Source organism: Kogia breviceps, chromosome 6, assembly GCF_026419965.1.
Source record: "Kogia breviceps isolate mKogBre1 chromosome 6, mKogBre1 haplotype 1, whole genome shotgun sequence".
Lineage (NCBI taxonomy): Eukaryota > Metazoa > Chordata > Mammalia > Artiodactyla > Physeteridae > Kogia > Kogia breviceps.
In genome coordinates, this window is record NC_081315.1 from 13,115,710 (window position 1) to 13,176,659 (window position 60,950).

The 60,950-nt window shown below is 38.3% G+C and overlaps 1 long non-coding RNA gene across 1 annotated transcript; it reads right to left on the bottom strand.

The window, feature by feature from the left end:
- Positions 1 to 3,441: 3,441 nt before the first annotated feature.
- On the bottom strand, positions 3,442 to 37,435 carry LOC136794411 (uncharacterized). Its single transcript, XR_010841184.1, has 3 exons — positions 37,347 to 37,435; positions 34,043 to 34,114; positions 3,442 to 3,629 (listed from the first exon to the last, which is right to left on the bottom strand). It is a non-coding gene; the product is annotated as an uncharacterized lncRNA (long non-coding RNA).
- Between the last annotated feature and the right edge of the window lie 23,515 nt (positions 37,436 to 60,950).

Consider the following 60,950-nt stretch of genomic DNA (forward strand, 5'->3'; position numbering starts at 1 on the left):
ACTGGAGATGTAATCCAGCTCTAGTATATGAATATGGGCTAAAACATCTAAAAATTAAATCTATATAGGAAACAGAAGATATAGGTCCCAGGGGGGAGTGAACATTGATATGCAACAAGTTGCTGAACTTCTCTGTGACTTGCTTTTCCATCTAAAAAGTAGAAAGTTGTGTCTTCACGGAGGTGCAATTTGCGTAAAAAGAACTAATATTTGCAAACGCAAGTTCTGAGAAAGAACTCATAAGTTCAAGGTTTGTGATTCATCACCTAAAATTGTCCATATTGCCTACTTGTTCTAAGTTGGTTGTGTGAAAGCTAGGAAAACACCAAAGTCTGCAAAACAATCATAGAAATTTTGATTTGAAAATTATGTAGCAGTAGCATCGATTTAGAATGTAAAGATAATATACACTATAATTTTAAATTAAATAAGCTTGATTTAAACTAAAAATATAAATTCTGGATCAAATAAACTATCCTGAGATCTAAAAATTTACTAAGCACATAATATGAGCACAAGGAGCATTGTTGCTTGCTGTCCTCAGGTAATTTATAGTCTACTAGGATAAATGAGAATATTGAATGCTTCGAGGGAGTTGAAGTCTTCTGAGCAATTAAATTCATAAATAAAACAAAAATCCCTAGTGTTGGCTGTCATGAAAAGAAAGATTAAAAAATGCCTATCACAACTGGTACTGAATATGGGTTAGAATTATCTTCAAGTGTTAAATCGTGGAAGCAGAAGCTATGTTTTTTTTTTTTTTTTTTTTTTTGGTGGTACGCGGGCCTCTCGCTGCTGTGGCCTCTCCCTTTGCGGAGCACAGGCTCCGGACGCACAGGCTCAGCGGCCATGGCTCACGGGCCCAGCCGCTCCGCGGCACGTGGGACCCTCCCGGACCGGGGCACGAACCCGCGTCCCCTGCATCGGCAGGCGGATTCTCAACCACTGCGCCACCAGGGAAGCCCAGAAGCTATGTTTTTTTAAGTTGACCTCCCAGAAGTTAAACACAGTGCAGAAACATTCAGCTGATAGAGTCAGATAAGAGATTACATTCTACTTAACATATTTTCAAATGATATTTAAAATGACTATCCTGCCAACTTTGCTCAGTATTAGGGTAACTGAAAACTGTTCACAGGTGAAGGAAAAAAGAAGAAAGTTCTCCTTTTCCATTTACTTATTAGAGTGTAAGATTGCACTTGAATAATCATCACACACGGGAACACTGTCATGAAGTAAAATGTTGACAAATAAATGAGGGTAAAAACGTACACAATGACAGTAAAACAATATTAGAATTTCCTTTTTCATTCAATTGTAATTTTGGCACCCTTGCTTATTTGATTCTTGGAAAACTAGGGCCAGATCTATGACTACCAAACAATCCACATGGTTTTTGCAATTAACCTGAAATTGTACATTACTCTCTATTTTGATTATTCTCTTAAAATCAAACATATTACAACTATTTTGATTTTGAGATTGAAGTTGGACCATGAAATGCATGTGAAAGTCTAGTGTTGATACAAATAAGTCCTATTCTTGGCCTTCAAATTGTGTATTTTGAGAAAATGGCAGTAAATCGCACCAACTAAATCTTAAAATGGTTTTCTGGTAAGATATTTCATTACATACTTCACCTGTGTTACACCACTTGTTTACACTAATAAAACTCACACGTTCTAGAGAATAATATTATCTGTTGCTAGTTTAATCACTCTGCTTATCTTTCCATGCCCTCTTCTCCTCCCTATCTTTAAAGACTGTGTTTTCGAGCAGTGTAAGGGTTAAACTAACAATGATGAGCCCCAGATAATGTTCTGGGCTTTTACAACTAAACAGCTATTGCAGATTACCAAGAGGGTTGGGTTGTGGTCAAATCATGTATAGTCAATTCACCTAATATTTTTCTTCCTTGTTATGTTAGCGTCTATCTGTTGGAAGCATGTGAAAACTTACCTATGTTCTCAGCTCTTTGGAAACTTCACCACGAAAGTTTCACAACAACCTGGTATTATGTCTTTAAATTGTATATATGATAGCATTAGAGTTGAGAAACATTTTTAACCCTGATGAAATTCCAGGGATGACTTTATGACCTGACAGTAACATAAATGGGTATGTTTTGAAAATAAAGAGAAATCTCTTAATTGTAAAGAGATTCCGTGTATTTTCTTTCATGATTCTGATGAGGTCTGGCTCCTTCGTTTCATTAGAAAGGGGAGTGGGAATCAAAGGAGCTTGACAGTTGGTTGATGTGGACGCCTAGCTACTAAATCATTGCATTCATGCTAAGACCTCCTATGTGCTCCCATTAAATCCCATTCAGCTCATGAGGTAATATATGTACTGTAGCCTATGGCTGGGTTATCACTGTTTTTTTTTTTTTCCTCCCCTGTTAAATTCTCACAAACTCACATTCCTCTAGGCTTTCCTTTTCAAGTTTTATATTTACTACGGTTAGATCTCAAAAACAAATGTTGAGAAAAAGAGAAAGCTGTAGAAATATATTTACAGGGTGATATCATACTACGTATATATATATATATTTTTTTTTACATAAAATTGTATTTTAAAATACACACCAAACTCGATCATAGTTGCCTCTGGAAAGATTCAATGGTAATAGGACTGAGGCTGGTTGTCAGAGAGGATTTCAGCTTCATTTGTAGAATGTTGTCATTGTTTTTAAGGCATGGGATCTCTTGATTTGGAAAGGGAGTGAGGTAGTAGAGTACCCTTTGAACTCCTCTGCTCTTTTTGAACTATCATGAATAAACAGTAGTGATAGAGTAGTGGTTAAGTATACTGGGTCTGGAGAGAGACTGCCTGTGTTTGAACCTGCCACTTACTACATGACCGGGGGAAAGTCACTGAACCTTCTAGCGCGTCCGTTTCCTAATGAGTAAAATGGTGTTTAACAATAAATAGTTCCTACCTTATTGGCTTGCTGTGAGAATTAAATGAGGTAATACAGGAAAAGTGTTTCGAATGGTTCTTAGAACACAGTAAGTATTCAATAAATTAATTAGTAATTTTTTTAATCTCAAAATTTTTTCTGCAGGATTGTCTTTTTAAATTAAAAGAGCCTTTATGAAACAGATTTATTACTGGATAAATAGCAATGTGTGTATAAAACAGTTAGAAACAGGTTTAATTATTTAACCAAGCTGCAGGACGGGAACTTCAGTAACATATTTCCATATTTCACTCCAAGTATTCAGAGGCCACTTCCTCCCAATTCTCTCTTCTATCCTCATTCTCAAGGATCCTCAGTAATTCAGCTGTCTGGTCTTTCTGTCTTCTACTTTTTACCACATCTTTCTTCTTATTTCTGAATCTACATAGTACAACGCAAATAGCTCTGAACACAAGCACAGCAAGTCTGCATTTCATCTTTGGCGACAGTAGCTTTAGTATTAACTGAAAGGCAGGGTAGATAATGTGACACGCGCTTTACTTTCAGCAGACTTGTTAATATCAGCTCTGAATTTTTCATGACGGCTTCGGTAACCTGTAGCCTGGAGCTGAAGCTCTGGGGGTTTCCACCACAAAGAGGTAGATCAGCTGAGCTCTCACTTCCCATCTGGCACTGGGTGACAGGGACAGTCAGGGGGGCTGCAGGAAACCTGAAGAAGAAGAAAGCTGATGTGGGACACCCATTGTAGTGCATCAAAGGCTAAACATGTGCTGTTGTATGGATGTATCTTTGAGACACTTGTTTATCACTGGCTTCAGAATCTACTTAGCCAATGTGTTTAACGTTAGTCACAAGAACAGCTGCCGCTCGTGTAAGTAATACCCTCGTACGCAGTGGCATCCTGATTTGCCAAACCAGATTCAGGACCTCTCTGCAGTGAATGTTTGATGCTGTCTGGCATGCTTCTTATTTACCCACATAGGCAGGCGTACACGTGCAGGCGCACACACAGACGCACATGATCACGATTCGGAGCTGCTTGAAATTGTAAACCATTTTAGCTCTGTCCCCAAAGTAACAAAATGATCTCAAAGTTCTCACAAAAGCTGTATTTTATGTCTGAAGGTCAAAAACAGAAAGTTTTTTGAAAGGGATGGGAGGCTCAAATGTAATCATATGTGAAAAGTCAGAAATAGTAAAAAAAAAAAAATTTTTTTTAAGACAAAATTTGAGCATTTACCTTTCTGGAGTCTTATGGTGGTTCTATCATATTTACTGAAATATACAGTTGCCCACTTATTTGTAGGAAGTTGGATCCCTATATACTTGATTTTATTTTTAATAACTGTAACAATTCAGATTTGCTCTGGACACACCCAAACTGCGATTCTTAGAATGCAGGAGTATTTACAAGCGCACTAGGGGGAAGCTAGTTCTCTTAATTGCAGTATTCTCTGGTCACACCCTTTGCTTCTGTTCTATCAAGAAGAAGTTAAATAAATAATGGTTAGTTTGTACATGGAAAAAAAAATCTGTAGAGCTAATACTACTCCAGCCTTGAATGAGAAACAATGAAAAAGTAAATATATATGTTGCTACTATAATTTTTTTGGTAATTTTCCATCAACAGAAGGAACCAGGTCAACTTTTTGAACTAATTTTTATTTTTAATCTTCTTCTTAAATTATGCTTCACTATTTTCAGTCTGCCACTCCAATATTTCTCTAACTTATAGATGCATTTCACTGTTAGCTTTTTTGTGTCTGAAAGGGTGTTATTTTTAAAAGCTCATTAACATTTACTAGCATTCTAGCCTTTTCAAAGATCTAACAGAAGGTTGACTTTCAATATTAACGTTATATTAAGATAGTATAACAAGGTGCACATTTATAGTTGTGTTAGTAACCAAAAAGTTGTATGATTTATTACAACAAAACGGTTAAAATATTAAGCATTAAGTTTACCATTATGAACTCAATACACTTTGATGATATTCTCCAACTATACAGTGACTTTGTTGAAACCTACATAAAAGTGTCCTCATGTTTGTTTGTGCACAGCCCAGAATGTTCACAATTATTGTAAAGGATTAGGATTGATGATTCAATAATTTGAAGAGGTTTTCACTTTTTAAAAACTTATTTTACTGTAAAGGAATAATAAAGGGTTTAATCACTGAAACCAACCTATGTTTTGTATAGCAAATGGAGAAGTGAAGATGATAATTTGAGCTCTTGAACAAAAATTCGACTCCCTTGGCCATTATCCCTACCGGTTTGGTTATTTTTGCTAAATAAAAAATTACTGCCAAACTTAGTGGCTCAAAAGAGCCATTTGATTTTGCTCACGATTTCGTGGGTCCAAAATTCTGGAAGGGTTTGGCTGGCCAGTTCTCACTGGGGTCTCCCATGTGGTAGCATCAGAGGTAGGAGCTGAAGTTATCAAGGTTCACCTGTGCTGGACATCCAAGACGGCTCACTCTTGGGGTTGGCATTTGATGCTGGCTGTCAACTGGGATCTCAGTTGCACTGGCAACCAGAACACCTACACGAGGTCTCTTGAGCATGGCCTTGGCTTCCTCACAGCCCGGAGACCTAAGCATAGTTGGGTTTCTTACATGGCAGCTCACAATTCTCTACACGAGTGTTCCAGTGACAAAGGTAAAAAGCTGCCTTGGAATTCACAAAACAGTACTTCTGCTGAATCGTATTGGTTATGATTGAGTCTCTAAGGCCAGACAAGATTCAAGGGGGTAGAGTGGCCACTTCTTAATAGGAAGATTGTAAAAGATTTGTGGACATATTTTAAAGAGACCACATTACCCTCTTTATGGATACTACCCACTTTATACTACAGATCATTTGAAAGACAACATGGAAATCCTACATCTTCACCATGAGCTCTATCAAAAGAATCTCATTTTAATCAATGTAGAGCTGAAATCACCTCAAATACCTTGTAGTAGCTGTGACAGTTTGCATTTTCCAAAAATGACCATAACGATATTTCTAGTCCCCCCTGCCCTTTCAGGATCCTGTCACCTCCCCATCGGGAGGTAGAATCTCCTTCTCCTTGCTTTGAAATCAGATAGGCCTTTGTGATGGCCCTGAGAAATAGAACGCTGCAAAAGTGAAAGTGCATGATTTCTAAGACTGGTTCACAGAGGGTGACTCAGTTTCTACCTGAGCTTCTCTCTTGGGAACGCTCACCCTTGGAACCCAGTCACCATATGGTGAGGACGCCCAAATCATCTGGGGAGGCAGGTCACGGTGTTCCAGCCAAGAGCTTCAGCTAAGGTCTCAGAGTCAACTGCGAGCCTTCAGGTGACTTCAGCCCCACCTTTGAGCCACTCTAGATGACGCTGAGTGCAGCAGAGATAAGCTATTTCTGTCAGGCCTTTCCCCAGTTGAGATTCACGAGCAAATTAATGTTTGGGAGTGATTTGTTATACAATGATAGATAACCAGGATGAGTGATTTACCTCTACCCCGAGAGGCGGTATTTCATTGGAAATAAAAGAAATATCCAACTTGCAAATCAATCTTTGCTTGCTCTCAAGAATAAGGTAGAAAATGCATTTCAAGTATTTCTAGGAGTCAATAGAAATAAAGGCAGAATGGAATGGTTATCAATTCCTAGACCCCCAGGCTGGTCTTAAATTACTGAAGAAAATAAGTGTGGTGAATTTAGTAGTTTTTAAGCTCTATGACACCAACAACAGGTTTTTTTTTTTTTAGAGCAGATTAATCAGAAACATGATGCTACATACCCAGTTAATCAGAGAGAAAGTTCTTTCCTTTGAGGAGCTGTGTATGTGTGATGCAGCTACAGACAATCATTTATTACGTTTTTATTGTGTTCTGGGCACTGTTCTATGTGCTGGGAATACAGCAGTGAACAAAACAGTTGTCAGTCTCCTCACAGGGTTTATATTATGAGAAATGAATGGACATGAACAAATACATTATATATATCAAGTCAGTTGGGGGTAAATGGAGGAAAATTCAGAGAAGGAATAGAGCAAGCCCGAGGGTAGATGGAGGGAGATAATCACATACAGGGATGGGCAGGGAAAGCCTCACTGAGATGATGAGATTTCACCAAAAACCGGAAGGAAATGAGAGAGGCAGCAAAAAAGTTTTCTGGGAAAAGGATGTTTCAGGCAGAGACTAGAAAGAGTAGAGGCCCCAAAGCAATAGCAGTGATACAGTCTGGTAGAAGCAAGAAGGCCAGGATGTTGGAACCTAACCAAAGAAGACCATAGTGGGAGATAAAGGAAGGAGAGAAGGAACCAGACTATCTAGAGCCTTCTATGAAATTGTAAGAATTTACTCTATGTGAGAAATTAACCTTTTGGAAGTTCTGAGCAAAACAATGGCATGATATTGGATCTAAAAGGAGTCTTCTGGTGGCTGGAATAAGATTACACAGTACGTTAAAGAGTGGAATAATCAGGCAAATGAAAATGGTGGCTTGGACAAAGATAATAATGATGGAGTGGTAAAGGGTGATTAAATCAGGATCTAGTTTGATGGCGGAAAACCAACAGATTTACTGATGGATTGAATTGGATATGCGAATGAGAGAAGTCAGAGATGACTCAAGATTTTCTAGAGTGAGCTACTAGAAGAATGAAGATGCCTCTTATTCAGATGGTGGATCCTGTAGGAGAAGATGCTTTGGTGGGCAGATCAGGAATTCTTTGGACGTGTTAAATTTGAGATGTCTACTAGACATCCAGTTAGAGAACAGTTATCACAGTCTGGAGGTTAGTAGAAACACGGATTTATCAATTTGGGAGTTTTCAGTGTTTAGCTGGTTCTTCGGGCTGGAAAATTTCATCAAGGAGCCTTCTGCTTTTTATGGGGACTGATGTAAATAGTCATAAGGGCAGACGGATACTAATCCGGCTCCACTATTTCACAGACTAGATATACCTGTAAAAAGAATTTCTTATCCTCATGAAGGATTAAGTGATAATAAAACTGACTTATTAGTAGATTTATTCTTTGAATTTGAACTCCACGGCATGGCCTATTTACAAAATGGCATTTGTATCTAGTATTTTCTTTGCCTGAATATATTCTTAATGTAGTGTTGTGGAAACAGTGCATTGCTGTTAATGCAGTTCAGTTGCTGGAATACAGTTTGTTTCTGTAACTCTCTCGTGATAAGTGCTGTTGTCTACCACAAATGACATGCCCTGACAGACAGAGAGAAAGAAAGCAGAAATTGCAGGTTCTTGAAGTAAGCCAATGAATGTGCTTATTTGAATATAGTTAAATATAACACATTATAATCAGAAATATCACGTTCGGTCTGATGCTTAGATCATCTTCAACTTGCATACACAAGTGCAGCTGTTGCTATCCGAGCCACATTTCTTTTCTAAACTCAACAGTGCAGATTAAGCAGATGATCTAATGTAAATTATCTGTGTGCAAAATCTATCGAAAACACAAGGTTAAAAGTCCCCTTACGGGGCTTCCCTGGTGGCGCAGTGGTTGAGAATCCGCCTGCCGATGCAGGGGACACGGGTTCGAGCCCCGGTCCGGGAAGATCCCACGTGCCGCGGAGCTACTGAGGCCGCGCTCCACAACTACAGAAGCCCGCGCACCGCTTGGCAACAAGAGAAGCCACCACAACGAGAAGCCCGCGCACCGCAACGAAGAGCATCCCATGCTCGCCGCAACTAGAGAGAGCCCGCGCGCAGCAACAAAGACCAGCGGAGCCAAAAATAAATGAGTAAATAAATTAATAAAAAAAAAACCCCAAACACACCCTGTGGAGCTAAAACATAATTTTTCAAAGAGTCTTTGTTGCTTATATATATGTTCTCATAGTTTTCTCATTGTGCTTGGAAAGTCTTTCAGAGTATGGGTTGCTAGAGCTCCGGATGGGGTGAGGGGAGAGGTGCACATGGACAAATCCAGGTCATCGTAAACATTCAACACCCGGAGAGAAAGACTGGGATTCACCTATTCACCCTTCCCTCTCCATTTAGCCCCGGTGGCGCTCAAGAGGGCAATGAATTAAATTTCTTCCAGACAGCCTGGGGTTTTAGCTACTGTGAGTGACGGACGGGTCCTGCAAGCAGCTCTGAAAGCGTATGCCCATCGGAGCCAGATTTTCATCCACACAAGGAAAGGGAATGAAAGTTAATTACACATACATTTAAAGCCAGCAAGTTCATCGCAGGGTGACAAAAAGGTAAAATACAAATCTGTGTACTCTTATCTGAAAGTTTCAAACTTGTGAACGTAAAAAAAACATGTGACATTTTGTTGTACACAGTTTAGAAGGAATACTTTGGTAAACAGCTAATATGCATGTGAGTATTTTGTCATGCACAAAGCACAAGGCATGTCACAATTCTATTGAACTATGGTATGGCTTTGTACAAAAGATGTCACAGCATTATAATAAAAGCCACCAGATGTCACTGTTACAGATTATATTCAGTCATACACTAATCTGAAAATTTGTGAACTTTTCATTGCTCAGTTTGAAGAAATTCTGGGTTATAATTTTGCCATCAAAGAAATATTGCACTTGGGCTTTCTTGTGGGGAATTTTTTTCCCATGGGTCTTAACTTCTCTATAATTGTTTTTTTTTTTTTTTTTTTTTTTTTACAGTGGCTCTAAACTCAATTAGGGAATAGGAAAGATTTTCCCACCAGGAAGATTTAGTATACATGAGTTGCTGTCAGAAGTCTTCCTTTGATAGACTTTACACACAAACAGGACAACTCCTCAAAAAACCTGAAAGGCGGATTGGTTTGAAGGTGGACCAATCAGTTCCCAGTCCTCTGATTCTTTGATTTCAAAGAATTCTTTTGATTTCAGCAAGATCAAATATTCAGTAGAGAGCTGGGTTTGGAGACCTTTCTGCCGTTAGCCTGTATCTAGAAAACTAGCTTTACCTTACAATGCGTGGTGAAGAAGATGATTACTTTGGCATATAAGTAAGTATAGGTTCCACATCTCACAACACTAACTGTTAGATCAAAGACAAAATGACATGATTTGATCAAAATTTTACCTAGTCTATGGATCTTACATACAGGCTATGTTTCCCTTTAAACAGTAACCTCATGTAGACAATGTTCCTACCTTTTTAGTCTAAGTGAAATAAAGGATTAAATAATGAGAACTTCAAATAGAGACTTATTTAATGATGTGTTTGTGGTATGTGCTGAACCCAGGTCGACTGATCAAAATAAGGATCTCACAGGACCTCGGATGCAGGACTATTTTAAGGAACTCCTTTTTTTTTTTTTTTTTTAAGAAAGGGCCACGCACAGTAGATGGAAAAAGGTTTCATGTCTTTGTAAGTAGTAGTTAAGTCTCATGAAATTTATGTTGGTATGTTGCCATAGATCAGCAAAATCTATATAGAAAAGGAAAGAAAAAATCCGGGAAAGCTTTGAGAAGTGAAAATGCCCCTCTCTGACACAGAAACAAGTAGTAACAGCCGCGAACCTGTCTGTGTGCTTATGCCATCGTGGAATGTAGTTCACCATATGGAGAGCTTGGCCCTTTTGCTGTCAGCCCAGGGCAAGGGATGAATTATCCAGGTAAAATCAAGTTCCTTCTTCAATAGATGCAAAATATTTTCCCCATGAGATGTCTAATAGTTTAGGCAAAAAGCTGTTGAGCAAAGAATCAAGAAACTGGCCTGATGCTGTCATATACAATTTTTAAAGTAAGTTTTCCTGGCAGTTTAAAAAAAACAGGGGGAGGTTCACTTAAGATTTTTCTTAGAAACATTATCATGAGTGTTAGTAAAAATCTCCCATTCTAGTCTTCTTTATTGGAAGAAATAAAGGCAGTAAAGAGAGGGAAGGTTCACCATTCAGAGTTTACCTTTTTTTTTTTTTTTTTAACTTTTCTATAAAGACTTCTAGTTCGAAGCCAGTTATGCTTAAATTTCCCAAACAATTATTTTAAAAATTCAGTCATCGGGAACTGGGCTAGACTGAAATTATTGGCCTATTTCTGTTTCCTTGGGTTTCCCGGTCTTTTCACAGGGAGGAGGGAGGAAGCAAGGAGAGCAGTGCTGTTTAGTCTGAAAAGGGACACATGTCTCTGATCTCCACCTGCAGTTCCCATTGTCCTTTTGGCTGTGGCTGTTGTTTTGTTCAGGACCTAGTCTCCGTGATATTGATTGTGACAAATTAGGGAAATTTGTCAGAACAGGACACTTCACGTGCTTAGAAATTAAGGTGGAATGCTCCCCCAGATTAACATCTGCGTTGCTCTTAGAAGATAAGTTTGCAGGCAGAGTAAAGAGAAAAAGTCACTTGATAGTCAACTCCTTTCCATTTTTAGGTCTGTTCAAGAAATAGATGGGACTCTGTATTCCAGTTGTCAGCTTGCTTGGTACAAAGCGCAAAATCAAATGTGTGCCTAATCATTGGATCATACGTGTTTTTTCTTATTATGTCCTCTCAGCTCTCTTTGCTGTGCTTTTCCCTTGGTCTCCAAATCATACCAGCCTCAATTACCTTAGGGGCTATCAGACATAAACCTAGTTTCCACACTCTGTTTATCTCCGTGAAACTCACATCCACCTCTGAGTTACAAATGTAGGTGAACAAGGCCGAATAAAGAAAAGGGAAAACCTTAAAAAGTTTCATCCAGGGGTGAGACTGAACACGGAGGATATTCTGCTGTACACATTTCCACATATATTAGATGCCTGCAAATTGTCTTAGTTCAATTGGTAGTTCAAATCTAAAATGTTCCACACAATTCCATTTGTAATGGAACGTCAGCTGGTACAAGATTTAAAACACTTTTTGGAATTACATAATTTACAATTATCATCCTCTACTTATTGTCCCAAAACTCATGACTACAGCACAACTATTTTGAAATATCTTACTGGTAAAAGTACTCCTCGCCTAAGCGCCTCATCGTAAATATCTAGTTTCTTTGTGCTTTGGTAACAAACAACACACCCCGTTGCCCACTTTGTGAACCAGTTCTTGCTCTTAAGTCTTTTTAGCTGCTATGGAAGGCTGGTTTTCTTGCTCAGTTGTCTGTAATTAACCTCTTCATTTTGCTTCTAGGATTAAACTACAGTGATGCTAGAACGTCTAAATCAGGGGTCTCCAACCCCCGGGGCCGTGAACCGCTATGGGTCTGTGGCCTGTTAGGAACAGGGCGTCACAGCAGGAGGCGGGCGGCAGGCAGCCAGCGAAGCTTCGTCTACCGCTTCCCGTCGCTCGCACCGCCTCCGGAACCATCACTCTCCCCGCGCCGCCCCCCCCGCCCCACCCCCGATCCGCGGAAAAACTGCCTTCCACGAAACCGGCCCCTGGTGCCAAAAAGGTTGGCGACCGCTGCTCTAAACAGAAGCGACTACTGCACAGCCACGGGGTTGGGAGTTTGTTGCTACCTAAGCTGTTGCATTTCTGGCATCAGTTTGGTGAGGGGAGCTGATGGAGATTACTGGGGGGGGGAGGGAGATTTAATCGCCCCCTCCCAGATCACTCGCTAGATTAATCTTCTTGGGAAAAAGAAGAAGGCTGTGTCTACACTTTCCAGGAAGCAACCTGTTCGTAAATTCACCAAATAAAAGCACACTAGGCAAGAAAGGAAAGGTCAAAGACGAATACACTGAAACTCACTAGTGCCCAAATTCCAAACCGCTGTAACAAATTTAGGGCAATCACTAACCTCCTCAGAAAAGAAGATTCCAGGGTTTGTGATGAAGCAGGAGCAGCTAGATCTAAAAGCCTGACTTTTGCCCCTTGATTTCACCTTTCCCCTGGGAATTCCTAACTAATTTCACCTGCCACCATCATGATGGCTATTAGCAGAAGTGGTGGGGGAGGGGGTATTGATTCCCCTCAATCTTTTAATTCCTCACAACATGACTGAGGCCACGCTGGATGATTCTAACATGCAATTACTCGAGGCTAGAAGAATCTTAAGAGTGAGATAAAAATGGCACAATATGAGGCAGTCTTTAAAATATAAGTTATCTAAATCCAGTTTTGAGGTTTCTTGAGCTGTGCTGTGTAACACAGTAGCTGTTATAGCCACAAGTGTCAATTAAGTACTTAAATTAAACACAGTCCAAATTGAGATGTGCTGAAGGCATAAACTGCACACTGGATTTCAAAGACGTAATACAAAAAATGAATGTAAAATTAAGCATTTTTATATTGATTACATATGAAAATGATAGTATCTGGACACATTAGGTAGGTTAAATAAAATACACGATTAAAATTATTTTCATCTGTTTCTTTTACTGTAAAGTGGCTACTAGAAAATTTCAAATTACACATATGATTTGTAGTATATTTCTTTGGGACACTGCTTTAGAGAAATGCTCTAGCAATGTTTTCGCCTCGCTCCCAGCCTGCCACCTTTGTAGAAACTTTTAGGAATATATTGGCTTAGACTGGGGATTTTGAATGTAAGAAGACCTGGGTTTATATCTCAGTTCTCTGCTTTCTACCTGAGTGACTTTGGACATATTACTTAAAACTCTCTGCTTCAATTGCTTCAGCTACAAAATAGGGATAATAACATTGTATCCACTTGCATTACATGGTTACCGTGACGATTACACGAAACTATAAATTTCTTATCTGCCTCACATAAAGAATCATTTAGTTATGACTAGTGTTATTTATACTTTTAATTCCTACTATCCAGGGATTCTGCTCAGCAGTCTTAGATTCATCATATCTAGGTGAATCTGGAGGGTAAAACTTTAAGAACACTCAGTATTATCCCCTCACCCGCCTAAATAAATTATACCTTAGGTTTCTTGGATGGCTGACACCCATAATGACACCTTTGCAAAGGAGACCAGGCCTAATAATGGAGATGTAACCTTATGGGCCATAGCTGGGTGATCAACGTTCATATTCGAAATATGTAAATATATAGTTGGTTCATTATATAAATTAGCAAAATAAATCATCTGTTTTTATGACTTTTATTGGACTATAGTTGATTCACAGTGTCGTGTTAGTTTTAGGTGTACAGCAAAGTGAATCAGTTACACATCTAAAAATCACCTTATGTTGAAGAGGGAATTTGACATAAAATGTCATCAACTAGAGTGACTAAATATTGATATTTCATTGAATAAACTGTCTTGTTTTGGTTTTTAATGGAATTGTCTGAAATAGCCCAGTATTCAAAATCAGAATCAACAGGAAGAATGTTTATAACAGAAAATACTATTTTATTCTTATAAAAACAAAACAAAGCAAAATGATGGCAGATCTGCTTTTGGCACATTGCACGCAACACTGTTTGCCAAGCCCAGAACAAGCGTAAGAGAGTATGAAGCTCACAGCAACTGAAATAATCAAGAAGAGAAAAGTGCTTCTGACTAACTATGTAAAAAGAAAAACCCAAGTGTGGGAACATAAAACCTGTGAAGGTGATCATTAAATACTGGAGGTGCAGGTTTGAGTATGAGTAAGGACATCACCTTACTTTCTAAAGTCCTTGATTCTGAAACTAGTACACAACTCTAGAATTTGAAAAAGGCACTTTAATGCATATTAAATATTAAATGAGGCACCACTTAGTTGTATACATTGCCCCAGGGATAATACAGCGAATAAAGTTTGAAAGGGGGTTTAAACTAATTGACGGATGCTTAAGCGATAATAGGATTTTTTTTAAGGAAGGTAGAGAGGCTTTGGAAATTGTCTAGAAGGCTGCTATACCCTCCCCCTTAACCATGCTTTTGTGTCATTATTAGGCTCCTATGTTGGAATACGGACAGAAACTTCCTGCTTAACTATAACAGAAGAGACAGAAAGCAGGTATTTAGACCTTAAGGTAGACTTTAGAGAGGTAGCCACTTGGCTGCAGGGATGAAGAAGAAATGCCGTTCGGCAACTGGAGTTGACACAGATGTGGAAAAGGCCACCAGGTGGGCTGCTGTAAGTGGTGTAACATACTTCTCCCCGTAGGCAGGTGGAGCCCAGTAGCGGTATATTGAGGAGAAGGTTACCAGAATCCAAGTCAGGGGACAGTGGCGATTAGACAGGGGCAATGTAACGGTGTGCCCAGTGGTCAGGGACTGGAGGCCGGGTTCTTCGTGGTACAGAAGAGGAAGAGACAAAGGCCTATAGGAGAAAGGCAGAGCATCCGTCCTAAATGGGTTGTGGCTCTAGGCTAGTGGTTCTCAACTGGGAGTGATTTCGCTCTCCAGGGACATCTGGCGACATGTGGAGACATTTTACATTGTCGCTGTGGGGGGTGGGTGGGTGGAGGCCAGGGGTGCCGCCAAACCTCCTACGATGCATTGGACAGCCGCCCCCACAAATGCCCATCTGGCCCCAAATGTCAATGGTTGTGCTGTCTGCTGCTCTAGGCAGATTTCTGAGATAAAACTTGGACACAGAACAATAACGCTGAAGTCCAAACTGGGTTATAAATTGGGAACCAGGTGCTGGTGCAAAGTCGACTAAAAAGAGATCAGGACCAGCCTTGAAACAGTTACGACTTGATACAATATCCCCAGGGTTTAGGCTACAACTCCTATGAGGCAGTGTGGTAGAGAGGAAAAAAGGAAACCTACTTCCAACTGTGAGTCTCTGTGGTTCAAAACAAGTTTTATAAGTTTGGCTTCCTTGTGTCAGATTAACACAGGAGTTTCAGATCTGAGGGATACTGTCAAGATCATAAGGTAATATATCCAAAATGCCTACCACAGGACTTAAAACGTCATAGCACTCGAATGGCAAGAAATTTGCTGCACCTAACGTGTAATATCTGCCCTTGGCAAAGCAATGAAATATCCTGTGTCTAAGTCTAATGAACATTTATAAATACTCATACTCATCTTATTTGGTCTCTCAGCGATACTGATCACTGCAGTTGCCATGCTGCATTTTTTTTTTCTTAACATCTTTACGGGAGTATAATTGCTTTACATCATCGTGTTAGTTTCTGCTTTATAACAAAGTGAAACAGCTATACGTATACATATATCCCCATATCCCCTCCCTCTTGTGTCTCCCTCCCACCCTCCCTATCCCACCCCTCTAGGTGGTCACAAAGCACCGAGCTGATCTCCCTGTGCTATGCGGCTGCTTCCCACTAGCTATCTATTTTACGTTTGGTAGCGTATATATGTCCATGCCACTCTCTCACTTCGTCCCAGCTTACCCTTCCCCCTCCCCGTGTCCTCAAGTCCATTCTCTACGTCTGCGTCTTTATTCCTGTCCTGCCCCTAGGTTCTTCAGAACTTTTTTTTTTTTTTTAAGATTCCATATATATGTGTTAGCATACGGTATTTGTTTTTCTCTTTCTGACTTACTTCACTCTGTATGACAGACTCTAGGTCCACCCACCTCACTACAAATAACTCAATTTCATTTCTTTTTATGCCATGCTGTTTTCTAATTGCTGCTCGCTTATCTGATTTCCCAACTAGATGAGCATAAGCTCCATAGGTGCAGGAATGGCGTCTCTCTAGTTCACTTGTAACCTCACTGCCCACATAAATAAATTAAAAAGTTTCCAATAAATAAATGAACAAAACCTAGTTAAATAACCTCTAATCAACCAGAAGCCAGGAGTGCTATTGATCATACGGATTGCAGAATTCTTCTATGAGGCCTATAGCATCAGAAAGTTGTAGATCAATTTCAATCAAAAATGTTCTTTTCAGTGGCTCCATTCCACCCTGACTGTGGGACCCACTGAGTTGAATGCATATGCCCAGGGACGTCTCTAGGAAGCATAGCTATGCCCGTAGAGAATCTCTGCTTTATAGATCAATAATTCTAAACACTACAGAGAGTTGGGGAGATGGTTCCTGAATACTCACTCTGAAAGGAAAACACGTTTCTAAGTGTTTGGATCTATAATGGTGCCTTATTCAGCCTGGCTGTCTTACACGCTTGACCCAGTGCCAGGCATGGAGTAGGTGCTGTAAACATTTGTTTAAATAAATTATTTAAAACTCAGAATATATTCAACTTCTCTTTTTCATAAAGTTTTCGAGATATTTATTTTCCTATATTCAGAAAGCTACAATGCACAGAAGAAATAGTCTCTCATGAAATTCAGTATGACATTTCCAAAGCTCTCAGGTACTTTGACAGCAATATTTGAAACATTATAAGGATGTCAATAGTGTATGCAAATTCAACACATTTAACCTTTAAATTTATTGCATTAGACTTGTAGTTAAATACTTGAATATTACTATGCCTTACCAGATTTGTTTTTTTTTCTTCTGAGGTCAGTAAACCTAACTGTAGACCATAAAGTTGCCACCTACAAACAAGTACTGATCTATATATACACAAAAATGACTCCTGAATCCATGTAACCTTGCAAGAATGTGTATCCTTGTAGAAAGGAAATGTTATAATAAAAAGGGATAATATATACATAAAAGTTACTTCTACATTTAAAGCAGCAGTTTGATTACCATTCAATTATAATCATCTTCTATACAAGTAGAAAGTAAAAGATTCAAAACTTTTAGTTAAACTTTAAGAAAAGAAAGTTTTAAAGAAGCATTATTGGGAGTCCCCTGATGGTGCAGCGGTTAAGACTCTGCGCTTCCAGTGCAGGGGCCCCGGGTTCGATCCCTGCTCAGGGAACTAGATCCCACATGCATGCCGCAATTAAGAGTTTGCATGCCACAACTAAGGAGACTGCCTGCCACAACTAAGACCCGGCCCAACCAAAGAAATAAATAAAATAAATATTAAAAAATAAAGGAAGCATTATCATAACTCATTTGTCAAACATTTTATTTTACAAAACATTCCCTTACTTATGGCCTCATTTCAGACATTTAATATGGAATAATTCCTTATTAACTAAAATTGAACCACCATATTATTTAAAACACCTTTCCTTTTTGTTTTTAAGGAGAAGCCTAAGAGTTGGACAAAGTTAAAATCAGATGAGTTGTGAAATACAGTGCTCAATATTCCAAAGAAATATATCATTAAAGCTGATAAGATTAAAATCATTTTCCATTGTAGCTGGTCATATGCCATATGTTAAGGAGTTCCCTATGTGGGAACGCATAGTCTTAAAGAAGTAAATATCTTATTACAACCCTCTTAAACTTTTCATTTAACAAGCAAACAAATAAAAAGGTATCTGATGCTTGAATTAAAGGTCAATAAAACAGTGAAGGCCCATGGGTCAAGCACAAAGAAGTCCCAGTGAAGTTGAACTTCACTGGTCTGAGTCTAACTCGCCGTACATAACCATAGTTAGCATAAGCTTTCTACACAGTTGGTAGCAATCAGATACATATTTAATGTGGTTTCATTATATCCTATAAATGCTGGCAATAGAATAATCTCCCCGGGGTATTCGGTGAATAAAAGAAAAGAGAAAATGATGAGCGCGTTTAGCACATGCACCCATAACCTCATGATAAAAGGCACCATTTCCCTCATACAGCACCTGTTGTCGTAGCTGCTTTCATTACTTTTCATTGTAGTCAGCGGCCTGAAATATTTATCATGGAGCCTATAATTTCCCAAATCCAAAACTGAAATCTACCCGAGTGACTACAGGTTCTGAAATTTTACTCACTCCTCCTACTTCTTTGCTTAACTTGCAGCCTCAAAAGTTCTAAACAAAATATCTTTGAGGGAAGCTTCATTCAGTTAGGAGACCCGGTGCAGTACAAGATTACAATATGTTCACACAACATTCAACAGGCAGCGTATCATATAGCATTTTGATTGAAATAGAGACAGAAATCATTTCATTATTAAACATTAAAACATTCAATGTGCTAAAATAAACGATAAAGCAAATTTAAAGGGTTTTGTAAATAGGTACCAACTGAGAACATATTCAGCCAATATTTCTAGGATTTCTTCTTCTCCTCAATTGAAAATGAAATTAGGTTTGATTTTAGCACTTCTTCTCCAGTGAATTATTGGTTATAAATCCCATGCTTTGGCTATGTTCTTTTGATTGTGAAATATGTTGTGATCTAGAATACTTTTTTGCTGTCTTTATTAAAGATATGAAGATTGTTTTGCAGTCTCTTTTAATCTTATTTACTCAATAAAAATGTATTTATATTTACATATTACTTACTACAGTGTACTGCTGTAATGCTACACAAACATTAACTCATTTAATCCTAATAACAATTCTATCAGGTAGCAACTTTTATTTTCTCTACTTTACAGCTGAAGAAACTGAAACACAAAGAGATCTAGGAATTTGCCTAGTCACTGAGGCCAGTTAGTGGCAGATCAGGGACTCAAACTCAGATAGTTTAGCTCCAGAATCTGTGTTCTTACCTTCTACATACTACAAGCCAATTTAATTTTCCAGGAAGGTCCTTATGAATAGAAAAATAATTTCACATCAACTTCATTAATTCAGTTTGTGAGTAAGAAGAACAGTTCCAATGAATGGATTAGCATAATCCAGGGTCAAAAATATATTTTGCAGGGCTTCCCTGGTGGCGCAGTGGTTGGGAGTCCGCCTGCCGATGCGGGGGACGCGGGTTCGTGCCCCGGTCCGGGAGGATCCCGCGTGCCGCAGAGCGGCTGGGCCCGTGAGCCATGGCTGCTGAGCCTGCGCGTCCGGAGCCTGTGCCCCGCAACGGGAGAGGCCGCGACAGTGAGAGGCCCGCGTACCGCAAAAAAAAAAAAAAAAAAAAAAAAAAAAAAATATATATATATATATATATATATATATATATTGCATAGCAACCAAGTAAATATTCATGTCCATACACTGACACAAACATAACCAATGTGAAAGTTTCACAAATTATGATTACCTTACTACATATTGTATTTCTTTCTTTTTTTTTTTTTTGCAGTACGCGGGCCTCTCACTGTTGTGGCCCCTCCCGTTGTGGGGCACAGGCTCCGGACGCGCAGGCGCAGCGGCCACGGCTCACGGGCCCAGCCGCTCCGCGGCACGTGGGATCCTCCCGGACCGGGGCACGAACCCGCGTCCCCTGCATCGGCAGGCGGACTCGCAACCACTGCGCCACCAGGGAAGCCCTGTGTGAATTTTTTGTGCCAGTTACACTGCCCTGAACAGGACGGCTATAGCCAACTTCTCTCCTGACTGACAAGTCTCAGCAGCTTCCCCAAACGTGAATATACTTGGAGGAGGAAAAAAAAGAAAAGGGAAAACACCAGGTGAGCCAGGCTGTTTCGTTTCCTAAGTTTGCCAGGTTTGTGTGGATAGGGTGAGGTTCTCTTAAGTCAACAGAGCCTATGTTAAGGCAGCAAGAAGGTACATGTTGTGCCTCCTTCCACCGTGAGTTTACACCCACACCATTCTCTTCTCTAATCCCGGAGTAGCTCTAAGCAAAACTGTAGACACGTGGGACCTCTAGGTGTTATCTAACACCCTCTGAAGCAGCTGGGAGCGCCTGGCGAGACTGCGGGGGACACCGAGAGATTTCTGCTCTCTCCCTACCAGGCCCTTGGGTGGCTCCCTATCAGCCCGATCACTGCCCTTTAGATCACTGTCTCTATCCACGTGTATGTTTGGAGATTTTCCTTTGCTAGGAGCAGGTTTCCGCATGCACCTCACTTCTACGATGGAGCTAATGAAGACGTGCAAACCTGGGAGACATCTGGTACTTGATGTTCCATTCTGCAAACCAAGACTAGGAATATACAGGGGGGAGGAAAAACCATAAAAACGATGTTGGCTCTTCTGCTTTAACAGATAATGTAATGGACATAGGAGAGTGATACATGTTTTTAGTGGCACTTTGATATCAGGATAACTGCAAATTGACTATTAGTTTAATTCTATTTCTCCCACTTTGTAGTGGTTTCAGTTATCTTACTTTGGCTTGTTTTGGTTTGGATTTTAACCTCAGATTAAGCCACATGAAAGAAGGAAGCTTGAAACGCCATGACCTAAATTCGAGTTCTTTAACACTATTGCCATTTTGGACCGAATTGCCAAAAGTCCCCTGGGGGCAAGATTGCACCCGTTGAGGACCACTGATCAAAGCCATAAAGAAATCAACAGCACCGAAGAATAATCACTTCCCCCCAGGTCCCTTCAGAATCAAAGTTGCTATTGAGAACTACTTAGGAGAGTAACTCAGTATGTACAATATTTAGGTTATTTTATTTTGCGTGTATTACACCATCATTATAAATGAAACTCAACTTTTTCTCTCTATGTCAGTGTTGACCGCTTGAATAACGGCCGCCCCCAAAGACAGGAGGCACTTTGCACAGGTCCCAGCAGAGCAGCCTGAGACGGGGCGCGTGACTCTGACGGCCGCTGTGGATTACGGTGGTTACGATAATTTTAGCAAATTCAGGATAGAACAGAGTCTACATGATTACAGCTATCAATAATATTATGCCCATTACTGGGCCTACCATTTTATATTTTGACATTACAACTTTGAAATCAGTTGTGTATAGTCTGAGACTAGGTAAATATCAGCTAAGGTGCACTGTGGCTTAATTTTCACGTACTTGTTATTTTGAGTTTCAAGATGGTGTGAGTTTAGCTCAGAGCTTTGGCCTCGGTGAAGCACTGCATTACTAGTAACACTAGCAAATTTGATAAATAATGCCCCACATGTACAAGGACTAAAACACGAGTTTATTTATTGCTCATATAAAACCCAAAATAGATACTCCTAACTGGTAATTGATCTCCTTCATGTGATGTTTCAGTTCCTTCCATCATGTGGCTTTGCCATATTTAACATATGCCTTCTAAAGTCACTCTGTTGTTTTACAGCCGACAAGCGGAAGAGGAAAGAACATGGAAAGTCACACAGGTTGGTTTTTATGGGCCAGCTGTATAAAATGAAGGCATGGCAGTTGAAGACTCAGATAAGGTGCCAGCTTCAGGGACATATGTTGAAGGATTTGGACTCTGCCCTTCAGGTGCATATGTGCATTGAACCAGGGGCTGATAAACGATGCTGTGTCCCCAAGAGCTGCAATATACAATTCTGGAAAACCAAGATGTAGAATTCCGATTTACCAGGGTTTCTCTTGACACTTCCATACTCAATGGCTGCTTCAAGTGGGCAATAGCAGACTCCTTGTGCCAGAATACCGGCGAGCAGAGAATAGCATAACCAACGCTGACTGCCGTGAGGAACTCAGAGGAGGTGCTGTGGGCTCTCTTCACCCTTCCGTGACCAGATAGCTGTGAGTGGACAACAGCCAAAACTCTGGTCCTTAAGAAAGAGTAACCGAGGGCTCCAAACACTTGAGGTTGGAGGTCAGTCCACTGCAAGCAAACCAGGCTGCTAAAGTGCTATCTGAAAAGAGAGGAATCTAGAATAGGTGGTGCGGGAGGAAGATATTCGGTGATGATTACAACTCCGGGACAAACTGCAAGAGATGAACTGTAGCTTGCTTTGTCAATATTCTGGGAAGTTGCATCTGGCCACTAGCTTGAAGAATTGGATTTGCTGCCTCTCCTCTCAGGAGAGGGATGGACTGTACCAGTTCCACGTAATGACTACTGTCGGTTCACACAGATGCCTTTTGCAGTCAGAATGGCTGAAGCAGCTGCTTGTGTGTCATTGAGCGCATCTGCCGCTATTGCTGTTGCCACGGCTTCAGACCGAGAGGCAGGGCCACCGAAAGCAGAGAGAACACCATGGCTGTGCACAGGCCTGCCCGGACCGTGGGGCCTCTGGTTCCCCGAGCCAGTGCCTGCAAAAGTCAGGCGATGCAGCCAGAAGCACGTGGTGGTTAATGCCCCGTGGGGGACACTTTGCCCAGCGGGAGACGGGATAGAAAGGAGTTCTTCCTCTCCCAGAACAGTGCTCGGTCCAGCATGAGTTTCGCATGGCCTCTCTGACAGTGTCCAGTGGGACAAGCAATTACTGGGCGGTAAAGGAGCTGTAGCGTTCAGCTTTCTCTTCCGTTTTCTCCTTCCCTTTTTTATTTGTCCTTTCCCACCTCTCAACCTTCTCCCTGTCTTTCTCGTTTCTTCCTGTCCCATTCCCTCTCCTTTCCCCTCTTTTTCTTCCCTTCCTAAACAATTCGATCCAAAACTCATTATCTGGGGCCGAGCAAGATATGTGTCCACGCTAGGAGGTGTGGGCATAGATGGAGGAGAGAGAAGGAAATCCGCGCTGGCCGGAGTGGAGTGTGGTACCCGGAAGTGGAGCCCTGGAGCCAAGCAGAGTGAGGAGACCACCCACGAGGAGGTGGGGGAAAGCAGCGGCAAGTAAGACTGTCTCCAGATGAGCAGACTGCCCAAGTAAAGATGATGGGAGCCGTGTTTCTCACTGTCAGAGGGGGGAGTCACAACATAGAAAGGGAGAAAACTAGATTAAGCCCCATGGTGTTCGACTGAAATTAGAAAGAGAGGGGTGAGATCATGACTTTGAAGCTATATAGATAGATACAGAAATACATATAGATGTGAACATGTATATGTATATGTGTGTGTGTGTGTGTGTGTGTGTGTGTGTGTGTGTGTGTGTCTGTTCTCTAGCTCTGGCCACTGAGAGAGTCCAGGAGTTGAAACCCTCAAATAGCAATACAGACAATTAGGGCCCACTTACTGCTTTTTAAATATCACTCTTCGCTATAAGGAATCAGCCCTGTTCCGAAGAATGGCTGGTTTCAAGGCTGGGGCTGAGAAAAAACGAGATGAACCTAGAACATCTTATTCTGCCAAAAAGTGAGGAAGTTCTTAAAAGTGATGATGTTTCGCCAAGACACAGAAGCCACAGCCTGAAGGCATGTACACAACACAGGCCAAATCCAGCACAATTTTGGCAACAAAATAATTAACAGTAATGAATTATAACCCATTGAATAAAACACATTCATGAGTCCATCATGATATATCAATGAAACATTTTCAATTTGATGAGGAACATTATCTCAAAGTAACTCACAACAAAATACTTATTAATTACAGAGTAAATAGTGGGGAAGCCTGATCGGCACCACCTGATCACGTGATCAAAGTTCACCTCACCAATAATGGAAAAAAATCAGAATCGTGCACCACTTGATAGGATGCAACGAGAAGAACACAGAATCAATTCTGTGATGTTCCTACTGAAGATGTAGAACCTGAATGTAATCATGAGGAAACATCAGACACAGATTAAGGGAACTCCTACAAGATGACTGGCCTGTAACCTTCAAAAATGTTATGGTCTTGAAAATCAAGGAAGGACTGGGGGATTCGACTCCAAACTGAAAGAAGATAAAGAGACATGGCAACTAACAGCAACATGAGATGAGAGACTGGATCCTTTTGCTATAAAAGATATACCAACGGGCACAACTGCAATAACTGAATGCAGTCTTGGGATTAGATGACAGCAATGCATCTGGAATGATTTTCTTGGTTTTGACGTTTATGTTATGGTTGTGAAGGAGATTGTTGGAAATACACATTAAAGCACCTAAGGGTGATGGGCATTATGTTGGCAATTTACTCTCAACTAATGGGGTGGGGGGGAGTCCCTTATTCCAGTCTTGCAAATTTTCTGTTACTTTGAAATTGGTTCCAAGAGGAACCAAGAGGCAGAATAGCGGAAGCAGCAGAATCTGTGGCTGGGCTAACACTCCCCTCTGCATTTGCTCTCCCTTCCTTCCTGACTCACTCCCTTTTCCCTTTCTCCTGCTTCCTTCAGGCTCTGTAGTCTAGGGAACCCTTTCTAAGTTACTGGGCAATTCACAGAATCTACACTGGCTACCAGACCTATGGAATGTGAAGTGTTATAATAGAAAGTCCAATTGGAAGCCTCTGTATCTACATATTTGTACCAAAATAGAAATTCATAGAAATATCTTATATCTGGTGAACTGCCATGAGACAACAAAATGACCTTGCAATCAGATACACCCGGCATAAATGTGGGGATACCTAATCCACAAAGCCATAAAGGTAGGCATGCACAGTAATATATCCTCTTGAGTGGTAGTGATACATGAAAGAAGGGACTAGTACAGATCCTGGAGACACAATTAGGCTTCATAAGCAGATGCTCACACTCCCAGAACTTCCATTCCTGGTGCACTGCTATTTCTCCTTTAATCCACACCTATGGTCTTATGAGACTTCATCATGACCAGCTTATAAGGAAGAAATAGGTTAAACTATGGGTTATGAATGGTTTTATATGATTTGAAGATACATACTAGAAGCAGGAGGCCCTGAAGTACATAGGAAAAGAAATATTTCTGATGAGAAGAAATTTTCAGGGTTACATTTAGCTATCCACCCTACCTAGGAGAGCTGGCTAGAGTTATACATCCACATTAGTTCATGCATAGTGGTGGATGGTTTCATCAGATGATCAGGGACTTGGAAAGGACGATACTGGGGGACTATGGAAAAGGAGATCCAAGGAATAGTTACATGTAGGGACTTCTCAAAATCGGCGCAGTAGAGATTGGTTCAAGATGGCGGAATAGAAGGACATGCTCTCACTCCTTGCAAAAGCACCAGGATCACAACTAACTGCTGAACCATCATTAACAGGAAGACACTGGAACTCACCAAAAAAGATACCCCACATCCAAAGACAAAGGAGAAGCCACAATGAGATGGTAGGAGGGGCACAATCACAGTAAAATCAAATCCTGTAACTGCTGGGTGGGTGACTCACAGACTGGAGAACACTTATACCATAGAAATCCCTCCACTGGCGTGAAGGTTCTGAGCCCCATGTCAGGCTTCCCAACCTGGGGGTCCAGTAACAGGAGGAGGAACTCCTAGATAATCAGACTTTGAAGGCTAGTGGGACTTGATTGGGGGATTTTGACAGGACTGGGGGAAACAGAGACTTCACTCTTGGAGGGCACACACAAAGCAGTGTGCACATCAGGACCCAGGGGAAGGAGCAGTGACCCCAGGGGAGACTGAACCAGATCTACCTGCTAGTGTTGGAGGGTCTCCTGCAGAGGTGGGGTGGTGGTGGTGGTGGCGGTGACTCATTGTGAGGACAAGGACACTGAAGTTCTGGGAAGTACTCCTTGACATGAGCCCTCCTGAGTGCACCATTAGCCCCACCAAAGAGCCCAGGTAGGCTCCAGTGTTGGGTTGCCTCAGGCCAAACAACCAACAGGGAGGGAACCCAGCCCCACCCCTCAGCAGACAAGCAGATTAAAGTTTTACTGAGCTCTGCCCCACCAGAGCAACAGCCAACTCTACCCACCACCAGTCCCTCCCATCAGGAAACTTGCACAATCCTCTTAGTTAGCCTCATCCAGAAGAGGGCAGACAGCAGAAGCAAGAAGAACAATCCTGCAGCCTGTGGAACAAAAACCACATTCACAGAAAGACAGACAAGATGAAAAGGCAGAGGGCTATGTACCAGATGAAGGAACAAGATAAAATCCCAGAAAAACAACTAAATGAAATGGAGATAGGCAACCTTCCAGAAAAAGAATTCAGAATAATATAGTGAAGATGATCCAGGACCTCGGAAAAAGAATGGAGGCAAAGATCGAGAAGATGCGAGAAGTATTTAACAAAGACCTAGAAGAATTAAAGAACAAACAAACAGACATGAACAATACAATAACTGAAATGAAAACTGCACTAGAAGGAAGCAATAGCAGAATAACTGAGGCAGAAGAACAGATAAGTGACCTGGAAGACAGAATGGTGGAATTCACTGCTGTGGAACAGAATAAAGAAAAAAGAATGAAAAGAAATGAAGACAGCCTAACAGACCTCTGGGACAACATTAAACGCAACAACATTCGCATTATAGGGGTCCCAGAAGGAGAAGAGAGAGAGAAAGGACTCGAGAAAATATTTGAAGAGATTAGAGTCAAAAACATCCCTAACATGGGAAAGGAAATAGCCACCCAAGTCCAGGAAGAACAGAGAGTCCCATACAGGATAAACCCAAGGAGAAAGATGCCAAGACACATAGCAATCAAATTGTTAAAAATTAAAGACAAAGAAAAATTACTGAAAGCAGCAAGGGAAAAACGACAAATAACATACAAGGGAACTCCCATACGGTTAACAGCTGATTTCTCACTAGAAACTCTACAAGCCAGAAGGGAATGGCATGACATTTTTTTTTTTTTTTTTTTTTTTGGTATGCGGGCCTCTCACTGCTGTGGCCTCTCCCGTTGCGGAGCACAGGCTCCGGACGCGCAGGCCCAGCGGCCATGGCTCACGGGCCTAGCCGCTCCGCGGCATGTGGGATCTTCCCGGACCAGGGCACGAACCCGTGACCCCTGCATCTGCAGGCGGACTCTCAACCACTGCACCACCAGGGAAGCCCCGCATGACATTTTTAAAGTGATGAAAGAGAAGAACCTACAAGCAAGATTACACTACCAGGCAACAATCCCATTCAGATTCGATGGAGAAATCAAAAGCTTTACAGACGAGCAAAAGCTAAGAGAATTCAGCACCACCAAACCAGCTCTACAACAAATGCTAAAGGAACTTCTCTAAGTGGAAAACACAAGAGAAGAAAAGGACCTACAAAAACAAACCCAAAACAATTCAGTAAATGGTAATAGGAAGATACATATCAATAATTACCTTAAACGTGAATGGATTAAATGCTCCAACCAACAGACACAGGCTTGCTGAATGGATACACAAACGAGACTCATATATATGCCGTCTACAAGAGACCCACTTCAGACCTAGGGACACATACAGACTGAAAGTGAGGGGATGCAAAAAGATATTCCATGCAAACAAAAATCAAAAGTAAGCTGGAGTAGCAATACTCATGTCAGATAAGTTAGACTTTAAAATAAAGAATGTTACAAGAGACAAGGAAGGACACTACATAATGATCAAGGGATCAATCCAAGAAGAAGATATAACAATTATACATATATATGCACCCAACATAGGAGCACCTCAATACATGAGGCAACTGTTAACAGCTATAAAAGAGGAAATTGACAGTAACAGATTAATAGTGAGGGACTTTAACACCGCACTTACACCAATGGACAGATCATCCAAACAGAAAATTATTAAGGAAACACAAGCTTTAAATGACACAATACACCAGAGGGATTTAATTGATATTTATAGGAATTTCCAACCAAAAACAGTGGATTACACTTTCTTCTCAAGTGAGCATGGAACATTCTCCAGGATAGATTACATCTTGCATCAGAAATCAAGCCTCAGTAAATTTAGAAAAATTGAAATATCAAGCATCTTTTCTGACCACAATGCTGTGAGATCAGAAACCAATTACAGGGAGAAAAATGTAAAAAACACAAACACATGGAGGCTAAACAATATGTTACTAAATAACCAAGAGATCACTGAAGAAATCAAAGAGGAAATCAAAAAATACCTAGAGACAAATGACAATGAAAACATGACGATTCATAACCTATGGGATGCAGCAAAAGCAGTTCTAAGAGGGAAGTTTATAGCAATAAAAGCCTACCTCAGGAAACAAGAAAAATTTCAAATAAACAATCTAACCTTACACCTAAAGGAACTAGAGAAAGAAGAACAAACAAAATCCGAAGTTAGCAGAAGGAAAGAAATCATAAAGATCAGAGCAGAAATAAAGGAAATAGAAACAAAGAAAACAATAGCAAAGGTCACTAAAACTAAAACTTTGAGAAGATAAACAAAATTGATAAACCATTAGCCAGACTCATCAAGAAAGAGAGGGAGAGGACTCAAATCAATAAAAGTAGAAATGAAAAAGGAGAAGTTACAACAGACACTGCAGAAATACAAAGCATCCTAAGAGACTACTACAAGCAACTCTATGCCAAAAAATGGACAATCTGGAAGAAATGGACAAATTCTTAGAAGGTATAACCTTCCAAGCCCGAATCAGGAAGAAATAGAAAATATTAGCAGATCAATCACAAGGAATGAAATTGAAATGGTGATTAAAAATCTTCCAACAAACAAAAGTCCAGGACCAGATGGCTTCACAGGTGAATTCTCTCAAACATTTAGGGAAGAGCTAACACCCATCCTTCACAAACTCTTCCAAAAAATTTCAGAGGAAGGAACACTCCCGAACGCATTCTATGAGGCCACCATCACCCTGCTACCAAAACCAGACAAAGATGTCACAAAAAGAGAAAACTACATACCAATATCACTGAAGAATACAGATGCAAAATTCCTCAACAAAATACTAGCAAACAGAATCCAAAAAAACATTAAAAGGATCATACACTGTGATCAAGTGGGATTTATCCCAGGGATGCAAGGATTCTTCAATATACACAAATCAATCAATGTGATACACCATATTAACAAATTGAAGAATAAAAACCACATGATCATCTAAAATGCAGAAAAAGCTTTTGACAAAATTCAACACCGATTTATGATAAAAAACTCTCCAGAAAGTGCGCATAGAGGGAACCTACCTCAACATAATAAAGGCCATATATGACAAACCCACAGCAAACATCATTCTCAATGGTGAAAAACTGAAAGCATTTCCTCTAAGATCAGGAATGAGACAAGGACGTCCACTCTCACCACTACTATTCAACATAGTTTTGGAAGTCCTAGCCACGGCAATCAGAGAAGAAAAAGAAATAAAAGGAATACAAATTGGAAAAGAAGAAGTAAAACTGTCACTGTTTGCAGATGACATGACATTATACATAAAGAATCCTAAAGATGCCACCAGAAAACTACTAGAGGTTGAATCAATGAATCTGGTAAAGTTACAGGATATAAAATTAATGCACAGAAATCTCTTGCATTCCTATACACTAATGACGAAAAATCTGAAAGACAAATTAAGGAAACACTCCCATTTACCATTGCAACAAAAAGAATAAAATACCTAGGAAAAAAACCTACCTAGGGAGACAAAAGACCTGTATGCAGAAAACTATAAGACAATGATGAAGGAAATTAAAGATGATACCAACAGTTGGAGAGATATACCATACTCTTGGATTGGAAGAATAAATGTTGTGAAAATGACTATACTACCCAAAGCAATCTACAGATTCAATGCAATCCTTATCAAATTACCAGTGGCATTTTTTACAGAACTAGAACAAAAAATCTTAAAATTTGTATGGAGACACAAAAACCCCCGAATAGCCAAAGCAGTCTTGAGGGAAAAAATGGACCTGGAGGAATCAGATTCCCTGACTTCAGACTATACTACAAAGCTACAGTAATCAAGACAATATGGTACTGGCACCAAAACAGAAATATAGATTAATGGAACAGGATAGAAAGCCCAGAGATAAACCCACGCACCTATGGTCAACTAATCTATGACAACGGAGGCAAGGATATACAATTGAGAAATGACAGTCTCTTCAATAAGTGGTGCTGGGAAAACTGGACAGCTACATGTAAAAGAATGACATTAGAACACTCCCTAACACCATACACAAAAATAAACTCAAAATGGATTCGAGACCTAAATGTAAGACTGGAAACTATAAAACTCTTAGAGGAAAACATAGGAAGAACACTCTTTGACATAAATCACGGTAAGATCTTTTTTGATCCACCTCCTAGAGTAATGGAAATAAAAACAAAAATAAACAATGGGACCTAACGAAACTTCAAAGTTTTTGCAAAGCAAAGGAAACTACGAACAAGACGAAAAGATATCCTTCAGAATGGGAGAAAATATTTGCAAACGAATCAAGAGACAAAGGATTAATCTCCAAAATATATAAACAGCTCATGCAGCTCAATATTAAAAAAACAAACAACCCAATCCAAAAATGGGCAGAAGACCTAAATAGACATTTCTCCAAAGAAGACATACAGATGGCCAAGAAGCACATGAAAAGCTGCTCAACATCACTAATTATTAGAGAAATGCAAATCAAGACTACAATGAGGTATCACCTCACTATCAGTTAGAATGGGCCTCATCAGAAAATCTACAAACAACAAACACTGGAGAGGGTGTGGAGAAAATGGAACCCTCTTGCGCTGTTGGTGGGAATGTAAGTTGATACAGCCACTATGGAGAACAGTATGGAGGTTCCTTAAAAGACTAAAAATAGAATTACCATATGACCCAGCAATCCCACTACTGGGCATATACCCAGAGAAAACCATAATTCAAAAACACACATGCACCGCAATGTTCACTGCAGCACTATTTATGATAGCCAGGTCATGGAAGCAACCTAAATGCGCATCGACAGATGAATGGATAAAGATGTGGTACATATATACAATGGAATATTACTCAGCCATAAAAAGGAACGAAATTGGGTCATTTGTAGAGATGTGGATGAATCTAGAGACTGTCATACAAAGTGAAGTCAGAAAGAGAAAAACAAATACTGTATGCTAACACATATATATGGAATTAAAAAAAAAAAAAGTCATGAAGAACCTAGGGGCAGGATGGGAATAAAGACGCAGACCTACTAGAGAATGGACTTGAGGACAGTGGGAGGGGGAAGGGTAAGCTGGGACAAAGTGAGAGAGTGGTATGGACATATATACACTACCAAATGTAAAACCGATAGCTAGTGGGAAGTAGCTGCATAGCACAGGGAGATCAGCTCGGTGCTTTGTGACCACCTAGAGGGGTGAGATAGCGAGGGTGGGAGGGAGAAGACGCAAGAGGGAAGAGATATGGGGATATATGTATATGTATAGCTGATTTACTTTGTTACAAAGCAGAAACTAACACACCATTGTAAAGCAATTATACTCCCATAAAGATGTTAAAAAAAATTGACTCAGAAAGAAGTATGATATCTGAATATATCTATATTCAGAGATTAAATAAGTAATTTCAAAACTTCCTATAAAGAAAAACCTGACTCAGATAGCTTCACTGGTGAATTCTACCAACACTTAAGGAAGAGTTAATACAAATACTTCACAAGTCTTCCAAAATATAGAAGAGGAGGGAATACTTCTGAATTCATTCGATGTTGCCAGTATTACCGTGATACCAAAACCAGGCCAAGACATCACAAGAAAAGAAAACTACAGACCAATACCTGTTATGAATATAGATGCAAAAATCCTTAATAAAAAAAAAAGCTTGAGGGGCTTCCCTGGTGGCGCAGTGGTTGAGAGTCCACCTGCCGATGCAGGGGATACGGGTTCGTGCCCCGGTCTGGGAAGATCCCACATGCCGCGGAGCGGCTGGGCCCGTGAGCCATGGCCGCTGAGCCTGCGCGTCCAGAGCCTGTGCTCCGCAATGGGAGAGGCCACAACAGTGAGAGGCCTGCGTACTGAAAAAAAAAAAAAAAAAAGCTTGAAAACTGAATCCAACATATAAGAAGTATTACATACCATGACCAAGTGGATTTATCTTAGCAATGCAAAGTTAACTTAACATACAAAAGTCAATCAAGGTAGTATACTGTAATACTAGAATAAAGGACAAGAACCACATGATCACCTTTATTGGTGGAGCAAATACATTTGACAAAATCCGAGACCCATTCATGATAAAAACTCTCAGAAAACTAAGAATAGAAAGAAACTTCCTCAACATAATAAAGGGCATCTATGAAATACCTCTAGCTAACATCACATTTACTGGTGAAAGACTAGAATACTTTCTGCTAAGATCAGGAAAAAGACAAGGATGTTCGCTTTCATCACTTCTATTCAACGTTTTACTGGCGGTTCTATCCAATTAGACAATTGGATTGAATTGCAATTCTATCCAATTGTTTTTCTTGCAATTAGGCAAGAAAAACAAATAAAAGTCATCCAGATTGAAAAGGAAGAAGTAAAACTATATTAGCTTGCAAATGACATCATCCTGTATATAGAAAATTCTAAGAAAGCCATTACAAATAAACAAAAAAAACCCTCTTAGAACCATTAGATGAGTTCAGCAAGGTCTTTTTGACAAGTGGTGCTGAAACAATTAGGTAGCCACATGCAAAAGAATAAAATTGTACCTTACCTCACATCATATACAAAAATTAACTAAAGTGGGTCAAAGACCTAAATGTAAGAGCTAAAACTCTTAGAAGAAAACATAGGGGTAAAACTTCATGACCTTGGATTTGGCAAAAAAATTCTTAGATGTAACACTGAAAGTATAAGCAACTAAGTTAAAGATAGATAAATTGGACATCAACAAAATGAAACTTTTGTGTTTCAAGGGACATCACCAAGAAAGTGAAAAGACGGCCAACAGAATGGTGGAAAATATTTGTGAATCAGATAACTGATAAGGGACTAGTACTCAAAATATATAAAGAACTCTTACAATTCAATGATAAAAAGACATTTAAAAATGGACAAAGGATTTGAATAGACATTTCTTCAAGGAATATATACAAATATCTGATAAGTACACAAAAAGATGCTGGGCATCATTAGTCATCAGGGAAATGCAAATCAATAGCACAATGAGATACTACTTCCCACATACTAGGATGGCTACAATCAAAATGGTCAATAATAACAAGCTTTGATGAGGAATGGAAAAGTCAGAACCCTCATACTCTACTTGTGGGAATGTAAAATGCTACAGCTGCATTGAAATACAGTCTGGCAGTTCCTCAAATGATTAAACATAGAGATGCCATATGACCAGCAGTTTTACTTCTAAGTATATACCCAAGAAAATGAAAATATATGTTCACACAGAAACTTGTATATAAGTGTTTATAGCAGCATTTTTCAGAATAGTCAAAAGATGGAAATAACCCAAATGTCTGTCAACTGATGAATGGATGAACAAAATGTGTTATCCCCATACAATGGAATATTATATGGCCACCAAAAGGACTGAAGTACTGATACGCACTAGATCATAAATGAACCTTGAAAATATTATGCTAAGTGAAAGAAGTCAGTCATAGAACACTGTATATTATTTGGTTACATTCAAATGAATGGACGATTTATGGTTTGATAAATGTTGCCTAATTTCCATCCATATTGTTAGTGGTAAAAAACTCAACCACAGACCTATTTCCCTCTCTCCTGCAAAATCTGGATATAACATTTAAATTTTTGCCAGTCTGCTGAACAAAAGACGGAATTCACATTGTTTCCATTGCACGTTTTTACTCTTTAGTGAGGTAGAATTTATTTCCCTGTGTCTATTTTCTTAGTTGTAAAAGAGCTATTCTTGTTGTTCATCCACTGTGCTGTTAGAATTCTTTGGCCAAATGTTTTTAGCTACAAGTAACAAAAACCCTCTTGAGCCCCAGATTAAAGATGGAAGAGAATTTATAGAAAGGATTCCACTTGGCTTACGGGCCCTGAAGGCAGGTCTCCCAGATCTTGAACAAGTGTCTCCATCTGTATCTGACATCCACCTTCTTTCCCCTGAGAAAAAAAAAAAATAAGACTACTTGCGTAGCATCATGTATGATTTCTTCTCTTAATCAGAGATCATTCATAATAGTTCTTCAATCTAGGAAGAAATTGGTCCAGGCCAGCATAGTTATGTGTATTCCGAGAATCATTATTCTTTATGGCAGCCTCTTCACCTAACATGGCTTTATTTCTCCTATCCCCATCCTCTCCTCTTAATGAGATACAAATATGAAACAGAAAGTAAAGAGAATTATAAAAGCTGGAGGTAATTTTAAAGATCATGTAGGCAGATACAAATATAAAATAGGAGATGAATCGAATTATAAAACTGTAGAGCTGGATGGAATTTAAAGATCAGCAAGCCCACTCCCCAACTTTCCATGATAAAGAAACTCAGGCTTAAGAGGCTAAATAATTGCCTCAAGCTTTAATTCCAAGGGAGCAGATCCAAGCCCTCAATTCCTCTGCTTTCTAAATCCTGCTCTCTTTTCCAATGTCCTGAGACTTCTGATTATATGTATATCAATCTATTCAGATTTCTTATTTAACAGGTGGTATTCAATAAAACTGGCACAAACTATCTGAATGTATGTAACTCCTCATTACATAGAACTGTATGCTTAATCTCATTTTCTCTTTATATCAATGAATATATACCTGTATAACTACAAAAATTAGAGCTTATTTATCAGCCTGAGATCCAAAAAAAAAATGATCTCTGGAAGACTGAGTTTTTATGTTTCTTAATCTAATTTCACAATTACAATCATTCAATGATTTTTACAGCTGGAATTAAAATTCACCATACAATTATTTAATTGAAATAATGTAATAAAATTCCTTGTGTGACTTATCACACATAAAGCAATTGTCCCAATTATTCAGTTTTACTTCATCTCACAATTTTTTGCATGTACTTGTTAATAGTTGTGCTAGCCGTCTGGAAGGCCTAGAACATTGCTGCAGGGGATGACACGGACAGTAACTGCAGCTTGGTGGTATAAAACACACCTAGTGGGCTTCCCTGGTGGCGCAGTGGTTGAGAGTCCGCCTGCCGATGCAGGGGACGCGGGTTCGTGCCCCGGTCCGGGAGGATCCCACATGCCGCGGAGCGGCTGGGCCCGTGAGCCGTGGCCGCTGAGCCTGCGCGTCCGGAGCCTGTGCTCCGCAACGGGAGAGGCCACAACAGTGAGGCCCACATACCGAGAAAAAAAAAAAAAAAAAAAAAAACCACACCTAGTGATTTGAGTTCTTAAATTTCAGCAGTTCAATCTCACATCAACAAAGATGATTTTCTTCTGAAAACATTTTCATACTCTAATAATGTTTAGTTTTGTGACATGGACAGTTAAATAGAACAGCAAGTTAACTTCACAGTTGTAATTAATGTATCTTCAATTTGGGGAAAATCACTCTCACCATTTTAATTAAAGCAATATATGGATATTTCACAATACATTTATTAAAATAATATCACACGTTCTCATGGATTTAGATTTAAATCGTTTATTTGGATGAAAAGATGAGCACTGTAGATATCCACAGGCCATCTTTTTTTCCAGTAAATTTTGTGGTTGTCATAGAAAAATTATCAAAATTGTCCCATATGTCATAAAATTTAACAAAAATCTACACTGAACACTCTTACTGTTATGTATAAATTACCTTTGCATACTGTATTCCAGCAGGCAACTAACCACCTGAAGCTTATGAAGACCTTTATTTATATTCTGTATTACTTATATTTTCTATCACCCAAGTAAGAAGTTGTGTTTTCATAAAATACCATTTGCTTATAATTTACTAGGCTTCCCTGCAGCCTCTATGCACTTTGAGCGTTTGAATGCAGGTTTGAACCTCAAATATAAACTTGGGATACATGTAGGCATTTTCAAAAGTTGCCACTGGGAAATTAGACTTCTTCTAGATTCTTTCACAAAAATCGTAGGTCTTGTTGGGCTTCTCTGAGAGTGTGTTGATTTTCCAGCTATCCCAAATTGGACTTGTTCCCAATCAGTTCCTAGGTCTTTACCTGATGGTCTTGAGATACCTAACTTTGGTTTAGTTGCCCATGAACTAGGGTCGAAAAGCAGCAGGGAGTTGATAATGCTGGTAGTTCAGTCCAATGCTCTGCCATTATGGAATTTCTCTGACCTGCTTCGTGACACGAGTCCAATCCTTCACGTAATCTCCTTTAATGTGTATGTTTTTAACAGATGGATCACTAAGCTTTTGATCTCTGAGGGCTACATTGAGGCATGTAGAACCAAGATTATTTACTGTTATAGTGTAACTGATATCTTTAATGGACTGGCTAAGTGACATTATGCCTCAGCTTATGAGATCTATACTAAATTAGTGAAGATATTCATATATCATACATTTATACAAGACGTATATTCTGTCTTTCAAAGCACTACAAAGAAATGTAAAACATAAATTTGATGATATTAGTTGTCTTTCTCTTCATTGAGCATAAATGTGTACGCCTATAATTGAAAAGGATTTTATCACAACGGTTCCACAAAGTCACATTACAGAAAAATATTTAAATGCCTGTCTTAAAAGTCCAGAAACAGTACCCAGTCAGATGCCTTTACCATTTGTAGTATTTTGAGGACCACGCTTATAGAAAATGAAGTAGTAGGGATAAAATAGACTTTGCCAAGAGAGGAACTGAAACTTACACTTCCAAAATACATTTTTTATGAACCAGAATACAATATTTTTGCCTTTGACTATTAAAAAATTTTATTTCTAACTTTGTTTGCTTCATTGCCATGCCTTTTTCATTGGAGATTTAAATTTAACCGTAGGTTTTTTTCCCCACACAAATAGACATTTTAGGGCAAAGAATACACAGTGCTATAATCAGAAGATGAAATAAGTAGTGCACACTCTCTGATACAATGTCAGGCATGGTATTTTTATTCATAAAATAAATTCCTAGAGATTTGCTGGTTTGGAAACTTACTTCAAATGGTTGTAAAATGTCTGGACGACAGAGTGCTATTCAAGTGTTTGTGTCAATGTTTCAGGCCTTGCCACACTTTAAGGAAGAGGAAGTTTTTGGAAAAGGGTGTTCTCCTTGTGTAGGTAAAAACGACTAATACACATTATGACTCACTCATTAGCAAATTGTTAGCAATTTTTTCACAGAAATTTCCAGGCAAAGAATCTTGTAGAACTGCCCAGGAGACTCCTAGAGGAAGTAATAAGTATTATTTGCATGTCTACTTACAAGATGGACTTAGTGAACTCAGGCCAAGAAGAGTATTTGTCTCTTGTAGTAACCATTCCCATGTAACAATTTACTGTTATGATCTCTTTTCCATTGTCTAATTAATGGCCTGTAGCAACAAGGGAAAGAAATATATATAATATAGAAACTTTGATTTTTCTATACACATTTGTATATTTAAATGATTCAAATTCTTAAGGTAGTGCAAAGTCCTAAAACTGTAATCAGTTATTGTCAATTTCAATCACCCAGAACACCTGTTGTTTATCTATTTATATATCACTCTCTGTGCGAGGCATCCTTCTAAGTGCTTTACAAATACGTATCTACTTAATCCTTAGAAGAACTCTGTAAGGTAAGTTCTGGCTTTATTCCCATTTTAAAGATAGAGAAACTGAGGCACACCAAGGTAAAGTAACTTTCTCAAAATACCCAGCTATTAAGGGCAGAGCCCGATACTATTCAGGCCAGTGGACTTCAGAGTCTGTGCTCTGAACCCCTTCCATGTGGCCTCTCAGGTTTCCTACCTTTCCTCTTCTGCTCCTCCCTGCATCTGAGAACATCAGATTCGTTTATGGACAAGTGAGAATTTCTTTGTCAGAGAATGAAAGAAAATAGGGGAGGGGGAAGGGCACAAGACTGAAAGTCTAATAGAACAAGGCATGCATGCAAGGACTCTCCTCATTGTTGAATACTGAAAATGAAATCCCACTTGGGACACTTTCAATCACAGCCTCATGCTAATGTTTACTAGAGGTAATAAATATGTGATGTAACTTCACACCTAGAAGTGAAGAAATCAGCATACCTACAAAGATGGGTGTAGTTCATAGGATGGAGCTATTCTCAAATATAGGACAAAGTGCTTGGGTTATATCACAGAAATGTGGGAAAGGTTCAGACTCTTTTGCCAGGATGCACATTGCCATAAACTAGAGACCAGAGATAAGCATAAAATAGATTAAATGCAGTAACCATAAAATTAAGATAACAATACCAACCTATATCTCAGAGATATTGTCACAGTAATTAATAAAATGATTATAAGCAAGGGAAAGAAGTTCTAAATTGAAAAATAGATGTCTCCTGATAATAAAAACCAAAATTAATGCCTTCCCATTTAAGGAGGAGCCACAGCAAAACAAAATTGTTTTTAATATACAGCTGTCACTTTACTGGCTGTTTTTTCTCTATATGCATTTCAAATGATATGAAGAATATTCATAAATGGACTAAAGTTACACTAATACAGCCATATATTCATGAAGTGGGAAGATTAAGGTTTTGTGATTATAGCAAATGAATCTTTGAGCCTTAATCCAAAAGAAGGAATTCCTGGTAAAACTTATGACAGTTACTGGCCTAAATGAGTCCTAGAGACCTGAAAAAGTCTGTGCATCTCCAGAAATATTTACTGCAAAGAGAGGCATAGGAATGAGGGTCTGAAGTCCACTAAGTGTCCTCTACTACCTACTACAATAGGTTTAAAACCCTGCATCCTTGTCAGATAGAACCCACAATTTACTACTTTGGTGATCCATTAAAACTTAGAGAGTCACACATGGCATTCAGATGCTTGTCTAAAACAAACTGATTAGCAAACATGACAATAGGGAAAGTGTCCTTTGCAACTGATTTTATAGAAGCTCTTCCTTGAGAGATAGGCCTGTCTGATTTTTTAGTGAAATTCTAAAGTCAGTTGGTGGGACTTCCCTGGTGGTCCAGTGGTTAAGACTCCACGCTCCCAATGCAGGGATCCCGGGTTTGATCCCTGGTCAGGGAACTGGATCCTGCATGCCGCAACTAAGAGCCTGCATGCCGCAACTAAGAGCCTGCATGCCACAACTAAGACCCGGTTCAGCCAAATAAATAAATAAATAAATAATAAAGCCAGTTGGGGGCTTCCCTGGTGGCGCAGTGGCTGGCAAAAGAAGACCCACTCTTTACATATTCCGGGGTTTTCTTTTTGAGAATGACATCTTCTACCTTTTTCTTACCTTTTACTTTTGGCTTAAACAAAAGAGAAAGGATTTTCTACGGTGCAGCTCAGATTTCTTCCAATGAAACTCAACAAGAGATTTTCAAATCAGAAAGTTAGGTAGCAGGCTTAACAAATTTAATTATTCAATTCAATTATTTATTAATCATTTATTATGTACATGATACACAGATGCTGTGGAGGATATGGTGAAGACAGAATACTTTGTGAGATTTCCAATTTAATGAGAGATCAAATCAAATCAAAAGCTAAGTAATAGAATAATACGTGTAGATTAAAATACCACTGGACCATACTCAGAGGTTCCAACTGCAAGTGATTCATCTGTGCATTAAAATCTGAGAATCTCTTTTCTGAGAAACGGAGATATGATACTTTCAGACTATGTCAGATCATTGATGTGGTTTGCTGATAGTTAGAACACTTTCCCCAAATGAGTATGGATTTGTTGCCATTAATAAGGTTCCCCCCCTGCCCCACAGTGGTAACATTTTTCCCAAGATAGAATTTCTAATAGGCTTGATGGGACACAAGCCAGAGTAGAATTCACTATTATCCATAAATAATCTTCATGGCAGCAGTATCTGATTCAGCGTCAGATAAATGGTTCCACAAGAATTTAGTGAAGAAAGATAACTGTATGAATGTGAGATGCTGAAGGCATCTTGATAGATATGTACCATAAAGACTGATTTGGCTGAAAGGGAAAAGAGAGGCCACAGCAGCTGGGAAAGAGTGTAGGCAAAGCCTTGAAGATGGAACTGTCCAAGGGATATAGGTGGAAGTGTGCCATGGGCCAGGGGATGGAAGCAGGGAGGGATTAAGAATTAGAATTCACCAGCGACATAGAGAATAAACTGCTGGTTGCCAAGGCATAGGAGGGTGGGAAAGGGCTGGATTAGGAGTTTGCGATTAGCAGATGTAAACTGGTATACATAGAATGGGTAAACAACAAGGTCCTACTATATAGCACAGCAAAATATATTCAATATCCTGTGATAAAACATAATGGAAAAAGAATGTATATATATGTATAACTGAGTCACTTTGCTGTACAGAAGTAATTAACATGACATTGTAATTCAACTATACTATACAAGAAACTACACTAGGGCTTCCCTGGTGGCGCAGTGGTTGAGAACCCGCCTGCCGATGCAGGGGACACGGGTTCGTGCCCTGGTCCGGGAAGATCCCACATGCCGCGGAGCGGCTGGGCCCGTGAGCCATGGCCGCTGAGCCTGTGCTCCGCAACGGGAGAGGCCACAACAGTGAGAAGCCCGCGTATCGCAAAAAAAAAAAAAAAAAAAAAAAAAAAAAAAAAGAAACTACACTAAATCATTGATTTGTCAATACATTAGGAATAAGTAGGCTGCCTGTTAAAATAATAGATTTCTAGGCCCTACCTCCTAAGTGATATCTGCTGGGAATAGGGCCTGGGATCTTCAGTTTTATGAATTCTTTCCTGGTTCTGTTGCTCTGGAATATTTGGGAATTCTTGGAACTTAATGAACTCTTCCAGCTTTAATATTTTAAGATTCTGTGTTTAGGGAGCCAAAGGCAGAATTCTGCAACTGCTCATTTGATACAATTTTGATGAGATTGAAAAAGGAGTTTGAGGCAAGTTTGTAAAAAAGCCAAGCTAAAGAGGTTATATACATTCTGGATACTATAGAAAGCCAAAGTCTGTTAGAAGTTTTACCATTCTCAACATACATTTTTAACGTAAATATATAAATTCAGGCAAACGTTTTAAACTATCGAGAGAAAGAACATACGATAAAATTTTGTTGTTTATTTTGGATATTATTGGAATGAATTAATATTATTTGTCCCACCTGCATATATATATATATGATATTTTGTTATCTGCCATCTGAATTTTTTAAAATTTTAAGTCAGTACATTGGGTGGTAAGTTTTCTTGAAGCCACTCAGCATGTATCTTCTACATAATACTGTATACGTATGTTTCCTAAAGAATTCTTAAGAAAAAAGTATATATAACAACTATACTTAGTGCCCCATAAACCGTATTTTCCAAAGCTAGACAGGATTTTGTCAGTGAAAATGTGATTTAATTGCGTGCTGCCTTCAAATGGCATTCTCTGCTGGATGCCATGGAGATATGCAAATGAAGTGAAAGACATTGTCCTCATTCTCAGAGAATTTACAATATAATAGGGGAACAAAATGCAGATGAAAAGATATAACAACACATGCAAAGATGACATGGAAACAGGTACAAATTAATGTAACAAAAAATCAACGCTAAGAGAAACGGAATAATGGAATGATCAGCGTAGAGTAGAACCATTCGAGTGGTCTTGATGAAGAAAATGTATTTTAAATTGATGTTTGACAAAAGCACAAATATGTATCAAGAGACAAATAGTGGAAAGGATATTCTACTCAGAAAGCATGGCAGGACCTCTGGAGAACAAAGGGTTAGAAGAAAGAGCAAGTAACTTAATATGATTGTTAAAAGATATAAAATTTGTGCCCAAATATAAAAATGTGATATATAATTCCCTTTGATTCTGTTTAGAATGAACCCTTAATCATCACATCATATATTTTTCCATTTCATGTAGGATAAGGAGACCTGTTATCAAGGATTCTGTGGAACTTTAGGGTTTCAACCTTCACTGAAAACCAGGGGCTAAAGAATACTGAAATACTGGTAAAGTTTTTTAAAAAACAAGAGAGAAGTTTGACCTAAGAAGAACACTTTTGAAAGTGTGTCTACAATATCTTAAAAATACAACTTCATCACTCTTGCTGTTACAGTTGGAGCATTGCAATGATCGGTTCTAAAAGCACAGACAGCAGTTTTAAAAGATTATTCCAAGAAAATTTCTGGAAATCTAATGCAAAGTATGGATATATTCTTGTCTATAATAATTTTTTTATTTTACTATAGAAATTCACATTCATAGTTTAAAGATAAAATAGCACTGGAGACAGGTGAAGATTTAGTAATCTCATAAACACGTATCTCACCTCCACCCTCCTTTCTAATATACTTGTAATTGTTTGGGGAGATGAGTAGTCAGAGTTTACAGCATTGTGAGTATGTAAGCACTGTATACCGCCAAGTATACTACAATTATGTTGGTGTTTCATAAGATTATTTTCCCTAGTTAATACCTAACTTTTTTTCGATTGGCCTGTTACGTGCCTATCTCTAATTTTCCCCAAAGATTTAAACAGACCTAGCAAAATTTTTTCCAAGTTTTCTACTACTTCAAATTGTCTATCCAGGAGATGTCAGTTCAGCTCCTCCATTCTCCTGCTGCACTGCAGACTGTCTGCTCTCTCCGTCTATACACAGCCATCATCCTGCAGACTGTCTGCTCTCTCCGTCTATACACAGCCATCATCCTAATAATTCCCTTCACGATGTCTTCCCCTCTTTTCAGGGCTCCACCTCTTCCTTTTTCTTGATCTACTCCCTCATTTTAGCTGAACATATCCTCCAATCAATTCTTAGGGGAAACAAGGTGAATGGGAGGTCACTTTTTGAAACACTGAGAATTTGAAAATATCTTTATCTTCACACTTAATTGAGTGAGAATTATTTTTTCTTTCAATTGTAAGGGTATGGCTCTATTTTCTTCATACTTCAGTTTTGTTCTTGAGGTACCTGATGTCATTCTTATTTCTGATCTTTTATTCATGATCTGTTTTACCTTCAGGAAGACTTTAGGATTTTTTTTTCTTTATTCCTATTCTGAAAGTTTATGATGATATGCCATTATATGGATTTTCATTATATTAGGCACTTCTCATGGGAAGAAATTCAAATTTCGTCACTTTAAGATATTTTCTCTAGGGTCATTCAGAGTTTTCTATACACATTACTTCAGAAATGCTAGGAATAAATGAAGTGACTGAGGATTCCACAGTTCGGTATGAAGATTTTCACTACATACCATGTTTTCATCCTTACCTCTCACCCCTGTACTCTTAAATGCCAGGTACCCCCTGGTCCTGATTAGAACTCTCCTCTCCTGAGATATGAGAGAGGGTCTATATTTATCCTTCAGAGTACTTGACACCGTCAATTGATGAATCTCTTATAGGTTCTGCATGGTGATTAATTACATCAGTAGGCCCCCACTATAATCACTTAGATGGTAACTCAACTAATTCAGTTCTCATTCCTCTATCTAATGTCCAGCTTCAAAAAATTTATTGAAATCTCCCTTATGTTATTGTCCCATCTCCAATTCTTCAAGAAATACAGCAGAAAGAAGGAAATGGCAAAAAATAGTTAATCTATAATACTTATCTCTTTCTTCTTGTGGTTTAAAATTGTAGCTCTTAGATTTTTGTGTCCTTATTAGTTCTCGAGTATGAAAGCTATTCTGAATCACAGAATTATACAACTAGAAGAGGTCTTGGAAATTAATTAATTAATTTTACAGATGAATTAATGGCAGAAGCAGAAAGAGAATAGCAGACAGGCCTTCAAGTCAACACTGAACATGAAAAATTCACTGAGCATTGCTTACAAATTACCAAAAAAAGACACTGTCGCCTAATAAAAAAATTATACCTGGCTATTTTATCATCTAAGAGTAAACCATTTTGAAAAAGAAAAAAATAATTAGATTAAGAACTAACCAAGTGCGAGATGAATGAGGAAAAGGTGATGATGAATATTAATCCTATATAACCATAGGACCAAGAGTAACATAGATATAGGGTTATGATTACAGAATCAAGCGAAAATGGTATAAACTTTGACAATAAAGAAATGAGATGTCTCACAAAAATTATACAGTGAAGCAGTTGAGAATCTGGTGAAAAAATAATGCACACTGATAGCCTCATCTTATGTAGCTGGGATTTACGATATATCACTTAAAGGTAGAAGATAATATAATAGGCTCATAAGAACATGTAACAGTAAAATTAAATACTAAGAAAGATATTATAATCAATCACAATGAATGGGAAAGAGAATGGGTTAAAGAATGGGAAGGAAAAAGAAATACCTAATTTTTCTTATTACTCATCAAAGGAAATTAATAGATACTATTTAAAATAGTAGAGTATTAAGAGTATTATATAAAGTAATAGTTATAAATGTAATAAATAGAACACAAATGCAAACCTTCGAAACACTCAATCAAAATAATAAAAACCAACCAAAAAACTTTAAACCCACAAAAATATTTTAAAGCATAATGTAATACTATAGTAGTATGACCCCCAAAGTACCTGTCATATCAATAAATGTCTAAACTAACCTATTAAAGGAAGAAAAATATTTTCAAATACATTTGCCTCTGGGTGTATACTTTTCACTTTGGGTGATTCCTCAATTATGCCTTTTTAAAAGTCTTGCAAAGGCAGTATGGACATAACATTCTAGGAGCTACAACACATGGCAAATGAAAGTGCTTGTGTTTGTGTGTCTTTCTGTGGATACATAAGGCCATGCTGTGTGTGGGATATGACCTATTATATAACATTGCTTTGGGGACACAATTAAATCTCACTTTAGAGTTATGTACATCTTTATTTTTGAAGGAGAGGCTTAGCTGGTTTGACCTGTAAAAGGTCTGAATCCATTTAAAAATGACCCATTTTGTATACTCTATATTTTTATCCAATTATTTCAATCAACAAACTACATGTTCCAAAAGCCACTAGAATTAATTATTCATCATCAGTAAAACTTTGGCAATAACCTCTTTTAGGAAGTGGTAACACTGATGGGGAAACCCACTGAAATACCTGAACCCATGGTGGGCTCGCACAGTTTGCCCTTAGTATCATTACCCGGATTTTCATCATGGGAAACATCTTGGCCCACCCTCCATAATATCCTTTATTAAATCTTGAAAATTAATTTTCACGGGTGACTGAGCTCAGTTAAATGACTCTGATTTCAGGCCATTAAGGGATGCCAGCCTGTTAATGTGAAATATCAATTAAAACAAAAATTCCAAGCATTTCTTAAAGGAGTTTAGCTACATTACAAAATCTTGGAGAGTCTCCGAGTTAATTTGCTTCAAACATTTATTTCTTTTTCATGAACGAGGTTGGGACAACATCATGTAAGTGGTTAAATTTGTTTTTACTTAACGGATCACTGATCCTTCATGGTCTTTTCAAATCCATTCCACCAACCAACTTTGCAAAAACAAGTTCTCAAAACATCTGCATACGCATGCAAATTTGTAACCTCAAAGAAAAAAGACAGCAACTACAGAATTGCATACCCCAAATGAGACAGAAGACAGAGGGAATGTAGGCTGCAAACTGGAATTTGTGTCCAGGACTGGTTTCATCCAGAGCATTCTTTGATGCTGCAATTATTTTCCCAAGAAGTTCTTATTCTGAGGAAAGAAATAAAAAATTTGTTTCGTATTAACATTTTGGCCCATGTTTGCCATGTAAAGAGCAGCGTTTATGGTCTTCTTGGAGCATGTATGAAATTGCTGAGTCATCAGTACGAGCCATTTAACCATATCATATATGGTTTTTTCCTGTTGTTCATAAAATTATAAGCACAGTAATAAAAAGTTATCACATGCTGACTTTTAAATTAGATTAGCACTAACTTTTTCACCTTGAAACTTACAAAGTTTTCTACCCTGGACTACTATTTTGTAGTTGTGCTTTGGGAATTTTCAAATAATTATTTTTTATCTCATTTATTTCTCACACGGCCTTGTAAGGCAGACAGAGCCAATATTATTTTCTCCATTTACCAGTGAGCAAATCAAGTCTCTCGGTGCTCAGCTGATGAAATCCAAGTCCCAAGTCTCACCAGTCTGGGAGCTTTACCCCAAGAGTTGTCTCTCCTAAAGCTCACAAACCCACAACAATCTACTTAGAAAGTTCACACATAGTACAAGTTTGAAACAATTCTTAGGTTTCTTGGGGAAAAGTAGAAGAGAAGAAAAGCAAAATAAAGTATTGTTTCTGTTAAAAGCAGCAAGTTATTTTACAAGCAAAATAAGTTTATTCAGGGATAGAAGAGAATTGCAATTCTCTGTAGCAAAAACTATAGCCAAGCCCAGCAAACAAAGGAGAGCAACGTTACTTCATAGAGGAGAGGGAAAGGTTGGGAGGAGGTGTTTTGAATGAAAGTCCATCAGAGGAAAGTGACAGTTCAGGCTAATGATGGTTTCCCAGTGGCCGAGTTGCAATGTTCCCACTGGTTGCACTCGTTGCTAGGCAAGTGGAAAATCTTCCTTCCTCTGCTGGGGTAGTAAAGTAAGTCATCTTTTTCCTGTCGGAGACGCAAGGTAGGTCTCTTCCTCCTTGGGGTCCGCAGATGGCAATGAGTGCTAGTGCGTGAGACTTTCCCCTTCTGGATTCCCAACTCCATTTTATTTTATTTATTTATTTTAAATTATTTCTTTTTATATACTTTTTTTAATTTTATTTTTCTTTATCCATATTTTTTTAACATCTTTATTGGAGTATAATTGCTTTACAACGGTGTGTTAGTTTCTGCTTTACAACAAAGTGAATCAGTTATACATATATCCCCATATCCCCTCCCTCTTGCATCTCCCTCCCACCCCTCTAGGTGGTCACAAAGCACCCATCTGATCTCCCTGTGCCATGCGGCTGCTTCCCACTAGCTATCCACCCTACGTTTGGTAGTGTATATATGTCCCTGCCACTCTCTCACTTCGTCACAGCTTACCCTTCCCCCTCCCCATGTCCTCAAGTCCATGCTCTAGTAGGTCTGTGTTTTATTCCCGTTCTATCCCTAGTCTCTTCATGATATTTTTTTCTTAGATTCCATATATATGTGTTAGCATACGGTATTTTTCTCCTTCTGACTTACTTCACTCTGTATGACAGACTCCAGGTCCATCCCCCTCACTACAAATAACTCAGTTTTATTTCTTTTTATGGATGAGTAATACTCCATTGTATATATGTGCCACATCTTCTTTATCCATTCATCTGTTGATGGACACTTTATTTTTGGCTGCGTTGGGTCTTCGTTGCTGTACGCGGGCTTTCTCTAGTTGCACCGAGCGGGGAATACTCTTCGTTGTGGTGCGAGGGTTTCTTATGGGAGTGGCTTCTCTTGTTGCGGAGCACGGGCGCGCAGCCCCTGCGCCACTAGTTGTGGCACGGGGGCTTAGTTGCTCCGCGGCACGTGGGATCTTCCCGGACCGGGGCTCGAGCTCGTGTCCCCTGCATTGGCAGGTGGGTTCTTAACCACTGCGCCACCAGGGAATTTCCGCCCCCACCAACTGCATTTTAAATGAGGTTTCCTTTATTCAGTTTCACACTCCCAATCAAGGAAGACATTCAGCACCGAAGAGCCTTGGAAACAGACTCTCACAAACCGAACTGTCTGTACGCTTGCCATACGTGGCATCCAGGCTAATTACTGCTAACAACCCACAGAGGGAAAATTGTTACAGATTCACCGAGGACTGAAGCATTCTTGGCTCTTCACTTTGTGCAGAACGTTAAAAGAAAGATCTAACCAGCAACAAAGTTGTATCTAAGCACAGAATATGTAAGTGCTTGCTGAAGTTTTCTTACAGATGTTTGAATATATATGTTATAACAGGTATATGAATTGCACTTTCTACCTACTAAAGATTTGTTATAAATTTGCTCATTTTCAGTTCCCATTCCAATTGCAATTTCATAATGGGGAAGTAAGATTTTTATGTCAAACGATTACATATCAGTAATAATCTTGTATTTCTTTGCTTTTACTTCCTATATTGACTCCCTATAAGAAATGGCTTCAAGTTTATCAAGCTCTTTAAATCTGGATAACGGGTTACGTATTAAGATAAAGATTTATATCAAATGCTAGTTGAGGGAACATTTTTAAATGTAGGGAAGCCTTTCCTATGCCCAAAGATGAGACTGCTTTTGACCAGACCTCCTTTGTTTTGGGTTGAATCACTTGAATGACCTCAGTGAGTTATGTAAATGTAATGTTACCCGCATTCTTTGTCCTCCAGGAAGTTGTAACTAGACTATTTGTTTGTTTACTTAGTGGTTTAGCAAAAGCCACCTCAGTAGAGCTGATTACTAGGGAGAGGTAGATGAATTTGTGTGAAGAGGCTTCAGCTTCCTGGGAAAGGAGAAAAAAACAAAAAGGCAGTTCCAACCTCCGCTGTTCCTACTTCTCCGAGTTCAGAGTTGAGTAGTCTTGGTATGGAGTAGACCAGAGTGGCACAGAATAAGGCCCAGGTGTAGGTTAGACGAAATAATCAAGTAAAATAAAATGTCCCTGAGTAAAGCAGGATTCTGGGCCAAAGACTAGAGTTCCGCAAAATGTCCAAAGATTTTTGTCAAGGAAAACACCTTCTGGATGATACTGGAAGCTCCACCGGGCATAGTCAGTCTAGCACGTTTCTGGGCACTGAGGAGCAAGGACTGACCGTGGGAATGTGAAAGAGCCGTAATGCTGGAGCTCAATGTGACAACTGTGGCCTCAATAAGATCTGGATCTGCAAGGACCATCCAACAGCAGTGGACCAACATCTGTTCAAACCCATCTTTAACAATGACCACTCCATGGCCAGGAGAAGTAAAAGCAAGAGAAAAGTGATCTGTCCTCTTTTTTTCTTTTCACAGTGTTTGGAAGCAGACCGACTCTGACTGACTGAGAAAGGCCTCGGAATTCTTAGATAACTCAAGAGTTGAGGGATTTTCAAGAGAAATTCACAGGCCAATGTTAGTTACTAACATTTAAATATAAAAATTTTCTATCAGCACTGTTGTCTACGGATCACCTTCCTAGAAATTTTTAGTATATTAGACTCTTGTTTTTTTTTATTTGTTTGAACTTACTAAGAGTAATTTAAAAGTCTATGACATGAAATAATTGGTACTCTTGCTACGGCATTTGACTTGTACCCATTGCCAAGAGCAGCAAGTAGAGGTTAGTCACTTAGGTGTTGAGCACACTTAGCAGGCCATCCAGCATCTAGATGTATTTAACTGAGACTCATACATATTTTATGGAGAAAATTTAACGTTATAGCTGTTTTGTGAGTATAAAATCTCCTAAAATTTTTTAAAAATAAATAAAAATAAGAATTTTCACATAAAATTCTCTTGGGGAAAAAAGCACATTCTCCAGAGCAAAAAAAACAAAAACCATCTGAGGATCTTGCAACCCTGGGCTCAAATTCTGATTGTAAATTTCAGGTGCCTGCTTTAGATGTGATATGTACCCTCTAGTTCACCACACCCCCATATCGTTACTGACTGAGCCAGAGTGATACTTGCCATTTTCTTCACACGCTGTGATTTTTATCATGACACAAGTCCTGGATTTTGTACCCACCCTATTTATTCACAATACTTATCTGGCACTGGAGTTCCTGCGCTCTGTCCTAGACTCTGTCTTCTGGATGGTAGTTGTAACCTCAATTCCTTAGTATATTTCTAGTTCTCAGCAGCAGAATGTCCTGCTGAATGAAGCCCAGCTGATTTCTTCTCCACTCTACTCCTCTACTCTCTTCTACTCTTGTTCACACTTGTTGCAACTTGTTAACTAAAAAGTGGTCCAGGGATTTTGAAGGTTCCCTCCAAAATCCTGCAGAAACTAAAGCCAAACGACACAAAGCAATTATTAGAGAAGCCCAGGTTGTAGGAAAGAGAGCTGTAAGTCTTCGCCCCCTGTTAAATACAGACTCTTACTTCCTTTTCTCGGCTGTGCTCTGAAAATGGGGGAGGACCTGAGAAACACCAATACCGCTAGTTGAAAATTTAACTCTTAACATATTATTCTGATGAAAAGTAAAAATTTCCTCTTTTTTAAGAGGTTTTGACTTCAGATTGGAGGAAGCTAAGGAGACATGAGAAATAAACAGAATATGAGATCCCTGAACAGATATTGGAACAGAGAAAAGATACTGATGAAAAAAATGAGGAAATTTGAATAAGACTTTTAGCTGAGTTAACATTGTTGTACTGATGTTACTTTCCTGGTTTGGATCATTGTACTGTGGTTAAGTAAGATGTTACCATTAGGGGAAGCTGGGCAAAGGTTATACAGGAACTCTGTACTATTTTTGCGACTTTGTCTAAAATTATTTCAAAGTAAATGTTTTATCAATTTAAAAAAGATTTTATATTTTTCTTTTGATGCATCTGTTAAAAATATATATCTATGGTCTCAAAAAGAGTAAATATGTCAAATACTAAGCTCTAAACAGCACTGCAATATTTAGAAAAAGACACCTGTACATTTGTGTAGAAAACTTTCTGTGACTGCATATACATTCCCATGGCTATATACACACACTTTGCTAACAGTTGTTAGATTACCCATGGCCTGACTGTCTGCCTGGATTTCCAAGTAGCCCTATGGCCTTACCACATGTTGAATGGTTATACTACTCCATTTTAGTCTTTTATTATTAACTTTGTCTGGACCAGGTCCAGAGATAGTCACTGGTTCTTGAACACTATGTATTCTGTGTTCTACTGTAAGTCTTGCAGTGGGTCAGATGCCCAAGCACTCCTCTTACCCTAATAGGAGGATCTAGCTGAGTCCAGCTGGTTTCATATATATGATACTCTAAGGGCTACTACCTTCTCCCTTAGATTCTCCACACCATTGTGAGTCAAATCTTTTTGTCACCAACATTGGTACTTGCTACCGCTATGTCTTCATTCACTCATTAAGTATTTATGGAGCATCTAGTATGTGTAATGCACTGGGCTAAGCACTGAGACTAGGGAAAGAAACCTGTTGGACATTGATCTTATCCTTATGGAACACATACACATACTTGGTGTGTGTACTTAGTGACTAAATAGTTGGCTATTTTTTCTTCCTTCCTCCCTACTTTCCTTCCTCTTCCTTCCTTTTTTTTCTTTCATTTCAGGTCTTGAATGTTAACTTCTCTCTGGCTCCTAGAAGTATTTTTAAAAATTTATTTCAGCTCACCAGTTTATTATATAAAAGAATCCTTAGCTCAACTCTGCTATATTACCATCTATAACTTTTGTTTTCAAAAAATATCACATGATCAAGTTTCATTGTATACAGTTTGCCATTCAATCTAAAATTTGTATATTTGTGAGTGTGGATATAAACATGCAAAGACTTGGAGGCCTTGAGTCTTGCTCTTTTCAACAGCCTGCTTCCACGGCAACAGAATCTATTAGAAGCAACCTTGTCACCACAACTTTAGGTCCAAATAATTTCACAGAAAAGATAAAAAGGTATGTGGCAACCCTATCTTGCTCCATCTTTTACATAAAGTAATTTCTCAGAAATATGATCAGCACTTGAGACAACAGTGATTAAAAATTAAAAGGCCCCGAGAGAGAGAAAAAGACTATCCATAACAAGGATTTTGAAAGCTTAATGAAAGGTAGAAGAAAACATGATAGGACTGCAGTCTTTAAACTTTTTTGCACAGTGAACAATTGATCCAAAGTTTAAAATGTGAAGATTTAGATCGTCATTGGGAGACTAAAATGTTCATCCTTAAGCGTTTGTACTTACAGGCCCATGAAGAGAAAAAAAAAATTATCCATTAAGGTTGAAGAAATCCTAAATTTATAGTGTCATTTATTACCTGGGTCAGAAAATTAAAGATGAGTGCAAATACTTCATTATGTTCTTTGAACTTTGAATGTCAGAGCACTTTCTCCAAAACAATAAAGGCAGAGGTGCCCTAGTAGGACACAGAATTGTCAGCCCAACATTTTTGTTCTTGGTTCACTGGCTTTCCACATCTCTGTGCTCTAAAACACTGTATGTTGATTTTGCTGAACTCAGTAGGTCACAGAGTCTTCTCATAAGGTTAAGGCCATAGAATTAATTCCTGTGTATATTAAGTTTTATGGTCACAGACAGCACCAAAATTTCCACTAGTCACAAGAAAGACTGGGCCAGCCAGCAAGACTAAAAACTTCATCTTCAAAACTGTTTACTGAAGCCATCATAATGATTAAATATTAATAAGTACAATACATATTACCCATTTGTATTTAGCTTTATTTTATTAGGGGATGGGGCTCAGGTTGTGATTGTTTGGTCAATATATCCTCTTCAGAGATAAGGATAGAGTGATTTCTGTAAAGAGCAATAGACATAGGCTGGTCACTGGATATTCAGTTTAAAAAATTTACTAATAATTTAAATAAATGTAACATGAATATATATGCAATCAACATCTAATATTGTCTGATGTCCACAGCAATTACATAAAGTGAAAGATTTATATTCACTTTATACAGACTTTAGGACTCTGTATTATTATTTTGTGAATTTCAGAATACATAGACAAATTTTAAATAAAGCCTATAATAAACAAATATTTATTTAACATTTATTGTGTACTAGGCACAAAGACTTGGGGAAGATGCAAAGACAAAAAAGAAAGCTAACCTCATCTTTTACTGTCTATCTGGGGCGATGTCCTTGTAACACAAAAATAAGGAGGTGAATAAGGAAGGATGAATAGGGAAGTGCAGAGTATAGAGTTAATTGGTAGATAGATTTAGGATTTAAAGTTAGAGTATTAGGACTTAAATTTACAACATTAGAATCAAATCAAAGTTTTGGTGCTTTTAAATTCTGCCCTAGCAGCCTATTTCATGGTAAAGAGTCTCTAGTGGCAAAAAAAAAAAAAAAAAACCTACTTGCATTATTGTATTTTTTTAATAAATGTCTTCTTCCACCAGAATGCAAGCTCCAAGAGCACAGAGACTGTCTACATCTAACTTAGCATAATCACGGGCAGGCAGTAAACCTTCCATAAATAATTGTGGACTGGTTGAAGAGAGGAAGCCAAGTGCAAAAGCTACTTTTTTGTTAAATTTCTTTTAATTTTTAAGCCTAGAATTTTTAGAAATTTCATTTTGATATATTATACTTGCAAAATGTTGCAAAAATACTACAGAGAATTCCCATATACTTTCCACCCATATCCCATAAATATTATCTTATATAACCACAGCACTATCATCAAAATCAAGAAATTAACATTAGAATCAACCTTAACATTAAGTAATACTATTATCTAATTTACAGACCTTATTCAAATTTAGCCAATTTACCCACCAATGTCCTTTTTCTGGTTCAGGATCTAATCTACCATGACATGATGCATTTAGTTGGCATGTCACTTTACTCCCCTGTTATCTGAAGCAGTTACTCAGCCTTTCTTTGTCTTTCATGAACTTGACACTTTTAAGAACGCTAGCCAGTTATTTCTTAGAATGTTTGCTCAGTTGGAATTCATCTAATGTTTCCTCATGATTAAATTCAGATTATTCATTGTTGGTAAGAATACCACAGTAGTGATGTTGTGTCCTTCTCAATGCATCATATCAGGAGGCACATGGTATCAATTTGTCCCATCATAGGTGATATTAACTTTGATCACATGATGAAAGTGTAAAACAGCTGACAGAGAACAGTATTTTGTTACAGCAGCCGAAACAGACTAAAATAAAAGAGATCCATGGCACACACAAAATACATTAAGACACTTTGTAAAAAAATCAGGTATGAAACAAAAAGAAGAAAAAACATTCTTTTTCTAATCAGTTGATAAATTTACAACAATATAGGGCTCTTCAGAGTTTCTGTTTTATCTTGTGTCACTTTTGGTAAGTTGTATTTTTCAAAGAATTTATCAATTTCATCTAAGTTGGTAGAAATAGTGGTATAAAGTTGTTCATATATTCTCTTATTATCCTTTTAATGTCTATTAAGATCTATAGTGAAAGTCCCTCTTTATTCCTGATATACATATAATTTATGTCCCCTCTCTCTATTTCTTGATCCCTCTAGCTAAGAGCTTATCAATTGTGCTGATATTTCAAAACAACTAACTTAACTTCGTTAAATTTTTCAATTGTCTCCCTACTTTCCACTGATGTTATACCTTTCTTCTTTTCTCATTAAAACATTTAAAAGCTATAAATTTCTCTCTAAGTACTGCTTTAGCTGCACTGTACAATTTTTATAATTTTGTGTTTTCATTATTAGTTTAAAATGTTTTCTAAATTGACTAGTGAGTTCTTCTTTTACCCATAGCTATCTATCAGAAAAACTAGAAATAACAAGTGTTGGTGAGTATGTGGAGAAAAGGGAACACATGTGCACTTGTTGGTGGGAATGTAAATTCATGAAGCCACTATGGAAAACAGTATGGAGGTTCCTCAAAAAAATTAAAATTGAACTACCATATGATCCAGCAATTCTACTTCTGGGGTCTTATCCAAGGAAAAAGAAAATACTAACTTAAAAAGATATGTGCACCCCCATCTTCACTGCAGCATTATTTGTAATAGTCAATCATGGAAGCAATCTAAATGCCCATCAATGATGAATGAATTTAAAAATTGTGTCATATGTATACAATAGGATATTATGCAGCCATTACAAAAAGGAAATCCTGCCATATCTATCTATCTATCTATCTATCTATCTATCTATCTATCTATCTATCTATCTAGATACAGAGAACAGATTGGTGGTTGCTAGAGGCAGGGCAGGGGGTTGGGGGTGTGGAAAATTAGTCAATGGGTTTTTTTTTCATTTAAACATTATAAAAATAAAGGATACTAAAAATTTTGTCATCAAATAAAAAATAATCAAGCAAGCAAGAAAATACACTTCTTTCATGCTATGAAAAGTTGCTAAAAGCTTGTCTCTCCAATAAAGGAAACTTGGAATTGATGTAATGGATAAAAGGAGCTTATGAAACATATATAGGCATTCTTGATAAAATAAAAATAAAAGCTTAAAAGATATTGCTTTTGGTAAGGTAAAAAAGTGTTGTTTTGGGGCTTCCCTGGTGGCGCAGTGGTTGAGGGTCCGCCTGCCAATGCAGGGATAACGGGTTCGTGCCCCGGTCTGGGAGGATCCCACATGCTGCAGATCGGCTGGGCCCATGATCCATGGCTGCTGAGCCTGCGCGTCCGGAGCCTGTGCTCCGCAACGGGAGAGGCCACAACAGTGAGAGGCCTGCGTAACGCAAAAAAAAAAAAAAAAAAAAAAAAGAAGACAGATGTTTTGCTCTTCTTGACTAGTAGATGCAAATACAGCTTAATTGTTTCCCAACAGGAAAAAAATATGGTCAGTATTTCTTTTATTTTTTATTTTTTCCTCTGTTATTTTAACTTTTGTTTTTTTACTGGAGTATAGATGCTTTACAATACTGTGTTAGTTTCTACTGTACAGCAAAGCGAATCAGCAATATGTATACATATATCCCCTCTTTTTTGGATTTCCTTCCCATTTAGGTCACCACAGAGCATGGAGTAGAGTTCCCTGTGCTCTACAGTAGGTTCTCATTAGTTATCTATTTTATACATAGTATCAATAGTGTATATGTGTCAAAGACAAAGAAGAGCATAAAAAGGATAAGTCACTGTCTTGCTATTCCTTTTGTGGTTCCCAGTTCACACATGTGGGCACATAGTTCACAGTGTAAATTGATATATTGATCTTTCAAATGATTACTTAAGAACCATCCATTTAAACTTGAACCATTCAAATTTTTTTCCTTCTCATTCAACAACAACAACAACAAAAGGTAATAAAAATCTTTCTGTGATACCAGACTTTTCCTAGTGAAAATATATGGTTTGCCATAACCAAAATAATTTCCTTTTGAAATCCAGGGTGTTTACGACTCCCACCAGTAGACACCGCTAAGTAATCCCTGTGAGTCATATGTGGCTGTGCAATCCTAGTCATGCTGTTAAGATAGCTGTCTCCTTGATGAGCATCAATGGCTTTGTGCAAATTTCTGAACAAATGTAAGGCTTACCCAGTGTCCAAGTGGGTAGTTCCAAGTTAAGAAAGGTGAGAATTTAGCAAGTCCCTTGAGACTGTCCAGAAAATACCTGAGGGATTTTTAAGAGTGTAACAAAGTAGAATGGAATTTCCCAGAGATGGTTGACTTAAGGAAAAAACCTCTTGGTCTCTTTTAGAAATTTGTCATTTGAGTAAAAATAAGATGCATGATTACTTTATTCCTAAGAGCCGATTAGGACCTCAAATAGTGCCTGGTGTCCCTAAGCAAAAGTAATGACAAACTAGCTATAAAAATAATCTCAACCTTTAGATAAATTGTTGATCTTGATGTTTCTCTCTGTTGTGTTAAAAAAATAATAGAAGTAGGTTATTTACTTCCAAATGTTGAGGGATTCTCTAAATATCTGATACTTTCCCTAGATATAGAAATCTGGTCAGACAGTTTTCTTTCAGTGTTGTAAAGTTATTGTTCCACTCTTTTCTGGACATTACTGTTTTTGATATTAAGTCATTTGTATTCTTGTGCTCCTGTAATGTAATGTGTCTTTTTTTCTCTGGTAACATTTTCTCTTTACCTTTATTTTTCATCAAGATGTGCCTAGGGTGGTTTTCTGTGTTTTTCTGCAGTAAGATGCTTAAATCAAAAATCAAGATCTTTTGAGCTATTAGTTGTCATATATTTTCCACTCTAACCATATGTTAAAGTTTTTGCTATTGCCCCACAGAAATTGAGGCTCCGTTCATTTTCTTAAAAATATTTATTTCTTCTGTTCTTCAGAAGGAATAATTTCGGTTGATCTATCTTCAAGTTTACTGATGATTTCTTTGTCACCTTCAGTTTTCTGTTAAGTTTCCAGTATTTTTAAATTTCAGACATTTCCAGAATGGCCATCATCAAAAAATCTATAAACAATAAATGCTGGAAAGGGTGTGGAGAAAAGGGAACCCTCTTGCACTGTTGGTGGGAATGTACATTGATACAGCCACTATGGAGAACAAAATGGAGGTTCCTTAAAAAGCTAAAAATAGAATTACCATATGACCCAGAAATCCGACTACTGGGCATATACCCTGAGAAAACTATAATTCAAAAAGAGTCATGTACCACAATGTTCACTGAAGCTCTATTTAGAATAGCCAGGACATGGAAGCAACCTAAGTGTCCACCGACAGATGAATGGATAAAGAAGATGTGGCACATATATACAATGGAATATTACACAGCCATAAAAAGAAACGAAGTTGAGTTATTTGTAGTGAGGTGGATGGATCTAGAGTCTGTCATACAGAGTGAAGTAAATCAGAAAGAGAAAAACAAATACCGTATGTTAACATATCTATATGGAATCTCAAAAAAAAAAAGAAAAAAAAGGCTGTGAAGAACCTAGGGGCAGGACAGGAATAAAGACGCAGATGTAGAGAATGGACTTGAGGACATGGGGAGGGGGAAAGGTAAGCTGGGACGAAGTGACAGAGTGGTATGGACATATATACACTACCAAATGTAAAACAGATAGCTAGAGGGAAGCAGCCGCATAGCACAGGGAGGTCAGTTCAGTGCTTTCTGACCACCTAGAGGGGTGGGAGGGAGATGCAAGAGGGAGGAGACATGGGGATATATGTATATGTATAGCTGATTCACTTTGTTATAAAGCAGAAACTAACACACCATTGTAAAACAATTATACTCCAATAACGATGCTAAAACAATTTTTCAGACACTTCACATTTCAGTTCTATAATTTTCTAATGGTTCTTTTTCATAGTTTCTATTTCTTGGCTGAGATGTCCTACTTGTTAGCTCTTTAAGGTCACATTTTCCTTTATGTCCTTAAACATAGTTATAATAGTTGTTTTAAAATCCTTGTCTGATAATTCTAGCATTTGTGTCATCTAAGAGTCTTTATTGATGACCTGTCCTCTTGAGTAAGGATTGCAATTTTCTGTTTCTTCATTTGTCTGGTTATTTGGAATTGTATTGTGTGAATGATATTTTGTAAACATATATTTTATCTTGTGAGTGATATATTGTAAAGGTTCTGGATTTTCTTATATTCTTCCAAAAGTATTGTGGGTTTTGCTGTTGTTGCTGTTGTTGTCTCAGCAGACAGTTTATTTGACTGAACTCGAAATCCAAACTCTGTATCCCTGTAGAGTGAAGCAACTGAAAGCCTATTCAATTATTTTAGCCTTAGTTACTCCATACATGTGCAATTCAGGGGTCAGCCAGAGATAGTGGCAGATTTTATACTCAGAATTTGGGGTATCCTGTGTTGATTTTCTCCTTTCCTATGTTTTCTCCCTGTATTAGTTTCCTAGAGCTGCCATAACAAAGTATTACAAACTGGGTGGCTTAAAACAAGAATTTATTCTCTAACAATTCTGGAGGTTACAAGTCTAAAATCAAGGTACTGGGGCAAGGTTGGCTTCTTCTGGAGGCTCTGAGGAAGGATCTGGTTTATGCCTCTCTCACAGGATCTAGTGGTTGCCAGCAACAGTTGGCATTGCTTGGTTTGTTGCTGCATATTCCAATCTCTGCCCCCATCTTTACAAAGTCAGTTTTCCCTCTGTGTATGTCTGTGTCAAAATTTCCCTCTTCTTATAAAGACACTGTCATTGGATTCGGATCCATTGTAATTCAATATGATCTTACCTTAGTTATATCTGCAAAGTGTCTATTTCCAAGTAAGGTCATACTCACAGATTCTGGGTGGAAATGAGTTTTGAGGGAAACACTATTCAACCCAGTACATTCCCTTACTTCCCAGTTGCTGTGGCGGTCTCAAATTCTATCCCCTAAGTCTTCAAGCCATTAAGACTACAGATTTCTATCCAAGTTTTAGGTGCTCCTTATGTCACTGAGTGGGTCTGCACTCAGGCAAAAAGCCACACACACAAAAAGAAACTCATAAGGGCTATTCCCTTCTTCCCGAAATCATGTCCCCTCCAGATTTTGCCTGCTTTTGATCTTATAAGAATTACTCCATCACAACTAGAGCAGACTCACCTGTTTTTCTAACAAGTTTAATAGAAAAAAATTCAGAATTAACATTTTGCTTCATGTCAAATAACGTGGATGGATTATGCTCTATTTTTAAACCATTACTTAACTCTAATATGTTAAATATTTCTACCTCATCACTTTGAAGTTGTTTTTCCCCATCAGAAAGCATGCACGGTATCTGATGAATAAAATATTAATAATAATAACATATTTATTACTGAATGTTACAATTACTCTTCTAAATGCCTTATGTGTATTATTTCAGTAAATCTTCACATCAACATACAAGTTAGGCAGTAGTTTTACAGAAGAGAATTCACTTTAGAAATGAGGAAACTGAGGCCCAGGAGATTACGTAGCATGTACCTGTTACACAGGTAGTATATGGTGAATGTAAGAGCCCATGCATATAACCATTATTCAGTACTGACTCCTAAAAACACAAATTGTTGTCTCTGACGCTAGCCTGGATCATTATTGACCACAAAAAAATTTGTTATTTATAAGGCTGCATTTGTCTAATTTTCCCTAATTTCTAATGTGTTGTGTGAAGTAAATAGGAAGTAAATAGTAAATAAATATTGTAAATATAGGATTTTATTAAATGGAATAGTTTAATTTCAGAATCAGAGTTTATTTCATATTTTTCATTTTTCTAGTTTATATGATTGATATATCAGAAATTCTTGAAGCACTAAATCAAGTTCCAGAATTCTCAAACTCGTACCTTCTCTTTTTAAATTTATCCACAGGGCAAGAAGTATAGGAAAATAAGATTCAATGCGATTAGTGCATACTCTGCAAATACTTGCATTATATTTTGTTATAACCTTAACTTTTATCATTGAGAAAAAAAATCCCTTTCTGTCTCTCTCCTCTCTCTCCACTCTCTCTCTCTCTCTCCCTCCCTCCCTCTCTTTCTCTGTCTCAGCTATTTGCTCTTATCATAAACATGACAAGCTGTAAGACCTGAACAAGTGTGTACTTAAGCAAAATAGTTATTTCCTTAACTTGACTCAGCAAGGCACCCTAGAGATTAATACTGTTACTGATTTCACAGGTCTCTTGTGCATGTGAATTTCCATGAGATTCTATTCAACTGGTGTAACTAAGAAGACAGAACAATGTTCCTCTATACAAGGTGGGTTTTGCATTGTCCCACACATAGCCTGCTGATGGCCGTGGGATGGCAAAGTCATCTTCATTAGACGGAATTTAATAGTGAATCAAAGTTCTTGTGGAGAATAGACTGATCTAAACTTTAGCCTCCCTTGGGTCCTGCTGAAAGATTAGAGGGAAAGAGTAGGGCCTTAGTAAGTTGAATGTATCAGATTGTTTTTCACTAATAGTTCTCTTGTAAAACTCTGAAAACCACCCAGTTTAACCCTTAAAAAAGGAGAAAGAAAAAGGAGTAGGATATGGGGAGGGAAAAAACTCAGATAGTATACTATGGGCATTGATTTCATTGATTTTTGAGATGTGCTGGTATCCCCTGTAGCAAGTTCCACAGGTTGGATTATGTACACATGACCAAAGTTTGTCCATCAGAAGGAAACCAGTTTTCATGCTACATTTAATAGTCCATGCCAGAGGCAACAATGCTATAACTTTAATAAGGAGTTTATAAAATTTAACTGCCTTTAAGTTTTGTTCTATGTTTGGAGATTCTGAGACTCAATCTAAGGGTGTAGTTCTTTGATAAAATCTTTTCAAAAACATTTTGCATCCAGGAAGAGTTAATGGTGGGAGAAAAAGGAGGAGAAGAGCACAGGTAAACTGTATCAACCAGCACCTGTACAGCAGGATCAGACATAGTTAACAAGAAAAAAGGAAGGAGAAACAAATGTGTTAGGTG